General features: G+C 37.7%; 7 protein-coding genes and 1 long non-coding RNA gene across 12 annotated transcripts in view; 4 read left to right on the forward strand and 4 right to left on the reverse strand.

The window, feature by feature from the left end:
* Positions 1 to 2,617, forward strand: part of LOC131323052 (proteasome subunit beta type-1-like) — a 5,285-nt gene extending 2,668 nt beyond the window's left edge. The window contains exons 3-7 of the mRNA XM_058354675.1: positions 30 to 111; positions 373 to 502; positions 581 to 723; positions 810 to 896; positions 2,185 to 2,617. Of these exons, the coding sequence (XP_058210658.1) occupies positions 30 to 111; positions 373 to 502; positions 581 to 723; positions 810 to 896; positions 2,185 to 2,259 (517 nt within the window). The 3' untranslated portion in view covers positions 2,260 to 2,617. The remainder of the gene's footprint in view (positions 1 to 29; positions 112 to 372; positions 503 to 580; positions 724 to 809; positions 897 to 2,184) is intronic.
* Positions 2,618 to 2,648: 31 nt separating this feature from the next.
* On the reverse strand, positions 2,649 to 7,286 carry LOC131323046 (uncharacterized). The gene is made up of 7 exons (XM_058354667.1): positions 7,035 to 7,286; positions 6,698 to 6,754; positions 6,294 to 6,419; positions 3,652 to 3,721; positions 3,233 to 3,325; positions 3,025 to 3,138; positions 2,649 to 2,907 (listed from the first exon to the last, which is right to left on the reverse strand). The coding sequence occupies exons 1-7, from the start codon at positions 7,208 to 7,210 to the stop codon at positions 2,854 to 2,856; spliced, it is 690 nt and encodes a 229-aa protein (XP_058210650.1). The 5' UTR covers positions 7,211 to 7,286; the 3' UTR covers positions 2,649 to 2,853.
* Positions 7,287 to 11,031: 3,745 nt separating this feature from the next.
* Positions 11,032 to 19,343, forward strand: LOC131330328 (protein cornichon homolog 4-like). 3 transcript variants are annotated; one of them, XM_058363882.1, is made up of 5 exons: positions 11,034 to 11,270; positions 14,106 to 14,287; positions 16,354 to 16,476; positions 16,562 to 16,627; positions 19,133 to 19,343. In XM_058363882.1, exons 1-4 carry the CDS (start codon positions 11,199 to 11,201, stop codon positions 16,584 to 16,586), a joined length of 402 nt encoding a protein of 133 aa, XP_058219865.1. In that variant the 5' UTR covers positions 11,034 to 11,198; the 3' UTR covers positions 16,587 to 16,627; positions 19,133 to 19,343. The 3 variants fall into 3 exon arrangements, with proteins under 3 accessions (XP_058219861.1, XP_058219865.1, XP_058219872.1); XM_058363878.1 differs by lacking the exon at positions 19,133 to 19,343 and having other exon boundaries at positions 11,032 to 11,270; positions 16,562 to 16,810; XM_058363889.1 differs by lacking the exons at positions 16,354 to 16,476; positions 16,562 to 16,627; positions 19,133 to 19,343 and adding an exon at positions 15,834 to 16,308 and having other exon boundaries at positions 11,083 to 11,270.
* Positions 19,344 to 19,704: 361 nt separating this feature from the next.
* LOC131330322 (65-kDa microtubule-associated protein 3-like) lies at positions 19,705 to 24,855 on the reverse strand. Its single transcript, XM_058363868.1, has 12 exons — positions 24,718 to 24,855; positions 24,387 to 24,593; positions 24,057 to 24,299; positions 23,426 to 23,635; positions 23,184 to 23,339; positions 22,947 to 23,106; positions 22,449 to 22,600; positions 22,266 to 22,353; positions 21,751 to 21,824; positions 21,495 to 21,569; positions 21,113 to 21,386; positions 19,705 to 20,438 (listed from the first exon to the last, which is right to left on the reverse strand). Exons 1-12 carry the CDS (start codon positions 24,754 to 24,756, stop codon positions 19,984 to 19,986), a joined length of 2,133 nt encoding a protein of 710 aa, XP_058219851.1. The 5' UTR covers positions 24,757 to 24,855; the 3' UTR covers positions 19,705 to 19,983.
* Positions 24,856 to 31,604: 6,749 nt separating this feature from the next.
* Positions 31,605 to 41,919, forward strand: LOC131322556 (uncharacterized). Of its 3 annotated transcripts, none has more exons than XM_058353918.1 (12): positions 31,605 to 31,872; positions 32,149 to 32,259; positions 35,006 to 35,077; positions 35,638 to 35,691; positions 35,880 to 36,025; positions 36,122 to 36,272; positions 36,360 to 36,497; positions 37,040 to 37,111; positions 37,194 to 37,267; positions 37,379 to 37,520; positions 38,901 to 38,979; positions 41,633 to 41,919. In XM_058353918.1, the coding sequence occupies exons 1-12, from the start codon at positions 31,723 to 31,725 to the stop codon at positions 41,728 to 41,730; spliced, it is 1,287 nt and encodes a 428-aa protein (XP_058209901.1). In that variant the 5' UTR covers positions 31,605 to 31,722; the 3' UTR covers positions 41,731 to 41,919. The 3 variants fall into 3 exon arrangements, with proteins under 3 accessions (XP_058209901.1, XP_058209913.1, XP_058209907.1); XM_058353930.1 differs by having other exon boundaries at positions 31,626 to 31,872; positions 41,618 to 41,919; XM_058353924.1 differs by lacking the exon at positions 41,633 to 41,919 and adding an exon at positions 39,653 to 41,364 and having other exon boundaries at positions 31,626 to 31,872.
* Positions 41,920 to 44,213: 2,294 nt separating this feature from the next.
* On the reverse strand, positions 44,214 to 48,886 carry LOC131336612 (LOB domain-containing protein 19-like). The gene is made up of 2 exons (XM_058372522.1): positions 48,549 to 48,886; positions 44,214 to 44,763 (listed from the first exon to the last, which is right to left on the reverse strand). The coding sequence occupies exons 1-2, from the start codon at positions 48,855 to 48,857 to the stop codon at positions 44,470 to 44,472; spliced, it is 603 nt and encodes a 200-aa protein (XP_058228505.1). The 5' UTR covers positions 48,858 to 48,886; the 3' UTR covers positions 44,214 to 44,469.
* A 138-nt stretch (positions 48,887 to 49,024) lies between these two features.
* LOC131329595 (uncharacterized mitochondrial protein AtMg00310-like) lies at positions 49,025 to 51,386 on the forward strand. Its single transcript, XM_058362815.1, has 2 exons — positions 49,025 to 49,081; positions 50,859 to 51,386. Exons 1-2 carry the CDS (start codon positions 49,025 to 49,027, stop codon positions 51,384 to 51,386), a joined length of 585 nt encoding a protein of 194 aa, XP_058218798.1.
* Positions 51,387 to 58,486: 7,100 nt separating this feature from the next.
* On the reverse strand, positions 58,487 to 59,677 carry LOC131336621 (uncharacterized). The gene is made up of 2 exons (XR_009202890.1): positions 59,188 to 59,677; positions 58,487 to 58,795 (listed from the first exon to the last, which is right to left on the reverse strand). It is a non-coding gene; the product is annotated as an uncharacterized LOC131336621 (long non-coding RNA).
* Positions 59,678 to 61,255: the final 1,578 nt, after the last annotated feature.

The raw sequence follows: 61,255 nt of genomic DNA on the forward strand, positions 1-61,255 counted from the left end.
TTTCAATTGCATTTACATTGACCTTGCAGAGCAGACAAGTCTGTGATGGCTTCTTCAGGATTTCAGGCCGATGTGAGAGCTTTGCAAAAGGTTTTGGCTGCTAGGCACTCGGTGAGGATTTGAATTTTTCACTATAACCTAATTGTAGTTTCACTTTTCTTCGTAAAGGTGCTAATGAATCAAGCATATAAGTCCACCAGTAGAGGATGGCATATGTCGCCAATTTTTGTTAGACCTCATTTGTGGGTATATCATTAAATATGGAGATTGAACTCATAATTTCTGGTTCTGAATGTGTCTTTTGCTGCCTGAGAGTTGAAAAAAAAGGTCTGCTGGGATTGATATAGTGTTCCTTATTTTCTTGTGACATAGATATATCAGCATCAGCACAACAAGCAGATGAGCTGCCCTGCCATGGCTCAACTGCTCTCAAACACTCTCTACTACAAACGCTTCTTCCCTTATTATGCATTCAATGTTTTAGGTGGCCTTGATAATGAAGGTAAAGTTAACCATCTTTTGGTGCAGTTTTTATCCTCTATTTCATATTAACGTCATCTATATCTCTCCAATATTTCAGGAAAGGGTTGCGTCTTCACATATGATGCTGTTGGTTCCTACGAGAGGGTTGGATACAGTGCTCAAGGTTCTGGTTCTACTCTCATCATGCCCTTTTTGGACAACCAACTGAAGTCTCCAAGCCCTCTCTTATTTCCTGCCAAGGTCTGGTTTTGGCTTTCCATATTTATTCTCAAATCTTCTTCCATGGTTTTATTATACATGCCAGTTTGAACCAAATGATTTTACAGGATGCTGTTACGCCGCTGTCAGAACCAGAAGCAATTGATTTGGTAAAGACTTGTTTTGCGTCTGCAACAGAGAGGGATATATACACTGTAAGCTTCTGCGCCAGTTTACTTCATTAGTTTGTTTATATGAATCTAGGATTTGATGGTAATGCCATCAAGTCTGCAATTTGTCTCTTCCATTAATTTATTTGAAAAATGTACTGAAGAACTTACAGCGAAGGGATAGATTATGTTTCCCTTTTGGTATGTCCTCAGGCAGTTCTTCAAGGAGCAAATAGAAAAATTAGGCTGAAATAAAACAAAAATAGCAAAATTAATTATTGCTTGTCCATTTTAGCTTTGATTCTTTCTTGTGGCTGCTGCTATTGAAGTAATTTTTACTTTCTTAGATCCTATTTTTGGTTTTTGCTCCTACCTGTTTTCTATTATTATTCTAGCTTGCTTTAAGACTCTTTAGGGACATGGTAGTCTCTGCCATTTTCAATAATTGCATAAGCCATATCTCAACATTTTCTGCCATTTTCAATAATTGCATAAGCCATATCTCAACATTTTTTTGTTGTGGCACCACGGTGCCCCTGTTTGGGTGTTGCTTCTAGCTCAAGATATCATCATGTGACAGGATTTTTTCCTCATGATATTCATGGGTTTGGTCCTCCTTTTTGGACATCGCCTATGCTCACTAATTTGTTGACAATTACCGCAGCCATTAGGGTGCTGTAGTAGGAAAGCAGCTATATTTAGCTATGTCTTCTCTCTCACTTGCACCCATCTAGGAAGAAAAAGGGCAAGAATTGCCACTTTGGCAAGGCTGGCTCTTTTTGTTGGACCAAGTCGGCTCCATGGGTTCTCTAAAATTTTGGACAGTTGCACCCTATACTGCTTAATTCACCTTTTCCACTCTTTTTGATCTTAAGATGGGCCATGAAATTGCAATAGATTGGCCCAAGGCAGATGGGTCACACGAAAAGGCACAAAAATAGATTACACGCTTTCAGTTCAGGTTCTATTTCTTAGCAACACTTTTCTGTACTTTTCGGCTGGCTAAAATGAAAGAAACCAAAGGGAAAATGTTGTTTTTCCCATTTTTCTTCAAACAATGTGTGAAAATCTCCAATTGGACACAGATATTGTAGAACACTACCCTAAAATATATTAAGTTTTTTTTTTTTTAATTTCAGCCTTTATTTCTTTTTAATCAGGAAACCAAACTGAATTTCTCTTTCCATCCTTGTCTCATCCTTGACGGATAATATGAGGCCTATGTGGGTACTGGTTATTTGGTTTGGCAGTGATCTTTCGAAACATGACCTTGAGTTTATCTGAATGTCCTTTTTATTTGATTTTCCCTAAGCATGTTCCTAATGTTTTGCAGGGTGACAAGCTGGAAATTATGGTCTTAAATGTTGATGGTATTCATTGCGAGTACATGGAACTCAGGAAAGATTGATCCGTCTCATTCCTGTTGTCATTGCTGCCTTGTTGCAGGATTATTACAGAATGCTTGCTTGAGATGCACATCGATGTAGTTGTAGAGATTATTCTGTGTCCTCACTGCTCATCAATCGCTATCTTTCAGTTTTCATTGAATCAAGTTTGCTCCTCTTTTTCCTGCGCAGTCAACAATGAGTTCTCTACTGGACATGTATTTTCTGTGTTATCAGGTCTTCAGATGTATGTCATTGCCTGGAAGTTATTTCATTGAAAGTATGTTAAAGCCGTGTTGGGTACTAAAGAAACAGATTTGGGAAATGTTTGTGTGAAACTCCGGCTACTTTCCTTATAAAGAACATTTTTCATTCCTTGCACCTTACCCATTTACTGGCAGCAAAGTAAGCATTGATAAGTGAATGTTTTTTCATTAATCCTTGTAAGCTTTGTATGTTGTCAATACAAAGGAAATCAAAATGGTGAACCTCTTGAAAAAAAAAAGAGGGAAAAAGTGCAAAGAGTGAATACCCTCATTGTAATTAACAACAATCTTCTTCCCCGATTATTGATACACCCTAAATGATAGGAAACATTCAGCAATGTGAGCCTTGTGTCAAAAGCTATTTTCTGAAGCCCAGCCCTTCTTCTCCAACTCTAGCCGCAACGCCTGTTACACGACATGAGTCACAACTCAATTACATTGGAGACACGGTTATATCATAATACTCCTATCAAAATGAAAAACGTAACTAGACTAGTGCTGCGGCAGGGATTTGAATTTCACCTTGATCCTCTTTCTATTTGCATCAAAATCAAAGTTTCCTAACCGAGAAGCAGATCGATACTCAACGATCGGTTTCTTGCCAGGAGGGAACCAAAACTCAACATCATCGACAAGCTGATGGAATATGGATAAAATACGGCATCAAAATTGCGCTTGAAACAATTTTATTGTTTACAAAGTTGGATGGGTTAGTATGTTGACAACCTACCCCCAGTATAGGGCTTTCATATTCCACATGCACGTAATCGTCTTTCTTCTCTACAATTCGTGGCTTGGACTTGTCTGCCTTTGTTGATTGTATCTGCAATTTCGGTAGGATGAAATACAAATTGCTCATTCGACTAACTGCAAATGTTTGAATCATTGGAAAGCAAAAGAAGAGAGAAAAACAGGAAAAACATCTGAGTGAAGGAAGCTAAACTACTTGTTTTGCATGGTTCGGTTAGGAAACTGAGAAAAAATATCCTAAGTCAATTTGAAAAACGTTCATTTTGTGGATGGTAAGCATAAAACATGTCAAAAAACATGTATGAGAATTCTATCCCCCTCTCATTTTCCTACATCCACCTCCATCCAAGCGTACATATACAAACAAACATGTCAAGTAGGTACGCATAAACTTCTTACCACTTGAAGAAGCTCCTCCATTGCATCTTCTCTGCTTTTATTTCCTCGTTTCCCCTCGGGATTGTAGTTCCTGTAAATGAGTGCACGCACCAATGCCATATTTTCAACTGCTTGAGTGTCCATTTGTGTTAGACGACAACTCCAGAACATCCCGACAACAAAATGTGCAAACAACGTAACTACCATATGACATATGGGCTAACAAAAAATGCTTTCCCCATGTTTGAAGTGTTCTAGAACCACACTGAAGTAGATTCCACTACCAGCACTTGATTCCACTACCAGCACTTGTCGTTCCCAATCGTATATACGAGACCAGTCAACAGACCGAATTAGGAAGAATCCAATCCGATTCTGATTACCAATATCCAATCCATTGAATCCAAATCCAAAATCCGAAAAACTAGCGGACCGAATTCCGGTATATCCGATCTGACCTGTTTCCGAATAAGATTTGATAATTTTACTTTTGGTTTTTTAGAGTCATATAACATTCCAAGTTTGATGGATTTTTGGGCTTGTATACTTAATTTTAGAATTGGATAAATGAAAGGGATAGGATTATCAGATTGGATATGCAATTTCCCAGATTCGCATCCGAATTGACTTAAATGGACTTGCGAAACGAATTCGGATTTTTTGGTAATCGGATCAGATTCAGACTAAATCCACTCCATTGACCAGCCTAGTATATACTAGTTGAATATACACAATATCAAATTATCCGAACCAAACCTTGCATCTCATTGGGCTATCTACGGTGACCCCTTTAACCGAGCTATCTACAGTGAAACCTTTAACCGTGCACATAATGGAAAAACTAGTACTCCCTCTGCCCTAATTTGTTAGTCCTTTTGTGGAGTTTGTGTCAGTTTTCAGTCACTTATATCTTTTTATAATATTTTATGTAATTTTGAAAGCTTAGTTAAATAGAACTAATATCGATCAAACAAAATCTATATCACATACAAAAACTATTATCAACTGCAGAATATAAACAAGTTTCTATCTGGTGGGAATAGGACAAGAGTCAAACAAATTGGGACAGAGGGAGTAGTACACTTTGAGCAAGTGAATTGCATCATTCAAACAACGTTCTGGTACATTTGAATTTTATCATTCCAGATTTTCTCAAAGCGATACAACTCTTCACCATTAATTTCGATTTTCGTTTTTATGGATCTTATTCCGCTTTCAAAAGCAAAAGCAATGAGAAGACAAAAACACAATCCTTCTCTGTTTGTGTTCATATTGGTAGGAAATAAGTTTTAGATAACTTGTGAAACAATTTTAAGTAATGTCTCCAAATAGAGTATTTTCCAAGGTAAAAAACCCCCTTCAATACCAGTTTGTCAAACTTCTTGTACATACGACTTGTCGTCTTTCCTATTTCCACGTTAAAGAGAGTATCGAAAAGTGGCACCAGACTCTCATTATAAAATCTTCCGACTTCTATCATGGAGTTGTGTTTGAATTTTTTTTGTCCCCTTCCCTTTGATCAAGTTAAGAGAGCAAGGAGAAACGAAATAAGCATGTCTCACAAAATCCTTTTTTATCAGGTACGCAAGAAAACAGATGGGCACAAGTAATTGCACTCGCTTCTTACTTTTCCCTTCCCTAAAAACCAAAAAGCTTATGACAAGTACTGAGCAGTTGGGCTTAAAGCCTACAGCTACGAGTGAATATCGACAATATTTACAACTCTCTTACACAAACCCGAGAACCTGTAATGCTCCTTTATGTATGAATACACATGTAATCGGGGAACATTTACAATAATAGTAGATGGGATGGACCTATCAGCAGAGCCACAAAATGAAAACTTTTATCAGAAGCTAAACAAAGTTCACAAAATTGAAAAATAAGCCAGTTTGAAACTCAATTAAGCAACCCTTGAAGTAACTCGATTTCATATACTTAATCATACTAGCATTCCAACACATATACGTATGATTTAACATCCACGTTCTCGCACCGCTCCAAATCTATAAATTTGGAGAATATGGCACACTTCGAACTTCTGATAGGTTGGGGGAGCCTGTGAGGCTAACTGCACCGTTTAGCTCACTTGCTGCATCCAAAACATTTTCCCCCTTTGGGGACCAATTCTTGCCTTGAGGCATTAAAATGCCTTGCCCTACTGAGACACATCATATGCCCACCAATCCATCAATGCAGTAAGACTTCAATGGCCAATGTCTAAAAGCATGAGCATTCAAAAACCATACTAAATAAACTAAAACTTGTATTAGAGAGATCATGTAGGCGATTGAATAATCAATAATATTTTCAAGCTTCTCACACAAACCCTACAGCCTCTAAATGTCCCTTTATATACGGACACCCAATGTGAATGATACCAACATAAAAATTTAGTCCAAACTCAGCCATGCAACCAATGAAGTAACTTGTTTTCAAAGTATTGAATGATATCAACATCAAAAGACATAATATGCACGTGCCACTCTCAAATCTATGAAGTTGGAGAATAGGGAACACTCGGTAACTTGGCTCATAACATCAAACGTAGCTTAAATTTAGTTGTTTCCACTTACTGGACTTCCCAAACTGATTTGTACAACAACTTTCAATCAAAAAACAAATCAGATAATCACAAGATAAAAGGAGATAGGAGGTCTTACCAAGGTGGGGCATAATGGGTGATATCACTCGTGTTCTCAGACGTTGATATACAGTTCTTAGTAGCTGGGCACAACGCCAGGCTTGGATTGTTCTTCTGTACCCCTAGGTAGTCGGGTTTTGTTCCGCTACATCACATTTCCACCACAAAACCAAAACCCCTTAAAATTTTCAATACCATAATACAAAGAGGTGAATGGGTTGGCCAGGGTTGCTAGTTTTCAACTACCAATGAGTCAATGCCACATAAGAATGTTGTGCCCTGTTATTGTGTGCCTAGACTATTTCTAATACAAATGAACGGTTGTCAAGGATAAAGATAAGCTCATTTCAACCATAGGATAGGATATCTAATTACAGCAAGCTAGGTTGAACCCAGAACTTTGAGATGAGAATAAAAAGATACCTGAAGTTGAAAATGGCCCCAATCAGCGCAACTTCGCTGCTCCTCAGTATTATTTCCCTGTGGAATCGTCGTAATATATAGTTTCAGAGAAATTTACACAGATCCAAATATGACCTACTTTTTTTCTTTTTTTTTGGCAAAATCTCTCAATTATATAAATCCCATCATCAGCTGATGCTTCCAAAAACAGAAAACACCAAAGTTATACTTCCAAAATGGAAAACAAGGCAAACCAAGGTTTGAACCCCCAACAAGACTGACACTCTCAATCTAACATTTGTCTTATCAAAACCACACGAAATGGAAAGAGAGAGAGAAAGAGAGAGCGGAGAAGAACCTGCGTCCCATTTGGTCGTTAGGTTCGTTGTTGTTGTTGTTGTTGTTTTGGCGGTGAGAGAAAATGATTAGGGGAAGAGAAGAGCCAATTGAGCGCTTGTTGTGAATAATTCTGTTACACAAGTAAGATCTACTTGACGGCAAGTACGAGCTCCTTGGCGATGCCATTGAAGCCATTGGTTCAAACTCGCTCCCCTCTCCCTCTCCCTCTCTCTCTCTCTCTCAGGAATAAAGTAAGCTTACCCAAGAAACAGAAATGGTGAGTAGTATTTACTCGAGGTGGCAACTATTCGCAGCTCCGTCTTTTCCCTCTTAGCCTACTACGTTTTGTTTCCGTAAATAATTGTTAAAAATTATACATAATATTTCGATAAATAGCTGTTGAAAACAAGATTATATTTCGGTAATTACATGTCGAAAATATGTTCAACCTCGGTAAACAACTGCCGAACATACATTTTTGATAAATAGCTGTTGAAAAAAATATTATATTTCGGTAATTGTATGCTAAAAATGTATCTCAATTTCGGTAACTAACTATCGAGTATAATTGAAAATTTTTAACGAGCTAATGGAGGAAATACGAGGCTGTGAATAGTCGCTCCTTACTTAAGGCTATTTTATTTTCTTAAGCTTTTCAAGGAAATAAGTAAAGATTTACCTCAAATATGTACTTTGGCTATTCATGTCACAAGTTTGAAGACTTATGCACCCCAAGCAACTCTTCAAATTTTTAACTTTTTTTTAATATATTTTTTCCGCCCTAAAAGACTTGCTTTGTCAAATAAATCAACAATTCACCGATAATATGATTAAATAAAATGAGATGGCAATTTGAAGAATGCTTTCTCTCCCTTTAAAGAGAGAGAGCTACACTAAACGATCCTAAGTCCCGAGTTTCCACCTGATGAACGAGCCTATGACTGTCCTGTTCCTCACTAAAGTCATCTCTGCAGTGGAAGAATTGGCAAAGCCTGTCCAAACTGGTGCGCTCGACAGCCCTTGATCGATTCGTGCAGGTGCAATGTGAATTAACAAAGACTTTCTTTGCATATGAGGGACGACTGACCTCTTTAATGTAGCAAGTTTGCTATCTCTGTTGGAAAATATTTAGCTTAATTTTGGTTTTGCTACTTTCGTTAGAGATGCTCTTAAGATAGCAAAACTTATTTTCTATTCTAATCCATGTCAAGGTTCTCAACCAATCACAACGAGCATAAAAATTCCCTAGATTTAAATTCAGAATCTCGCAACACTTAATACTGCTACACAATTACTAGGTCAAATGTCCATTTACATCGATAATTATTACAGTAGGTTATTTTGTAAGTTTATGTGTCCCAGGACTCATAAAAAAACAACTAGTTTAGTTAGATTGCAAATGCTAACCAATGCCAATGGGGCACAACTTAATAAAATAAGGACCTTCCTTGCCTGATAGAATTTCGATGATCCAAGCCGCTCAATGTGTTCAAAACGTGATTTTTAAGGGTACTCGCCAGAAATCAACAAAAAAAAGACCGAAAAGGCTTCATCCGAACAGTTTTTATTTGTTTTTTATCGAACGGTTCAAATAAAAACTGCTCGGATGAAGCCATTCCCGGTCATTTTATTTTTGCTAATTCCTCACTGGTGCTCTTAAAATCACGTTCTGAACACATTAAGTGGCTCGGATCATCGAAATTCAAACGAGAAATGGTAGAAATGGGGAGGTCCTTATTTTAACTAAAATAAAGACCTCCTCATTTGAAAATGATTGTATATATATATATATATATATATATATATATATATATATATATATATAGAGAGAGAGAGAGAGAGAGAGAGAGAGAGAGAGAGAGAGAGAGAATATTCTTAAGTTAAGGTATAACAAATATGGAAAGTGAAATAAATATGGAATATGCAAAAATATCAAAAGGAAACATTTATTTCATGTAATTGATTTGTATTTTTTATTCTCACATGTCCATATTTGTATATTCCGTATATTTGCATGAATGTTATTAATATATAATCATTATGAGTTAAATGGTTAGGATCCTCCTCCCTCTCTCTTTTTTTGAAATTTTCCTCTCATGTTCAATAGAAAGAAGATTTAGAAAGTCCCGTCATTGAAGTAATGATTTACAAAAATAAAAAATAAAAAATTTCCATCATTTTGGATAATGTATAAATCAAATTCCATTAAACAAGCCCTCTGTCTACGTAAATGGCCCATTGCATATAATGACTAAAGCCAAACTTTTAGCTTTAATGGAGGGGTTGGTTTAGGGATTTTCCTAGTTAATTTCTAGACAAAGTATTTAGATTGGACTAATATGGATATTTGACAATAAAATATACAAATCAATTACATGAAAATACTCATTCATTAATGTTTCTTTGTGACATTTGTGCACATTTCATATTTATTGTACTTTAAGTCGTGAATATTCTACATATATCGCATCTTAACTTGTACCCCAGGGCACTTGTTAGCAGAACCGTAATTAGATATTTAACAAGCAATGTATGGAAAATCCAAAATTTTGAACAAAAGACAAATATTATTTGATCAACTTGATATGGGATTGAGTTTATTATGTGTAGTAATTATAAGAGAAATAACAACAAAAAATAACGAGAATAATTTTGTTCATCCTCTTTAAAAGATGGTGATTGTTATCCTCCCTGTGATTGATGGAAAATAGGGTTGCTAAACGAACCAAACACCTCGAGCCAACTTGATTTTTGGCTATTCAAACTCATTTAAATAAAATATAAGTTAAGCTCAATCATGTTTTTTTGTTTGTTTATGAATTCAAGCCATGCTTGAGCATACGAGTGTTTGGGTTGATAGGCTCATGAACAAATAGGTCATTTTATAAATATTACAAGCATGGAGTAGATTTAATAAATGTTCCAAAATATGATATCTGCATCGGCTTTCCATATGAATATTTTCACCAGTTTTACAGTGCAATTGCACCCAAATAAGAAATATCCTACATGAGATATGAAAATTTAAGAGTTTGAAAGGGTTTTTTTAAATTTAATGAAGGTAGCTAGTAACTGAATTTTATATTTATGAGTTTTTTAGGCCTAGATAAATGATGCTAATTTTTCTTTATGGACTTTAAAGTAGCCCATTTCATTTGGGAACTTAACGAGTCTAGCTTGAAAGCTCGAAACTTTATGCGTTTAAACTCATGCTTGAAAGCTCGAGATTGGCTTGCATATTCCAGAAGCCAAGTGAAGCTTATCACGAATACAAAATTTCAAACTCAAATCAATCTTGAACACACGTAATAAGGAGTCAAGCCAAGCTTGAGCAATATTGTGCTTGGCTTGTTTGGCTCGATTAGCACCCCTAGTGGAAATTGTGTGGGTCTCACCACAAACTAACTTATTGATCCCAAGGTTTTGAATACTGTACTGGTTAGACCGTTAGAGTATCAGCTTCCCTACTGGTACAATAAGTACTGGTACTAGTGAGATACTAGATACCATTTCAGATTTTATTGCTATAAGTGTTATTTTCCTACATAAAAGAATTTACTAGTATAATATACACATATATTAAAAATTAAAATAAAAAGTAGTCTGGTATTCGTCTGGTATCATCAAGTATTTACCAGTACCGACAGGTATTCCGGTAATGAAAGCGTAAAATAAATTTAAAAGAAAGTAGTCTAGTACTCACCGGTACAGACCGATATTTGAGGCGGTACAATATTAGAGGTGTATGGTACTGAATTTGGACACGTTCCGGGCCGGTACGGTATGAGATTCATATCCTTGATTTGAATTGGCAAACGATGCGTCATTGGTACGTGTGTCATATAATAATCTAGTAGCATGAGGGGGAGTCTTGATATTGTTAGAAAAAGAAAGGGAAATTACTGGGATTTCAGAAACCGTAGGGGAAATCTTTGCATTTGTCAGATATCTCAGGGGAGGTGGTTAGTGAAATTTCACCGAGATAAAAGAAAAAGAAAGAGAAGCAAAAATGCCTGTTTAGAGACCAAACATAGACCTGAACCAGCACGACCGTGCTTACATCGAGTTTGGTCTCTTTGACACTCAGAGTGAGTAGTTGAAATCCCCAGTTCAGATATAAAGCCTATCAACGAACTCGGGAGAGAGAAGTCAGAAGAAGAAGAAGGGGATTAGATTTAGGGCCATGGCTGATCTATTCGCATGGCTCCTGTCCTTCTTCCTTCTTGTCGCTACTCTGGCTATTGTTCTTTACCAGGTAATAAAGTCAGTCAGTCCTCCTTTTAACCATATCCATATGGAGTATCACTTATACACTCACATACTTGCATACTACTCTCTCTACTTGCTGTTTTAGTAGTATTACACTACTGATATCGGAACTTGCTTATATTATATTATATGTGCTTTGTGTGTACTGCAATTGGTAGTTTGCAATTTCCGTGTTATTGCAGTTTTTGTGTGTGTCTTGTTTTTGGGCTAATTCTTTCCCTGACAATTGGGTTTCTCACACTGGGTTTACACATGCGAGGGAACTTGAAACGTTTCAGTCCCCTTAACATACACTTTCGAGTATACCCCACCCCATAAAGATCCTTAAAGAATTAGGCTTTTAGGAAATTGGTTGTGTTTATTTATCTACTACTGAGTGACTGGAGTTTATCTTAACCTGCGGCAGTTTTACGTGTTATATTGGTGAGGACTGCCTTCCTCCTATTGTGTTCCATGTACAATTTGGTGCTCTATATGTTGAGTTCAGAAATTTGCACAATTCTAAAACATGATCTAGGAAACAAGAAAACTGAAAAGAATGAATTGGCCTTATCATTACATTAAAGTAGGCCCCATTTCAAGTTTCGAAGTGTTATTATACACAGGAGTAGAGCTAGCATGTGGGGGGAGGTGGCACGTGCCACCCCCCATACCAAAAATACCCACAAAAAAAAAAAAAAATTACTGAGAAAGGGTTAAATATTAAAGCACATAGAATGTACTCAATGTTTCACTTTGGCATAGTGGTTCAGTCATATGCCTTTGGGTGTTGTTGCACTTGGGTTCGAAACTCGGTGTCCCCATTTAAACTCTTTTTCCTCTTTTCAACCCTCTCAGTTCTCTCTCTCTCTCTCTCTCTCTCTCTCTCTCTCTCTCTCTCTCTCTCTCTCTCATATTTGTAGTTTTTACATAAATCCCCTCATAGTTTTATAATTTCTCTCTCTCATATTTGAAGTTTTTACATAAATTCCCTCATAGTTTTGTAATTTTCCCCCCACTAATTGAAGAGGGAATTTAACACATTTGGACATCAAATTTCCCCTCCACAAGTTTAGTATATTTAGTGCATGTTTCTCTTTGCATAAATTCCCACATAGTTTGTCTTTTTTTCACTAATTGGAGAGGAACGTAACACGTTTGGACATTAATTCTTTTCCCACAAGTTTGTTTTTTTATTGCATATTTCTTTACAAATTATAGGGAGTGTGTATTGACATAAAAATTGAACTAACAAGCATGCGATTTACATACTTGTATGAATATTACGGTGCCACCCCCGCATTTGAATCCTGGCTGCCCCTGATTATACATGACACCTGAGTGAGTAAAAAAGTATTGGTCACTTGTTAGTTTGTATAGCATCATATAACCAAATCCATACTCGCACCAGACCACATAATTTATGTAGTTCACCATTAAGCTACAGTCATAGTCGTTGCTTTTGTTTCTCTATCACAGAGGAGAATCACAAAATACACCGGAGTTGCCCATATGACTACAATACGTAGCTCGGGTTTGACACATACAAATGTAATTAGCTTCAAGACTCATGGTGTGGTTGACAGCATTATCAGACTCTATAGCAGACTCAACAAGGGCTGGTCGCTCTCAGAGCCGGCCCATGCACAAGGCCCACAAGGCCTGGGCCTTGGGCATCCCCAAGATGCCCAATTTTTGGGGCACCCCAATTTTTTTTAGTATTTGGGTTGGGTAGGACTCTTTTTAGGAAAGGCCCAATCCAAGTTTCAGAAGCAAGGCCTAGTCCAAGTTTCACAAGCAAGGCCCAATCTCCTGAGCATTAGTATTGAGGCAGTAGGACTTTCTACTTATAAAAGATTTTTTGCCTTCATTGTTTCCTTCAACTAGCGATGTGGAACTATAGGTGGGAGGCTTTGTTTTGCAACTTGTTTGTCCCACATCGACAGAGCAAAGGCTCAATTGGCAAAGTGCTCACCTATAAAGCTGTTTACTCCACTTGTTCCACTTGCTTGCAGAGTGGTTGCACGTGAAAACAACACGTGGGCAACAAGTATCGGAATTAAAATTAAAATTGTTTTGAAGAGAAATTTCAAAATTTGAAATATATATATGTGTGTGTGCGCGCGCGCGCGCGTGTGTGTTAGTCTAGGGGATTTTATACTATAGTTTTAGCTTTCTCTGACTGTTTATTTTTTTTTTCAAAAAAATTGCCAAGCGTTTAGAGCATCATTCTTAGAACAGACCTTGGGCACCCAAATACCTTGGGCCAGCCCTGGTCGCTCTTAGGCTGTTGACTCTTTTCTTTATCTAAAACGAACAAGCTCTTCTGGGAAATGGAAGTTATCCTCAGGTACCTATTTGAAAAAGTGCATTTTTGATGGATTATGGAACCCATAGCGTAGGAGGAATTTTTAGATTGGTTAGGGTAATTTACTAAAAGATCCATTCTGTCTAGATGAGCTATGTGGACTTCCCTATTGAAGCATGTCCGTTCGGCTTCTTAATCGGAATATGCCTGGTTCTTAGAGTAGAACATAAAAGGTGGTGCTGGAGGAAGTCTGAGCCAAGTGTGTTCTCTCTTTTCTTTTATTTTCCATGATCGCGTGTCATTTAAAGTTAAAATATTTAACTCAAGTAAGTTTGTAGTTACTTGAATATTTGACAGTATTGAATTCTTTTGGTTATCTAAAGGATGGGTAACCTGAATGACGTGGAGATAGATAATTTAGGAAACTATGTCAATTTTAACAAGGTTTTAGTTTACAAGCTCATACGGCGTACTAAGTTCTTTCTTTCACTTTTCCACTTTCTTTCCGCAATAGAATTGAATTTCTTGTTGCAGGTCATGTGCTTATCTGACCTTGAGTTAGATTATATCAACCCATATGATTCAGCATCTCAGATAAACAAGGCTGTCTTTCCAGAGTTTGTTACTCAAGGATCCCTGTGCTTGTTACATCTTTTAACAGGGCATTGGTTAATGTTTTTGATCTGTCTCCCACACTCATACTACAACTTTCGATTGTAAGTTTTTTTTTCTCACCTCTTTTTTGAAAACTGAGCTTCTTTCTCACATTTTTTGACTCTACAAATATTTGTTCATGAACATACCTTAAACTGGGATATTTCAGTTAATACTAAAGAATTAAAACTGAGGTTGAAAGATTAAGTTATTTCTTCACTTTTCCTTGCTTTCTCTTTCTTTACAGTTATTATTATGTATTTATTGCGTTTGTGCCAGAACTTTTAGTAATTCGCATTCCTAAAGACGAAGCTGTGCCTATTAAAGTCAGGGTTCCTGCATCTCCTTTGGCATGACCTGGCTACTGCCAACAGGGACTTGATAATCTTGAATTGAATAGTCCCTTTCTTTTGGGAATCCGTAGGAGTGTTGCTATTCCATCACATGATTAAGGTTGGAAATAATTTTTTTGTCCCTCCCTCCTTCATATGTAGTTGATTGATGGAATACATATGGTGAACTCAAACCTTGATATATTGGCTCAATGACATGGATAGGGGATTACTCGTGAATTTTTTTTGGTGTCACTTTTAATATCTGGTATCACTGAAGAGAAAAGCCAAACGATTTAGAGTTTTCATTCTTGAGAAGCATGTTAGGCGCCTTGAGTTTAAGGAAATAAAGATTATATTAGATGTGGTTAAAATACACTAGCTGCCAAGAGGTCTTTGACCCAACGGCATGAGGAGTGCAATTAGGTGTTAGCAGAAAGGAGGCCCGGAGTTCAACTCCGCCTCCAAAGTGCTAATCTAACTATTATAACAATATTGACTTTCGTCGATAAAAATGGTTATATTACACTTATTGCTCATATGGTTTGAAACTGGCAAAAACTTGTTGCACTTTTCAGAAATTACAGTGATCTCTCTTGTCAGACTTATAATGTCTGCTACCAAACACACCCAGAAAAAGAGAGAGAAAGAAAGAGAGTTTCTTTTTACCCTTTTAAAGTCACACAACAAAACAAGATTTCAACATATCAATCTATGTAGCACCTGACATGTAAATTATAAAAAAAAATTTGAGGACACGACACCATGGGGGATACATTTAAAAAAATATGTTTTTATGCCATTATATGAATTTAAAAAGTACAAATATAAAGCTATTATTGTGAATATGTAACACCATGTATACCTTAAAACCATATTTATCATTAAATCATCTAAAAAGTATTTAAACAAAAAAAAATGTCATCACTTAGGTGTCTTTGTAATCAATAGACACAAAAAGTAAGACTTTCCTTAGTTTTAATTAGAGTACTATTTCATTTAGCACCACTGACTTGTTTTGCGAGCGTTCCGTGAGTATCTGGAGCATTTTTTAGAGTGTCTCCGGAGTGTCCGAACGGGAAACGTTGAGAAAAAATGTCACTTCGGATTTAAGAGCGGGACATGTGCCCGGAGAATGTCGGTGTCCGATACCTGTATGTCACTTTTGAAGCTACATAGATTACAATTCAAATCGAGTTCATTGTTTTGCCACATACTTCTTAGTTCCATACCGAGTTAACTACCAAACTCATTATCCACTTTTCTTCTTTTTCAGCTCCAATCCATTACTAGTGCACCATCCCACCATATTTTCAGGCCCAAAATCATCATCTGTGAACCCACTTTTAGTCCAATAAAACATTTACCATCATGTTTTCTCCGTGACTCCACCGATGTTCCAACGTGCATGCTTTGGTGGCTTACAAGCGGCGACACCAGCCTTTCTATATCTGTACATGTACAAGAATATGCAGACACCAGTCGAACTGGTTCGTTTTGGTACCTCTAGGTTTACGAGTCTATTTCATTATCATATGCCGTAGAATAAATCATGTGCTAAACAGCTGATGAAACTAAAACTTTATGGTATGTGCATTGTTCATTAGTTTGGCATTTTAAAGGGTGGTACAGTGATGTCCTTTTGTTTATGTTGCTCTACCATATTTAAATCTACCCATCTAAAATGTACATCTGAGGGCCCCTCATGCTAACCCCAGATATCTAATACGGCTCTGTATTCTTGAATTTGCACTCTGTAAATTTGAGCAGGTCAGTCATGCTAATTCCTTTATCAGGTACACTAGGAAACAACATCTAGTAGATGTAACTGAGATCTTCAACCAACTGCCTTGGGAGAAGCAACTCCGAATTTATAAGCTTGTATATCTTGCTTTCCTCCTTTTCCTGTCCATTTTCTGGTATGTAACTGAGACATATGCTTCTATTTGTCTTATGAATCTCTATTTTGGCGAAATTAACGTACTACTTTGTGTTTTCATTTAGGATGATTTGGAGTATCGTGGAGTAGCACGATTATAAGGGGTCAGTGCTCTTTTACACTGTTTTGCTGTGAGTGTTAGATACTTAGATTTTTTTGTCTATTTTTTTTTGTTAGTGTTGAATTACAAATTTCCGATCTCATATTACGGTCACTACGATGAAAACCGAACAATGGTTTTCCACGTAATGGTTGTGCTGCCACGGCCGCAAATGTTGGTGGAATAATGTAAATGGGATACTATTTAAATTCTACTTGTTGGGTTAGATGGCTATGAAACAAGGTAATTGATAGTGGATCAACCCCTGTACCTCTCCTGGTTTGACCAGGATTGGACCTTCGTACAAGGACAAACAATTTTCCCGTGTAATGTCTGCAAACTAAGGGAGAAGCTTTTAGTATGGGCGTTCTCAGTGCACGAAGCTCCCGTGCGGCAAGCTCTTAGCAAACTGGTCAAATTAAATTATCAATTAGTAGGAACTGCAAGTTTTCTGGTTTTATTGTTTCAGTACGGTGAGGGGAAACATAGAAAGAACTTGTGTTCTAGTGTTTGAAAATCTGAGATGGGTTCTTGTCCATGAATTGCTTTGTATGGGGCTCATTGAATGTTTCTTCAGGAGCAATGATACCATTTTCTTTTCATCAGTGAACAGTGATTTAAAAAGTGCGCTTAGGCGTGTGCTTAAGCGTGCTTCGAAGCGAGGAGCGGGTGGCATAGTGCGAGTGAGGCACAAAAAGCACGCCCCTTGGGATAAGCCCAAGGCGCATGAAGCGCGCGCTTAACCATCAACTCTAAGAAATCTTTGTATTTAATCACAGCCACCCATTTTTTGAAGTCAATCTAACGCTGAATATCTGACGCACCAAATTAGAGCTTTTAATAAGATCAAAGCACCAGATCACAGATCTTATAAAATGCCCTAAATCCTAATACGTTTTTCATCGTCACTGCTTCTACAGACTAAGACTATCCATATTAGACCGCAAATAGCCTACTGTTACTCCATCACGTTTCTAATTTCTAAAGCTAAACATTCAAAGGTTAGTTTTTGATATTTATAGTATGTTCTTTTGTTACCATTTCATAGATGGTCATTTGAATGGCATCTATTCTACTCTCTCTCTCTCTTCTTTTTTTTAATCAATGTGTGCTTCACTTCATTGAGGTGTGCGCTTTGCTTCGCATTTCGTCGCTTAGGCTCCAAGGGCCCTTGGCACTTCGATGCGCCTCGGGCTTTTTAAAACAGTGTTTGTGCAGAAGATAAAATAGCATTTGGTCTATTACTAGAGTGTTTGAGATGGTTTGGGATTTTATGGTCAACATTCACACATAGCAAGGCCAGTTAAAATAGCATGCCATTTTCCGGTCTTCTTTTGAGCATTACTCACAGGACGTGAAAGCACTGGCAATTAAAGGCAAACGGCCAAGGAAATCTAGTTTTTGCTCCATAGAGTAGAGTCGTGTCATGCCCTGCCTTGCCCGCTAACAAGCAATCTGCTTGCCATGCCTTGGCATAGACCGGGACCACTGGTTGAGTGGTCAAAACTCAGCCTACTAACCTCTAGCTTGTGGGTTCGAATTTTAGCACTTGCTACTTTGAGCGTTTATTGTCAAAGGTTAGTTTGTCTTGAATTTGTCTCTCCTGGTAGGGACCCATGGATGGGTACTTACCGGTCTTACTCATCTTATCCATAAAAAGGTAATATAGCGGATGAATAGTGGAGTATTTTTGTGTGTGTTTACTGTTGAAGTATTTTTAAGTAATCCTTTTGGTGGGATCCTCGGAGTCGTGAGTTTGAAACATGTGAGGTAGGTTAGGTAAGCTAATCATTCACCTTGGTGTAGTCGATCAGCCAATCTTTGTCTAGCAAATCAATTGATTACCAACTCTCCTTGTTTAGAATCTCGAGATTAGTTGGTGTAGCTAGCTAATAAGATACAGATACTAGCAGACAGCCATCTCTCTTTCTTATAGTAGGAGAGTAGCGATGAGGGCAATTTCTATGGGATGGTAGAAATTAGTTTCTATAGCTTACCATTTTTCTGTTCATCAAAACAAAGTGGAATAGTGTCCCCTAGATTAAGGAATGGGTTAAAAGTCTTTGTCGCCATAAAAGAAACAATGGTATTTCCAATTTGAGTCCCTTTGAAACAAATGGATGCATTTTGATTAGGGACTTAGGGTCGTAGTCCTCCCCCTCCATGCCCTGTGGTCATGATCCCTCTAGCATTACGATCTTTACCACAACGATGCTGTCCATAAATTGTTTCTTAGATCTAATTTGTTCAATTTGATGGCTACATTCTGCCATAAGGGTTGGGGTTAATCTAGTTTTGGTCATTCTACGACGCCAAACAGCTATGGTTTTATTGAATGGTAGACTATGATAGCAACAATCTTGTCGTCTCACTTGCTAGCATCTAATTTTTAAGTCCAGCACAGGAACGAAATGACAGGAAAGATGGTTTTAGCGTTTGTACATTGCTCCCACTTTTGTTCTCTGGTATATTGAGGAAAACTAGTAGTATCACCTTCTAAAGTTGACAAGCCTGATTAGTGTTGTGCTTTTACCAGGTATTTCTTGGCTTCCAACTCCCGGAGATTGGAGTTGGGCTTTTTGTTGGATAGAACCAGTACGTGATATGTTACTGACGGGTCCTGAATTGTTGTACTAATTTTTAGGGGGGTTTTCGATCTTATACTGAATATAGGGAATTGGAAGCTTATTAGTCCAGAAGAATATCGGGTATTTATGATCATCAACTTAATTTATCGTGACATAAAATAGATCTGTATTCAAATGGTAGATAAAAAAAAAGAAAAAGAAGAAGGTGGGAAATAAACACTACTAATTTGGTTCAGTTTATTCCTTATTACATCTAATAAATTTAAATCTTCTGGGGGGAATGGGGTGGGAAAGGTTCAAAACCGCCTAATGTCTGGATAGTTGAATTAAGTTCAAACCCAAAATTTGATTGGACCTATCTAAAAACTGCTTGTTGGGTAAATTTCTTGAGGACTACTTATGTTTCTGAATATAAAAAAGACTAAAATGATTAAAAGAAAAAAGGAAACCATAAACGGAAAAAAAAAAACAATATGAAATCAAAGCACCACAATCCAATCTGAAGTATACTGCTCTCCCATTTCCTCAAACTCACAAAAGTCAGCTGAAAGTGAATACCTTCTACTGCGCCATACCACACACACACACACACACACACACACACACAGATTCCAAGGTCCCTTAATGGATTTGACTCGTGAATTTCTCGGCATGTTTGTTTGGCCCAAACTTTGCACATAAAAGTCATAATATCCCAAGGTCCCATTCATGTTCAGAATGGATCCAAAGTTCGAACACTAAACCACTACACATTATTAGAATCAGAACAAGAAATTTGTTCTGAAAGAGCTAGTTGTTCTTATGCTTCTGAGTGAAATTGCAAAAATGACCTCAAATACGATTTGGGAAGTATGAAGCCGGCCCGTCTCTCCTCAAAAGAGTACTCAACTTCTTCACCATAGCACGGAACAAAAGGTGTGGCCGGAGTGGTGACTGTATGCATGGCAACTGACACTGTTGTTGGAGGAGTCGTGGGTGGTGGGATCGGCATTGTCCTTGGGGTCTTGACCTCGTCTTCCTCAATGGAAGCAATAACCTTGGCGGGACTTGCCACCGGTGTTTTGTAGGTGGGGAGTGTTTTCTGGGATGCTTCATTTTGTGGTGTGTTTGGATCTTGAATGTTTGAAGCGTTAGATTTAGAAATAAATGAGGAGTTCACCGGTGAGAGAGGCTTCCGGACTGTATCGTGCGCCTTTGATGCGTTGTAAGTACGTTTCTTGGATTGAATACCACAAATCTCTTGGGTTTTCTTACCTGCGACAAGGATTTGAACCAGAAAGTTAGAACGAAAATAGGCATCATTCAACCATGAATAAAGCATGTATACTGTTTATTTCTGACCATATAAGCATCATATATGCGTAGATACAGTTAACTGTAAGTAAGTACAGTGTTTATTAATGGATCATCGGTGGTCTTTGCCCATACTTCGTTCGGATTGGGTGATTCTGAGGAAGAAAAGAAAAGGGGCTCTCTCCTCTGGAATCACCTGTTTGGATATCTTAATAAGAGTGAAAATGAGAAAAAAAGAGTTCTCCAAAAAATCACTTTTTGTTTCTCTTAAAAAATCAGAGAGATTTGGGGATGCAGGAGATTAGAGGGAGTAGTTACAAGCTTAGTCCTTACTGCAAATCTTGGTTTTCTTCTTTCGCCCTTCCCAACTGACACTATAAACCTTCATCTTTCTACTAATCTCTTGTTCTTTCCAACCAAGGAGAGATGATACTTCACTATTTTCCCTTCATTTGTTTTTTTTGCATAAACTATTCAAACGTGAATGAGAGATATCATTATCCTTTCTTTTCCTCTCTCCTAGTTTTCCATATAGGAAGCAATCATTAGCTAAAACAACCACCAATTTTTTTCGAAAGTACAGTAACCGATACTAATACTTTGGTTTTGCACTATAAGAATTTCAGAACAATTACCAGAAGACGGGTCTGCAGAGCTACCACTTTTTTGGTGGTTTTGGGTGGAATGATGCTTCACAGAGTCACTCTTCTTGAGCATACTAGGAGCAGGAGGAGCAGTTTTCTCAGCAATTGAGGTTTGAAGCATTACCCCTCCGAGCGACAGTCTTCTGCTGCTTGTGTTTCCAGTTGAGATTCTAGAAACCTTCTTTCCACTCTTTGTTGGACTTGGTTTTGACCCAAAAAGGACTTCCTGTTCTGCAAGCAACTGCCCCTGGAGCCTCTTCTGGTCCTAAAATAGGAATAGTTCCTACTAAGGTCATAAATCATTGGAAATTGCACAACAGGAATTTATACGTACCAACTAACTGATTAAAACAACAGGGTCCATAGTCCATACTCTTTGCCTTTGACGTTCAAGCTCCTTCTCTTGTTTTAAGATTGTGTACTTCTCAAGCATAGAAAGAAGACTAACCTGGAAGAGCAAAGATCATAGATAAATCACAACAACTTGAGCGGATAGTAAGGGGGGAAACATTAGATAACATAAAAACAACTTAAGACAAACCAAGAGGACTTAAAAAGTTTGTTCGAAACAAATTGTGGACTTGAACCAACTTATCTACTCCATGAGATGAAAAACTTGAAGTTCTTACACCATCGTATGAGAATTCTACTCCTTGTTCTTTTTCCCATTCTGTTGCTTTTGAAGTCATCGCTTCCACCATAGCTGCTCCAAAACCAGTCAAAACATGAAATCATGAAAATGGTCATTGAGAAAAGTCAAAACAAAGCCTTAACTTAAAGTAGCGTTTTCGTAACCAAGACCGTCGTACAATTTTTTAAATCCTAAATGCATATGATTTGATATGGATTATTATAAGAGTAACGAGCTGATGCGGCCACAGTAATCTGGTTGATTTTGGCATTACTCGAGAGAAAATCAATAGAAGGATCCCATCACAAGTTTCCATGAGTCCAGAATATAGGAATTGCAGTTTGAACCTTTTTTCTCATGCGTGGAAACCCACAACATGAGGTTTAAAGCAGGGAGTTCAAAGTTTGGATTGAGATAAAATTAAACTGAAAGTGGTTATGAAAGAAAAGGTCCCTCATAGGTTCTTTAGCAATATATGGACACTCGAAGTGCTAACAAAGGACGGACGTGTACCAGAAATTTTGTTAACCACAGCACGAGCTTTCTCAGCACGCTTCAAAACAATGTGAGTACCTCTTCCAGCATTATAACGGTTATCATCCTATGAAAGGATAACATATTTTAGAATAATGTAGGGAACGGGAAAATTTTGAAATGGAAGCAGGTTTGCGGATGCGAAAAAAGATCATATCAAACCCTGTTGTACTCCTCTAGCCAGCACTCTTCTTCACATGCAGCCAACCACATCTCAACCTTGTCAAGTATGTCTTTCCTACCAAAGGCTTCCTCTTTAACGTTTGCAATCTGCAGCTCAATATGCTCCAGCACATACAAGGGGTCCACAATTCCTACAAGAAGTCAAAATTTCTATACTAACAGGACAGTAATGAGATAACCTCTTGTTGTTGGGAAAAAAACCCCGATGAAGTATGATTTCATATTTTTTAATGGCCAGAGGTAAAGTCAAAAGGGATCCTAAAATTTTGTACATAATATGTCTAACAAGAGCTGTTTTCTGCTACATAGAAACAGATTTGAGGTTACACTGTTCTCTCATCACTAGCATATGCCTGATATTGGTCTCATGGAAATTTACAAAGCGACTCTCAGTAGGTGAAACAATCCCCTCAAGAAATCAATACAAATTTGGTTAGCACTAGTCTTCTAGGTGAATAACAGGGGTTAGACAGTTACCAGATTCTATAGCTTCAGCTGAATAATCCACTGCACCTTGAGCTTCCGCAACCATGTGTGCCTTCCGGCACAACTCCTCTAGATCCAACATCTTTCTCAAAATAACCTCCTTTATTTTGCTTGATTTCAATTGTTGCAGCCTTGAGACTTCTGACTCAGCCTGTCGAGAAACATTATCTAAATATGCAACACCCACTATAGATAATTTGTAACCAAAGTGTCAAAATGAAGACATACATAGTTGATGAAATCCAAAGTGAGAGCGTTGGGTTCTGTGATTTCATCTGCTGGAACAGCTATGTTCTTTGTAACATTCTGAAACACAAGTTGCTCCTCAACTGGGGTATCCATTAGGCTCCAAAGCTCCACCATAGTAGTTGCAAGATCTTGAAGCTGAAGCAGCTCCAAGGGTGAGTAAAACGGGCAGAAAATTGAGTCAGCATAATTGAATGAGGCACAAACTTTCAACCAGCACCAACCTCTCGCAATCTCTGTATCTTGACCTCTCGCAACCTTTGAATTCCAGTGGAAAATTTTTCCATTGTTTTCATACTTAAATTTTTTGTGCCTTTGGAGTCATCCAGAGAGGGATGAATCTCTTTAATTGTTTCTTCAAAATCCATACCAAGCACCACGCATAGTGAATTCAAACTATTCAGATGATCCAGCACCTGCTTCAGACGGTCACTCTGCAGGTGAAATCAACAATACCCAGTCAAAGATGATCTTACTCTAGCTCACCTAGCGAAGTCTACAAATGGAAACTGCAGCCGGTCTGACATAACTGTAAATTTCTTCCTTCTTGTTGTGAGACAATACCCAGTCAAAGAAGATCTTACTGTAATTTAACCAGTGAAGTCTACAAATGGAAACTGCAGACAGTTGCCAAGTAATTGTAGAATTTCTTGTCTTTGCATATTGCATAGGAACTTAAACCTCATTTCCATTCATGGTCATGGACATCTTCGTACTTCTAACAACCACTAGATGTGTTACTTCCTCAAGCCTACCACTACCACTTGATTATCAGATGTTCTCATTTCAGGTATTAAATTTGTACCTCAACAAGATCAACCACATAAATGCATAAGTATAAATTGCATATAGGACCTTTTCCTTTTGGAGAGCAAGCAAATGAGTGTGTAATTCCTCTAGTCTTTTCAAAGACAGATCACTCTCATTAAGAACCACCATGCACAAACTATCTTCCATGGACACACAAATCTCCTTTGAGATGTTCTTTATTTGATCTGTAACTTCAACAAACTGATTCCTCCTCTCAACTTTTCTCTTCCGCATGTCCTCTAGTAGGGGCACGATGGCTTCAAGCTCTTCTTTCAAGCTTCCAGCATTCTGTTCAAAACATAAAACAAATTTAGAAAAGTGTTCAAAAGTTAAATAAAGAAATTCAAAAAAATGAGTAATCTTGTCCATCCTAACCTGCCTCATATGTAACGGTCGCTCACCCATTGCAGAACAGATGTATGCAACTTCTGCTTCAGAATCAGCAACAACCTTTTGCAGCCGTGCTCTACACTCGTTTGCCTGATCCACTTTTCTTCTATATGCCTCCAAACACTCTCGTTCAAGTTCAAGAAGCATTTTGTCCTTCTCACACTCTGGCTCTCCAACTTCATCCCATATTTTCTAGTTACAATCAAATTGGAGAGAAGGTTTTAAAAGGACAAAAAGTCTCCCAAACAAAAGAAAAATTAGTAGAAGAGGTATTTGATTATAGAAAAACAATTAATCATTCAGAAATTGAAAACACCTGTAGCTCAGATAGAAGAGATCCACATGTTTTTTCCATTTGCAAAAGCTGATTTTTGTGGTAGGTATACAAGTATCGATTCGATGTTCTCACTGGAAAAAAAAAAGGAGAGAAATAAGTTAACGGAAATTATATCTCACAATCAACCAACTCATGATGTAAATCACCAAAGAGCCCTTACATTGGCGGATGGAAAACAACTATGTCACATTCTCACAATAAGAAACAAAAACAAAAAATGCAACTATTAATCAAAACATTTCAGCTGCCTCATCAACAATGATATGCTTACAATTATCACTTTTGTTGACATTGTGGGCCACATCGAATGGGTTCCGACATTCCACCAATGACACTCTATGTCGATTAGAGACTCATCTTTTTTAACATTGAGGGGTCAAAATATTTACAATCATTACCAACGATCCTATTAGTCCATTTAACTCCTCTCAAAGCCTTTACATCACTCCAACCTGGTCTCCGCGTCCGTTTGGCTTCTTCATATCTCTAATCAGTCTTTACGGGTAAAAAAAGCTTCCTCATTGATTTATGATGTCCGATGACTCTTCGTGTGTGGACAAATCACAGCAGTTGGCATTCTTCGAGTTTATTTTCTGAAAGACCACTCCGTGAATCTTCTTTTCTAGGACTTATTTATAAATCTGTCCACCTCCCATCTTAGCTCTGAACATGTCCTTTGCTGATATTCGGACGACCTGCTCTACCTATAAGTCTGTATGGTGAGTGCCCAAAATCATTGCCTGTCCGTTTTAGTGCAGCCTGTATTAGACAGCCTACTCAGGGTGTTTTTACATTCATCTATGAAGCCAAAGTCACTCCAACCATATCAGCTCTTACCGCTTAGTTTATCTTCCCTACTTTGCTTAGCACCTTGAGCAAACAAAGTAATTAATCTAGCCCATTGTAGTAGAATAGGAAAACAAATTATGAAGGATGTTCTCCCCTGATGAGTTCAGAATAGTGTGGGCCCAAATTTGGACATCTTTTAGAGGTCTCGATAGATAATTTGCCAATGAACAAAAATTTTTAGCCAACCACCCCATTCCCCATCGAAACCTCACGAGTCTAATAAAAACGCATGGCCAAGAAACCTGACCCTGCTTGACCATCGCGGAAAGTGTTTGGAGGAGCATTAATAGGGTAGGGTTGGTTATGTCTGTGTGCATATGGGAAAACTGAGTGTGTACACCCTAATACTAGGCGATTGTGCAATCCCATGACCAGCTAATCACAATGTGCATGTGTAAATGGAACGTGTTGACGACATCTCAGGTATACTTGTATTACAATGCAGGAGGTAAACTAAGTAAAATTCACATCCTTGTGTTCCTTGTATTCATGGTATTTCTGATTAACAAAAAAAAAAAAAAAAAACATAACCAGCAAATCGACGAACGCCGTAACCGGAAACGGAAACAAAACAAGTCAAGAAGTAAGCTAATAGGGCACAGTAGTACATAACCTTTTGATGACATTGTCTCACATTATTATCATACACACACACACACACACACACCATGACATTGTTCACTTCCTCATCTAATCATCAGCATAAACCTAGGTCCTACGGAAAGCAACTCTAATTTGCCATGAAACATCAAATTTCAGCATATTCATATCGATTGCCACGATATGAAATAGTAGTGAACGTAACAGGAAGAAAACAAACTCGATTCAGTTTATAGAGATTAGTGGAGTGATCACCAGAAAAATGACGTTGTTGTGCCGAGCAGACGGTGGAATCTGTTCTGTGATTGTTGGGAGAATTCAATTATGAATGACGTGAGTGATCATCAAAGCCCTAAAAGGGTGTAACGGTTTGCTTTTGAAGTGGTTTTAGAGAGGGAAATGAACAGTAGTAGTGGATCATGGGTATGGAAAGGCACGGGGGACGTTAATTTCGTAAGCGTTATATATATATATATACTACTCACAGGAGTAGAATGGAAGGCTGATTCGCTGGGACAGTACGATTTTGCTTTTTGAATTTCAAAATTCTATTTTCGCGTGGATTTTTGTTGAAAAATGATTTTTACACCCCTTATTATTCATTTGTACTTTTTTTTTTTTTGTCTTTTACTTCACTATTTATGTAAAATTATTAAATTACCTTTAGTTATTGAGTCACTTTTTTTCATATGAAGGGCAATTTTGATACTTTCCCGTGAATAAAGGCAAGAAAAAAAATGCTAATGTATAAAAGGGGATTGTTAAAATCGTTATCTTTCCTAGTTCCTTATTTCTAGTTAATTTTTTTTTGGACATTGATTTTTACACTCTTTTTTTTTTATAAATGTACTTTATTTTTTTGTCCTTAGTTAAACTTTATGTGTAATTGTTCTACTAAAAGACAAGAAGTGAAATGTACTAATCAAAAAAATAGAGAGTGAAAATCATTTTCCATCTATGTGATATACAATATTACGAAGAAAATCTGAGAGAGAAAAAAATTGATCAACAAAGAAAGATTTTATAAATCTTTGAAAGAGATTATAGAGATTCAACGGACCACGGGCACACCGACATTACTACATCAGTTGAGGACCAAACTCAGAGAAAGGCAAGAAGCCTACCAAAACACCACAGACAAAAAAACCTTACACAAACAACCTACACCCAAAAAAACCTAAATCCGAAAAAAATAAGCCGAACCTCAAGAGAAACAAACGGATAACCAAGAGATTCGAACTAAAGATGCCAAGCCTTGAATTTAAAAATTCATAGAAATAGAAACACCTTCCTCAAAATGATCATCTTCTTCCGAGTCAACATCTTCCTCTAATTCATCAAGAGCATTTATCTTTTTTTGCTAAATCAGCCTCCTACATTTCAAAAATATTCTTTAATATAATGTCCCCACCTCTCCCCTAAATTGATCGCCAACCTGACACCAATATCCATCGCTTTACGAGCTTCCTTGAAAAGAGAGGAATTCCTGTTCTGAATATCATCGAAAGATAAAGAAGAAGCAGGGACTTTTTATTTCTAAGATTCAAATTGTTAGTCTTAACCCTAAGCTCTGCAAAAAGTTTCTTCTTTTTAATCTTCCTCTTGAACCTTCTCAATCTCCTTTCCAATTTGTAAATAGCATCAAGGGATGATCTATCTCTAGGAATGCTACTCCCAAGGTCGACACAATTGTCAAGAGAAGAACCATCAAGACGAGAACCATCAAAATACTCAATGTTAGTTAGACAAAAAACTCTAATGAAAGGTGGAAGAGAAGGATGAAAACAAAACAAAGACTTGTACATTGTGCAAGCGTGTTGGGCACAATTATACCATATGTTCGAACAAGGAAAACATCATTACCGGTTCACAAAAGAAGAAGAAAATCATTTCGAGCGAAATAGGATTGTGTCATATATTTAATGTGAAGTATTAGAAATTTTTGGACAATTTTGACTTTTGCTATCTCACCCGAGTGTTGTGATTTGTTAGTAATCTTTTTTTTCTCTTTTAGACATTGAAAATTGAGAATCATGGGTTTTATTTAATTGTTTGAGGTCTGTGACATCCCACTTTTTCATAATAAAAAATATATATTTTTGACCCAAATTATTAAATCTTTCATTTTTCTTTTTCAAACTTCGTCCTAATAAAAAAAATTTGTTGGTTGTCATTTACTACACTTATTTTGAAAATTCATCTAAACTCGAGTAACTTATATTTTATTTTTATATGTAATATTGGGCGGATTTGGATGTGTATAATATATCATTGGGCTGCTTAATTTTATTTGGGTCGGACTTAGCTTTTAGTACTTGAGTCGGGCCGGTTAGTAGAGTATTTAATTAGCTGGAGAGAGAGCGCCTTTTATTACAAAACTAGGGTTCTTTATTCTCAGCACTGAGATAACGAGAGAGCGCTGCGGCAGTCAGAGACAATCACGGTGGTTTTACAACTCTTCTAGTATTCCTGGAGTGGTATTTTACTATTTCATTAATCCCCTTTTTCCGTTTGTCTTTATAGCATCTGGGAACCATTTTGGTTGGGTTTTTGTTTGGTACTTCAGAGAGAGGATGTGTGTGGTGCGTGTTGGCTGTTGGTGTGCGTGGGTGATGGTGGGTAGAGTTATGAATATATAATTGTTGTTGCCATTGTAATTTAATAGTATAGTAGCACGTTGGCGGTCATTAATGTAAATACTTATAGTTATTCATTTACTTCCATTGCGATTCAGATTAGGAGGTCTTATCATCCGTTGCATTTGGCGATCGTATTTCAACTTAAGGTGAGTGGTTAAGAATGTGATCCCTTCCTTTAGAATCCTCTTGAGTCTATCTATTCTTGACAATTCGGTATTTGTTGTAATCCGATAAATATTAATCTTGTTCTTTGCTCTCATAATTATTGACAATTGACGTACACTTTGGCATACAAGGTTAATTGATAATATTTGTGATTGACTGATTGCCCTTACTTTTATTGTTGCCAATTCGTTGACTTCTTCATATTATTGTGACTCTGCAATGGCACGGGGAATAATCCTGGTGCAGGTGCCTCCGGCTCGCCGTTGTTGTATTTGTGTTTGGGACCATAGACTGTGTTGATATTTATTAAAGTCCACGGAAAAGACCCGTGAGATATCGTGGTGACTTTGGCCGCTAGAGAAAAGACTTGTGAAATACCCTGTGACTCTAGTGCTCAACGGATAGGGAAAAGACTTGTGAAATACCTTGTGACCCTATTCCGGATCGGCTTAGGGAAAAGGTCCCAGGCGCCATCCTGTGGTGACTCTAAGTACGGTGTTGGATCCAACGGGCGAAGCCCTGAGAAAATATTTGGTATTTGGTAATTGATACTTGGCAATTGGTGATTATGGTTCCCATTTTGATTTGGATTTCCATATTATTGTTGTTGGTCATTCTGAATATCATTTGGCAAACTGTTTGATGTAAATGCCCATTAGTGCGATTCGATTATTGATCCTGGTATTAGTTAATCAATTGTTGAGGCCATTGGTACTACTTGTTGGCCGTTCACCTTGTCCTTTCTTATTTAGTTAGTTATTGATATTCGTTGACCCATCGATCTTCACTATTGAGAACCATTTCTTGGACCTTTCGGTTATCATTTGTCTATACGTATGCCACGTTGTACTCTTTACCTTTAGCATGCTTAACTACTCACTGAGCCGCCCGTCAGCTGACGGATTTATTCCTCATTTTTTTTCAAGTTAGTTCATGGAGCGTTATAGTGGACTCTGTGGCATTGTCGGGACCTTTCATTTGGACCTCTAGGATGTCTGCATTTTTATTTCTTTTCTATTGTCAAAAAGGCTTCCGCACTTTTATTTATTAGCTTCCGCACTTTTATTTATTGGTAGTTCATTGTGGAATTTGGAGATTGAAAAATATGAGAGGTTGTGTCGTTTGTTTAAGAAAAATATTGGTTTTGTGTCGCACATTTTTTTTTTGTAATAAAATATCCAGTTTCTCTTTATTTGCTTAAAGTTGCTAAAAATATTTTTAATTAGGCTTCGTGTCCCATGATTGCTTCATGGTACACGGCCGGTCATGCTCTCGGATTTGGAGCGTGACAAGGTCCTTTTTGTTAGTTTGTGTTTGGTACGGTTTTTCAGTTTCTTAGTTTTCCATTTTTGAAAAGAAATTTTCACGTGAAACTTCAAGAAAAACATCATTACAGGTTTATAAAAGAAGAAGAAAACCATTTTGAATGAAATAGGATTGTGTCCTGTATTTAGTGTGAAGTATTAAAAACTTGAGTTTTGGACAATTTTGACTTTTGACAATTTTGAATGAAATAGGATTGTGTCCTAGACGTTGAAAATTGAGACTCATGGATTTTTATTTAATTGTTTGAGATCCTTTTTGTTTGTTTTGTGATTGGTGCGGTTGTTCAATTTCTTAGTTTTCCATTTGAACAACAATTTTCACATTGGAAAATTGGGGTGAAAAACTTGTAAAGAACCGGAAATCTACACTTGTAGATATTGAGGGTAAAAAAAAACTTTCACTTACCCAAATTTTAAAAGGGAAATGAGGGTATATTGTCATTAGAACAAAAGTACTATGAACGTTGTACAAAGAATAGTTGCAAATAGCAGTGAAAAGTGGTGTTTTGTGAGTTTTCATAAACACAACTTATATAATTAGGTATATTTATTGCCCCTAAACTATTACTCATGGGGCACCTATTAGCAGAACCATAAAAGCAGAAAAAAATTTGAAAATTTTCACTGAATTCCTACGGAATTGCCTCATCCAAAGAGTGGATTAGATGATCCAACCTTAAGATGATGAACCTGAAGCTGGTGTAAAAGAAAAGCAAGGTAAAGAAATCTTTTAAATTCAAGAAGAATCACTTGAAATTTCATTAATACCCATAAACTACGATATATCAGCCCCATTGTGATTTTTTGATCTGGCATCGGCCGCCTTATGGACAACAGGGGCTCAATTGATAACATTTCAAAAAGTATCGGTATTTTCGAATTTGTTTTAAACTAGGTGCCTACGTTGCATCAGGCCTATAGTTCAGGGAATAATTCCAAATTTTCCTCTCATATATATTTTTTTTGGGCGCTGCTATTCGCAGCTCTCTATTTACTTCCATAGCCCGTTAAAAATTTTCAATTATACTCGACAGTTAGTTACCGAAATTGAGATATATTTTCAGCATCCAATTACCGAAATATAATATTTTTTTCAACAGATGTTTACCGAAAATGCATGTTCGGCAGTTGTTTACCGAAAGTTGAACATATTTTCGACATGTAGTTACCGAAATATAATTTTGTTTTCAACAGCAATTTACTAAAATGTTGTTTATGATTTTCAACAACCATTTATCGAAATGTAATAAGTTACAGGAGAAAATAAAGGGCTGCGAATAGTGGCGCCTTTTTTGGGATCCGACCCTCTCATAGTTCAGTAATGAAAATCATCTCTTTCTCTCTCTCCCTCCTTCATAGTTAGGGCTTCCAATTGCCAACCAACATAGCAGTCACACAGAACTACAATGGTCAGCGAACAACAATCGGAGTCACTGATGTCGCTTCTTAACGCCGGCGAACATCGCCCGTTGGATGAAATCGTTTCCGATTTCAACTCCAAGTTTCCTGGCCTCCTCCGTTTCGTTCTCTGCTCTTCCCTCTCCCTTCTCTTGGAGGTAACTCCCTCCCTCCCCCCTCTCTCTCTCTCTCTCTCTCTCTCTCTCTCTCATATAAGTAGTATGCCTGTGCGTGTGTGTTCTTGTAAATTTCTATATTTTTGTGAGAATTTCTTTCGGAATAGAGAATTCGTAATTTCGATTACTCACTCCGTTGCGGATATAGTCGTAAAAATGATCACCTAGTTGTCTCTTATTCTTTGCGTTTTCCATTTTTTGTTCTTGTTGGAACTCTATTTTGCTTTGCGATTGTTTACGAGGTTTACTTTGTTGCAGAACAAAAAGATGCTTAGACCGACGCAGCGTTTGGTTGCACTTGCGATTCTTCACCAGAATTATTCCTCTCAGAAGCCTTCTTCGAATCCATTCATTTCTTTACTTGTAAATGTAAGTATACTAGCTATGCAGGATGTGCTGACACTCAGTTGCAACTCGTGCAAAAAAAACTGCTTGTTTTGTTTTTGTGTTTCTATTGTTTCATATCTTGGATAACTCCATAATAGGGTACGTAATTTCTTTCATATAAATTATGTATTTGTCTATCAGTGCTTAATTGTGTAGCTAATTTGAATGCTGTAATTATGAAAGCTATTACTTGAAATTCAGCTTCTGTGTTTGGAACTTTGGATGAGAATTGTATCTGAATGCAGCTGTTAGTTAAGCAAGCGCACTTTCAGGTGGTGACTTTTTTTGTATCGATTGTGGGAAGCAGTACATTAGAACTACTAAAAAAAAAGCCAGTCTTTTTGGGTCTTTTTCTTATATGATTTTTTGTCAACTTTGGTATGTGTTTTATACTTTTCTGATTCCTTTGATTGACACAAAAAATATGATGCACAAGTTTGACCCGAATCTCGTAAAAATTAATAGAAAACAACCAAAAAGACCGTGCCAAAAAGCCACTATAAAGTTAGCCCAAACTCACCCTAAGTTTCTAGCTTTAGTTTTATTAATCCCAGAATAACTGTGTCTCATTCCTCACTCCTGTTGCCCATCAATAGTTTGGTGTAACCTCTTTCCATCTCTTGAACTTTAATATCTCTAATACTTTTTCTTTTCAATACTTATTTCCTTTCTTTCCAAACCTTAACTGAAAATCAAAGTCTTTTCAGATCAATTTTCATCATCAACAACAACAATACCAACAGAACCCACGTAGTCCCAAATCATTGGGGGTATGGGTGGGGGAGGATTGGAGACAGACCTAGGCAATATGCACAAAGTGGATTGGAGACAGATCTATCAATTTTCATCATCCGAATGCTAAAAATTAAGATACAGTCCTAGAGTTCTTACTCATCTTTAATTGTTTCATTTCCTTGCAAAAAATTTAAAGTTGGCACATCCACCAAATGGGCAATATTGACATTCAAAACTATCAAAAATCCAAAACCTAGAAATTGGAGTGGTTTTGTCCAACCCCCCTAATTTGTCATTTCCGATACTAAGTAATTACATAACTTTGCTCAAGAAATAAGACTAACTTTGACGACTTTAGCCAAAGAAAGGCCTTATCCCGTGTGTACTTAATCTTTTAGGCATCCATAATTACAAATTATCCTAGCTAAATGACGTTTGGCGCACTCATCACGAACGTCCTACACCTAGAACCTTGGGGAAAATTTTCATTATTCAATGTTACAGTGTGCCAATTGGAAATTCTAATAAGATTGGTACTACTGTAGTAGCTTAATTGTCGCATTTGATTTGGACTTCCCCTTGAAAAAATTGTGGTGGTGAAATCCACCTTATAGGTTAACTAGGTTTTGTGCCATGCCCCCGTCCTTTTATCCTCTCTCCACAACTACCTAATATTTTTTTCGCTTTTATTTAATTGTGAAACATCTCACTTGATGTTGCTTATATACATGTAAATGTATGTGTATTTTCTTTCAAAGTGTTCTTTTTCGCACTATTAGATGATCAAGTTACAATTCAGTTTAGTTAGCCAATGTACTCTTGTATTGTATTTTTTTCCCCTTTATCTCTCTTATGGTGCAAAATGGGTCTTTTGCATGGAGTCATAATTTGGAAGAGGGTATCTGATGATAACCCATTTGCACCTGCCTAGCATGAGGAGGTGGCATTGATCCATAGATCAACCTAGTCAAGGCGTATAGATGCGTACAGTCTTGATTTGTATTTATTTGTTGATGCATGTGTTATCTTCTGCTGACAGTCATTGTTCACTCTATCTTGTTCCAATCTCAAGGAACCCCACAGATTGATTTTCATTTTGCATCATCTTTCACCCATTTGATATGGTGAATTTGGTCCCAAAATGGCCCCAGTTGCAGCTTTTTACTGCTTTGGAAAAATTTACGTTCCCAATTTGTCCAGAACTATAGTACTTTGGACCAAATCAACCCTGTATTTGAAATTACAGTTTTAAATTCATCATTTTTAATAGGTCTCACTTGAAAAATACAACAAATTTACAAATCTCAAGCTCATATAATCTGTACTTGTCAAATTTGAATTGTATTCATTTGCAAATACATGCTCGTGAAGGCAGGTATTGAATTAGACATCCAAGGTAAGGCCAGACCATTTGGAAGGTTAAATAAGAATTGAAATCTTCTGGGAACAAATTAGAAATGGTGTCAAATGGAGTCAAACTGTGTGGAAATCATTTGAGATGGTATGGTCATATGCATCAACCAACATACATGCTTGTAACAAGGAGTGATATGGTGATGTGGAGGATGGCAAAAGAAACAGAGGAAGGTAAAGGAAACTTGGGTTAAGCTGTTAAGGTGCCGCAAAAAGAACACAAGGGTGGTCAAGGATTGACTTCAAATAAAATTAATTGGAGGAGGTGGATCCTTTTGAGCCTTTTTAAGCTTAGTTGAGTTTTGTAGAACATAATATTAGACAGTTCTCTGATTCACTGAATCGTTTATTCTTGTTGTTTCATTTGATAGTGTTAAAAGATAAGAGACACTTCTCTTATTGACAGTTTTGCACAACTTGATTATATAATTGCTACTTCTCTCTGGATGTGAATGTACCTTCTTTTCTTCTTTTTTTAATCTTTATGTCCAAAATTTGACTAATCTGATATAATGACATTCTCTTTTCTTGTCTTTTGTTGTTTTGGGTGTTCTTTTTGCCTCAAACTTCTGTTTTTCAGGCTGCTTGTGATGAGGAAGCTGAAATTTGTGAAAGGGCATTTATTATTCAACTTTTGGGCTCCAACAATTCTGTCAGTATCAGAGATCTCCTCTCTTTTTCTTTTTTTGTCCATGGGTGTTATTGTGGCTGATTTTTCTTATTGTTTTGTGGACTTCACTAGTTCCTATGCTCTGTGCAGTCAGCAACTACTGACCATGTTTTCCCATTTGGAATCAACTGCAGTTTTCTTTAAGTAGATCGAACTTATTACAATTGCATGAATTTTGTCTAACTAATACGTTTCTGGGTTTAATTTTGACACTTATTGTGTGATAGGGGATGTTAAAAGAGTTTGGGTGCATCTCATATGGCACAAATACTCCACTTATCTGTGGATACATCTGTTACAAGAGTCAAGAGTTAGATTAAGATTGTTTTATATCGTATATTGATCTGTTCGAGAATCCCTCTTCCTCAATTGTTTGTAAAGCAGATGCTTATTCTGGTTCAATTCAAATCAAGCACTGAAACCCTTTCTAGTTTGGATTAGTTTGATTTGTGTTTTTTTTTTTTCTCTAAATTTTGCCATCTCTTCTTTCCCATGAATTTACTGAAGCTTTTCTATTTGGTTATTTATGTTTTTTTCTGTAGGTTCTCAAACTGTCTGCTGCAGATTTCATCAAAAGTTTTGATCCATCATCACTCGTGAGTTTTGTATCAATTAGTATCCCCATCAGCATGCAAGAACTATACTTCTGCTTTACAAATCAGCATCGTGCTTATGTTAATAATTGGCCAGCTTACTAATAAACTTAGGATTTACATCAGTTCCTCACGTGCCTTCTGTATGTGCCCTCTGATTGATATTTGATACTTTTTGGTTTCATTTTCAGGCTCTCCCACAGCGTGAGCAGTTGCAGAAGCAGTATTGTAATATAGCTCATCCAGAATCATTTAATTGCTTATTCAAGAATGCTTGCGTGAAAAATGTTGTACCAGACCCTGATCTTCCCCCCGGTTGTGACCAAAATTCACAAGAGTATGACTCTTGGCCATGAAGTACAAATTGAGGCATTTTTTTTTATTTGGTATCTTCCCTGTTGTTTAATGATGCTGAATTTGGGACAATTTTCAGATTTGAACTGCAGCCTGGAGTTAAACCTAAAATTGGGTCTGGAGACAGAGATCAAATGATCACAGGATTATTGCAGAATTTGTCTCTGGAAGGTCTAGGTCCTCGGTGGATCAGGCCTCTTCCCCCAAGGCTCCCAATACAGGAGGGAGAGGTAAGAAGTGTTTAAAGGGATACTTGTTCACTTAATCTTTGCAATTTATTCATTTGAGAAGACTCAATCATGTCAAGTTACTTGCAGCTTGTGTGGCTTAACCCCGCCAATAAGCATGAGCTTTTATGGGACTACGGAATGTGTGCCGATACCAGCAGAGGGGCTGCAGTTAGAGATCTAATTACAAAAGCTTTGAAGGGGCCACTTGGCCCTGCTCAACAAGAGGTTCTCTCTCTCTCTCTCTCTCTGAATTTGCATGAATTATGTGATAAATCAGTTCTAGTATTTGACTACATAGAGTATGCCCCAAATAATTAATTATCTTATTGATTTTGAGTGTAAGTATAGACTTCAATTCTATTGTGAGAACCGACTTCCTTATTTTGCCCATAGTATTCAGGTTCAGGTTTAGTTCATGGACCTTCAGCAGATCTTGGATCTCCTTAGCTGGTTTAGGAAATTCCAGTGGTCCCCGTCCCCAACGAGCACAAAATTAGTCATTAGAGCTTGAAAGAAACCAAATAAGGATGTAAAGTTATCAAATGCTGCAAAGATATATGACCATAGTTTACAGTATGTGGCCATTCTTGGGAAACGAACAATGAGTTTATTAGTTTCAGTACTTCTTAGTTGGTCTGTTGGATTGCATTATTTTTGGTTGTAGACCAATCCAAAAACAGGCAGACTGAATCATTCATCGCTTTTTATATTTTGATGTACCAACCCTTTAGTTACTGAAGTGTGCAAACTTGTCTCTTATTCCCCAGCAAGTCCTGGTTGAGTTGACAAATGACCCCAAGCTTGTTTATCATTGTGGATTGACACCAAGAAAGCTTCCGGTAGGTTATTCTATAGAATTGTGGTTGTTTTATCATGCATTGGTTTTGCTTGACCGCCAAAGGCCTTCAATATTTCTATCAGGAACTTGTGGAGAACAATCCCCTTATTGCAGTTGAGGTGCTCATTAAGTTGATGAATTCACCTGAAATTTCAGAGTATGTTCTTGATGATTTCATTATATTTTGCCTTGTTCCGACTAGAAGGGATTTCAAATCTTGACATTGAATTTTCCTGTTTTTCACCTTTTAAATTCCTTTGTTTGGCAGATACTTCACTGTTCTTGTGAATATGGATATGAGTCTACATTCAATGGAAGTTGTGAATAGGCTTACCACAGCTGTTGAGCTTCCTACAGAGTTTGTGCACTTGTACATAACAAATTGCATATCATCCTGCGAGAACATCAAGGTCCGTCCTTTAACATCGTGGTCATAGTTTATTCTCTCTTATTGTATCTGTTCCACGGTTATATGAATTGTTTGGTTGATTCGATTGGGATACTGGGTTTGGGATGCAGGTCTTTACTAATAGGTCTCCCCAGTTATGTTTGGTTGTTTTTGCCTAACAATTTTGTTGTCCATTTTTTTTTATTAACATAAGTAGTGCAGGCTCGTAAACGATATAGTAGTTGTTTAAGGTGGAAATAGTGAGCTGGAACATGTGAAAAGTGTGAGAAATGCGGGAAATGGTTATTGAAAGTTCTCAACATTTCAGCATTATTTTCTACTCCAGAACCGCCCAATGTGTGGTTGCTAGCATGATTGTTCTTATCATCCTAATGAATTGTGGAAAGGTAGGTTGACCTTTTCTACTGTCTGGTAGGGTTGGGGCTTGGTCGGATGAAAACCGTATTCAACTATTATTATTCAGTTTCGACCTTTTCTATCAATATTTGCCAGTTCCAATGTTTACTTTCATGATAATTATTGTCAAGCATTTGCTCAAATTACACTTTTGGAATAAGTTACTAGCCTGATTATCTATCTGTAATTCTAGCACTTGCTGAACCTGTGTTTTCCTTATTCTCTCCACCTAAAAGCTGATGAAAAAAAGTGCATGCGATGATCAGGATTTTGTTGGTAGTTCTTTTTGGCCTGACTAGAAGGCAAATTTCTTTCACATCGCTAATGGGACAGTGTGGGCCATAAAGCATATGTAAGGAACAGAATTATCCGGCATGACTTTATTCATGTCTCAAACTCATATCCTTTCCAAAGAAAATCTATTTCATCCGTCTGCTGGTCAAGATATGTACTTACCTATCTAGTTTTGTCCCTAAAGTGCATTAATTAATTATTATCTTTGCACACGGTTATGTGAATTTGTATTTCGACTATTAATGCTTCTAAGTAAATAGTACATATCTTGGTCATTGTCAGCAGTTAAAAGCCTCTAGGTTTTAGCAATTGCAAATTTTCTTCACTAACAATCGATGTTAGATGTGCCTAACAATGTTAGATGTTACAGTGAGCATGTAACAAACAATGTTACATGTTCACTGTACTGAAACATACTTGAATAGTTGTATCCATGTTATCAATAGTTTTTTGACTGCAACTTCAAAGGGTCAGGAAAGGTAATAGTCAGTCATTTTAACCCATTTTAGCACGAGGTAAAAAGGTTTGCTTTCCCTAGCATGTGAAATAAGGAAATCTATATTATTACGTGAATGATCTCTCGTTAGTTGAACTTTTTTGAATCAACTGTGGGAGTTGTAAAGTTTGTTCACGTTAGCAAACTCTGTGAGGTTTGCAAATGATTATGTGGATCCCTTTTCCCTAATTGCAGGATAAATATATGCAGAACAGACTTGTGAGGCTTGTCTGTGTTTTCTTACAGAGCCTAATCAGAAACAATATTATCAATGGTACGCTTTCTCAATGCAGTTAACTTTTGTTTTCGAAGCCATTAAAGCTCTGTATTAAGTAAAAAATGGACAAAAAAATGTTCTTATTAGGTGCCTACTGACTAATGACTATGTCCTTCAAATAAAGGGCACAGATGTATAGGCATTCCATTCTGAACTGCAGTATCTTACATATTTTATCTATGATTCAGCTTCACATTGGAAATCTTGGAAAACTTAATGGAAGGTGGTTCAGTTCTATTCTATTTAAAACACAGAATAAAAGGAAAACCATCAGCTCAAAAGAAAATAGAATAAAAAAAACTTTGTACTTTTGTGTAAGTGTCAAATAAGATATTGAGGGTATAGAACAATTGCATATGGTGAGCATGTTTTCCACACGGATTTTCATTGTTTATAATTGAACTTCTCTAGAAAAGGACAGAACCAAAGACCTATGATTATGCTGAAAGTACTTTAGGAAATGGGTTTGTCAACTATCTCAGAAGTCAGAAGGTTCTTAACTAGTAGAGAAGGTTTTTGTACACGTATCTATTTTTGTGAACATGGAAATGCAAGGTAATGAGCACAGATTTGAATTGGGTCTCTTGGACTGCCCCTTTATGCCTTTCGGCTTTGATTGGGGGGCATGGTTCCATTCCATAACGTCCCTTTAGTTCTTCGGTTTTTGAAGGTATAAGGGGCTGCTGTTTCAGCGGTAAAACTTTTTTAGAGCAGCTACTTTGTGCATATATTGCCAAAGGTTAGGTTTGTCTCCAGTCCTACCCCGCCATACCTCCATTGATTGGACTGTTATTGTTGTATTTTTCGTATGGTCGTGCAACATTCTTTTGACAATTTCTGGAAGCACAATCCGCAGCCATTTTATTTTACAGATTGGTTGCTCATGCTACTTTTCCTTGTACAATTCCAGCTTTTTATTGTTATCATTTCCTTGCTGAAGCTACTATGATTCTGTTACGCATTTGTAATTTTTAATCATTGAGTTGGATGCTTATACTCTACAAACTTTTTGTTGAAGATTGAAAGTACGATTATTTGCTTGGGGTTTTGTTAATTTCCCTTCTCTGAGTCTGGGCTGGATAGTAGGAAGAAATGGGTATGTGCGCGCGCGCGCACACACACACAGAGATGGAGTTCTCTGTTGTACACTGACCAGGGATGGAGCGCGTTGATTGTACAGGGGTCAACTGACTCCACTCGCATTGAAATGTTGCCGGAGTTAATATTTTTTTTCGAACCTCCTTGTACTATTTTGACCCCAGTATCCAAAATATCTGGCCCTGTCACCAGGGGAAAGGAAAGCCTGCCATAGAGCAATCAACTAGAAGTAGAAGATTGATGGCTTGAGGGAACCTGGCCTCTCGGGAAACATCACCCGATGCCTTGCTACAGAGAGAGCATATCACCAAGGGGCAAGGGGACATCCTAGCCTGGTAAACTTGACATTCGTATTTAGACCTGCTCACTCCAATTCTTTTATGAGCAATGACACGAAATTCCTGCGACTACTCCTACAATTGGGGTATGACAAGCAGGCGCAGCGTGCCCCAGGGGTTGAGAAAATCGTCCATGATCTTTGACTATCTGCTATTGAGCATTGCGGGCTTAGAACTGGCTCCTCGAATATATACTTGCCTTAGTAGAGAAAATATATATACCTTACAAGATCTTATAATAGCAAGACAAACGTAGGAGCTTGTGGAGAGCCTTAATTTTGTCAGTGAGCTCCGTGCTGATGGCAACAGTTGGAATGAGAACCTGCTTTTAGAATGCTTCCTGGTTTTTTTAGTTCATAATTGCATTATCCATGGCCCAATTTCCCATCCTTCTATGGGTGACCATTTGGTGTGAATGAGAATTCCTTCTGGTCGTGTATCTACCACAACCTGCATATGAGGTGGCAAGTGAAGGTATGGGTGGATATTATAATGAAGAAGGGACCACCCTTTGTGCTTGAACCCGCCGTGCCCTTTGGTTGGATATGTTTAAAGCTTTGTTCCTGACCTCCTCCTCCAGCTTACATTCAAGACTCCTATAATTATTATTGTTTATGTAACAGAGATATGATAAATATCTCTCTATCTTATACTTAGGAGACGAACAAGGAAGCTATAAGTCTTGTACATAGAAAATGAGACTCAATCTTTTTACTGCGAATTTATAAGTTGTTTCTTTCACTCGGCCCAACTCCTGCGCAATAATACTTCCAGACGAGTTAAAGTCTACGGATCTTATTCAATTTATACAGATGATGTTCAGGTTCGATGAACTTCTTGATTTAAAAAAAAAAGAAAACATATGCTTGCATATTCGTCCATACTTTCAATATCTCCTTTTGATTCATTTTTATCATTTTTGGCATAAATGCCTCCCCCGGGGCCCGGGCTATATCTCACAGGAATCCCAATATTTCCTTTTGATTCATATGGTTATTTTGGAGAGACGCGAAAGCGAAAGCCTATGGGGTCGCTTCTGTAACTGGATAATTAGCACTGAAAACTGTCATGGTGGAAGAATATGGGATACTTGATCCAAAATAACTATTGATTCCTTTGATAGTTTGTCTTGAGCTCATATTTACATGATTTTTGATGCAAAGTTTGGAAGGAATTTGTGGTATAGCTGATTTTTTAAGAAATCTGATGTGCAGTTAAAGATCTGTTCATTGAAGTCCAGGCCTTCTGCATTGAGTTCTCGCGGATTAGAGAAGCAGCTGGACTGTTTCGTCTTCTTAAAACCCTGGAGTGATTGATCTTATCATTTCTGTTAATCTAACCAATTGCCCTTTTCTTTGTTCCCCCCCTTGTATTGTAGATTAGCGGGTACGTAAAAAGGAGTTTGTACTTCCATTTTTCGGCAATTCTGTCCCCCTTTGGACCGTGTAAAAACTATACAAGAACTTCTGCGCAAATGTATCATTGAAACATCTGCCAGCCACGAATTTCTACTTCCCAGATTTTGTCATTGCCTTTGTTGTGTGTTTCGGCATATATTTGTAGCTCATATTCTCTCTTTCTGAGGTGTACATGCAACCGCGGTCGGTGAAATTGCGACATCTGTTTATTTCAATGTGTTCTCAGAAATGTATTCGGAGTTGAATGAAAATTATGCTTTGTGTGCCATAATTTTAGTTTGAGTGGTGAGAGAACCTTAGATAGAGAAGCAAACCTGGATTTTGGCTAAAATGGCTACCCAAACACCAAAAAAGCATGGTCCAGCTGAATCACCTCAAACTCGCCAATTTGGCGGGTAGCTACGGTCTAGCGAGTTACTGTGGCACTTGGTAGAAGGTGATAACACGGTTTCTTCTTCCGTGTGTGTGTGAGATCGAATTGGAAAATGGGCAATGCTATATTGATAATGCCTAGGCTATTCGGAAGTTCATAAATTTGGTGGCTAGCTAAAGTAGATATTGGCATATATTCTTGGTATTTTGGTTACGAACGGCCAGAGATGCTCTTATATAGTTATATGTATCTATTGTGAAAGGAAAGCAAGGTGAAAGTGTAGGAGGATGGGAGTTGTGACAAATTCTCTTTTTTTTTGACAAAGGAGAAAAAAATTTAATCTGAAGGGCGAAAATGCCTATGCACCAGAGAGCACAGAGCTCCATGTGAAGTTGTATGAATAGCTTTATCTAAAGTTCTATGCAAAATTGCGCTTGTCACGTTTATATTTAGCTCTACAAGCAGTTTTTTAAGGGAACTGATAATGCCACGACTGATTTTGACTTTGCCACGACAATTCACTTTCTTTGACAATTTTGCCATTCTAGTGTAAGTCATTGTTCCTCACATTTTCTCTTTTCTAGTTTTTTGCTTCTCATTTACAGAGCAAAATATCCCCTACCAATCTCTTTCACAAATCCCACGATCCATTTGTTCCTGATCAGAAAACCACTCCCTGCGTTCCCTCCCTCCTCCTCTTTTCCTTGGTGCATGCAATCACAAATCTGATCCACCACTATCCCGTTCGTCAATCTTGAAAACTTGCCCGAATTCTCTAGGTATATACCTCGCGGAAATTAAATCGCCAAAATCCACTTCCTCTTGTAAAACTACCGGTTGCTTTGATGTTGGATCAACCTTATTTGATACTCATATCCTTTGATACTAACATTTCGAAATGACCCGATAATCCAAATTTTGTGGGGAAAAAATCGTACCCATTGGTGGAAGTCACCGATTTGATTTTGATTTCGAAACTCGGAATGATGACCTTGTTCGTGATTCAATTGTGGGGAAAAAAATCAGTGGAACAAAACTCACTGTTCAATTTTATTTTTTGTTTCAAGGCTTCAAGCAATATGGACTGTAAATTGAAATGGAGGCAGGGCTGAGGAGAGGTGGATTTGTGGTGGTCGGCTGGAGGAAGGATGACCAGGGTTCGAATTGGTGAAACTCCAAAAATATGCATGCTAACTGTGATCTGGGTGAACTGCCATGCTAGTTTAAGTGGACTTGAGACCTTACAAAATTAATAGGTGGACTTGTGGGCTTATGAAGTTCATATAATAGACCTAAGACTAATTTTTTTATTTCAACCGGTAGATGTTGAATTTTTTTATTATATATTTTCCAAAAAAAGGAATTGATGCGACTCTATGGGACAAAAAGTTGTGGAGTCCATTGGGCGCACATACACTACGTGGCCTTATCCTATCCTATTAGTTAAAGAGATCAGTTAGTTATCTTTTTATCATTTTGAAGCTACCATGCATATACCATGTGGAACCATGCAATTAATCAACTAAGGGGGTGGGACCTATTTTATTTTCTAAGTTGGACCATTTCAAAACACTGCATATGTTTGATGTAGTGACCGAATATAGCACACTATGAAGTTGCACATTCCAATATCAAAGCACTAAATTACCAAAGTCTTGATACATATTTTTAGCACACACATTTTAGGAAAGCCATTGCAGATGATCTTAACACCTCTGTGATACGCCACAACTAACCGTAAATTTGGAGTACGGCAATTTCATACACAATTCTAAGGAATTTAGCAGTAAGTTAGTAGGAGTAATATTTTCCCGTTGGGATGTGAATCATTTATACTCCTATATATCTACTTCTTCCAGTTGTGTATGACTGCATATATATGATTCAAAAGTAGCAGCTTTTGAAAGAAATTAGCAAATTCTGTGGGGGATGGGCCGACCGGATGCTTACTGGTGGGCTCACCAGCCCAAAAAACTGCAGAGACTACATAAGCTTGGGCTCGGTGGATTTTCCATAGCCTGTGACAGGCCCATTATATCTAGAATACTGGACATCATGTTTATTAGAATGGAAAAGTGGATGAAATCAGGGTACGCATCAAGCAAAAATACAATTAAAAAATGTTGGAGGCAGCAAAATGTACGCAAGAGCCGAAGTGCGTTTGATTCAAAATTTCATGTCAATACCAGATGAAAGTAATGGTGCCCACAAAATGGCACGAGCCAAGCGCGAGTCTAGTTTTGCAAGAACCTCACATATCTCATTGAAATTTTACACCTGGCAAGTACTTAGACACAAATTCACGAGCTAGTGCTTGAACATTGCCATCCTCGATGATTTCCTGATTCAGAGCATCGCACAAACTTACCAGCTCCACTGGCGTTGATGAATCAAATTGCATTGATGTGTTAGAATTCAATGCCATGAGATGCGACGATTGAAGATTCGCCGTTGAAGGAGTTTGTGCAGGTTGATCAGGAGGTGGTAGAGGGAGACACTGCAAAGAAGAGAGTCTAGCTTGAATGTATGCTAACTCTGCTTGCAAATTTACTACCTGCACGAACAAATTAAAACACTTTTCAATTGGTATAGTCTCCAAATGTTAAGCTATGAATGAGGGGAAAAAAAAGAAGAGATTTAAAGAGGACTTGCAAGTGATATATATATATATATATATATATATATATATATATATATATATATATATATATATATATCAATTGAGAAGTGTTTTAATTTGTTCAATTTAGAAAGTTTGTGTTATGGCCTCGTATATCTATAATCTATATGCACGTATTATTATGTCTATCTTAATCACACAATGCTGAAAGTGTGTATTAATCTCACTTTGTATTAATCAATCAATCTAGCTAAGATTCAAAGTTTATCTTGTCCAAGTCCAGTCAACCTTTTGCTCATCTTTTTCTTGGTACATTAGATAGGGTTATATGAATATATACATTGATTAAGATTTACCCAAGTATTAAGCAGGTAATGGTACGTATCTAACCTATTTTTATGTATGACAGAGAGCCGTTTGGGTGTTCATACGAGATCATGTACTTCCGCTTCTCTTTGTTTTTTTTTTTGTCAATCGATAGGAAAGATCATTACATTATGTATGTATATGAATTACAAAGTACGTACAAATCATAAGACACTACATCAATTGTGTGAGAGAGTCCACGAGATAACGAAACCCAACAATTAAACCACTATAAACAGAGGCGGCTCCAGGATTTCGGTTCAATGGTGACAAAATCGTGCTCAAATTTTTTGCAATGCAAAATTCAATCTTAAATGCAGATTTTTATTTGATTAAAAATAAATTGAGCTTGATTAATTTTGTTTCGTTGTCATATGCTATCTATTTACTCACAAGTTTAAGTAGATTTTCTCTTATATTGGCTATGCGCCAATAACCCCACTACAACAATAACAAACAAAAGTGATCAAAATATATTTAAAAATAAAAAAATCTTAGTGTGTGTGTGTGTGTGTGTTTTTTTTTTTATTATCCCAATTGGTTCACTAGAACTCCGGCCCGCAAATACTAGTAAAGCCTCATGCTTACGTTAGATGATTGGAGCGCAGATTTAGATGTATTCATCATAAAAATAAGAAGTAAAAAGATACATATTTATTACTCACGTGAAAAAAGAATACTACTCAACCTGTTACTTTTGTTGTTTTTTTTCTACATCGCTGTAAGTTTTAGATTATTAAACAATCAAACTTATTTAGGCTAGGCAATAATATTTTGTGTTCGAATTTAGTTGGACTTTCATATTTTAACCTTGCATGAGTAACTTAATACTGACAATACTAAGGACAAATTAATTTATATACAAAAAAATAAAAAATTTCAGTGCATTTTTTGAACTCGGAGGGTTTGCTTAAACCCTCTAGGCCCTTACTAGAGCCGCCCGGACTATAAACCCAACCCAACTAGCCCAACCACCCCTTCTATTTCTCTTTCAATAATTAATGCTTGGGAAAATGACAACCTAGGACGTGTTTTGATAATTAATACCGGCCAAGGACAAGCTAAGAACATTTGCTAATACTGAAAATATCCTTGACGGCCAATATTAATTATCAAAACACGTTATTGACCGTCATTTTCCCATAATGCTTTTGGTGATCATGTGTATATTTTCTATCGGGAAAATTCATTAATATTAGAATAGTTAGATTAGCATCTTATACATGTATTGATGTACACTATTGTTATAAACACCTCCCTATGTTTACGGTCACAAAGTTGCCCTGCCTATATTACCGAACAGCCCACGGAGAACTCTTGCAACATGCTCCCTCCATCTCCAATTATTGGTCCTTTTTTTTTTTTTAACATTGTAAAGAATATACAACAACCCGCACTTGTAAAATTATATTTTTTATCTTAGTACAATTATAACTATCCAAAAAGATCAATAACTGGGAATAGAGGAAGTAGTAACTAAGCAACTGCCTATATATATATATTCATTCATAATTTAAGTAATGTATATATAGTAATATACAGCAAGTGGAGTTAGCTAGAGACACCATGTACTCTCCATATTTCAATATCACTAGCTTAATTAAGGTATATATTAATGGTACTTTCATAAAACATTTCCGTTGTATATATAAATATATACATGCGCTAACTAGTTGAAGACGAGATGAGTAATTAATTAAGGTAATTAAGTGAAGCCATAAAGTCAAAACCAAACACACACACACCCCCCACCCCCCGGCCCGTTTAATATTATTCTCGAGCTTCTAAGTTTAATTAATTACTTGGTATTCCCGTCAAGCAACAAATACCCCTTAAAGTCCATGCATGCCGGCCCCGTCAAGCAACAACATGGCGGCTCTCTCTCTCTCTCTCTCTCTCTCTCTCTCTCTCTCTCTCCAGAGTGCGCATGTTAGCAGGATTTTTAGATAAAGTATTTGTTTGAAATCAAGACAAAAAAAAAGGGGCTAATGTCCAAGCGTTTTGAAGAAAATTATAATGAAAGGAAAATTTGACCATACCTGATTTCCCTAAGACCTGGATAAGTTGGCCACACACACTTCCCAGTAACACTTTTCTAACTTTACAAATTTGACTTAGGATTTAGACCTAGAAATTAAGATGAATCCAAATAGCTAGCAGGAGAAACCAGGATTCTTTTTCTTTTTTTTTTTTTGGTTATTGGGATCAAAATTTTAGTTAGAGTAACGTGGATTACATATATTATCAATGAACTAATTGAGAAATATAATTCATTCATGGCATAATTAATGAGAATCTTATACGTTTATTATATATTCTAACATCTGAATTCATGTTTTGCAAAAGACCTTAATGAATTTTGTACATATAAAAGCAATTCATGGTATATATTCTCATTTGAGATGCTAGCTACTAGGATAATTTCTCAATAAAAAAGAAGAAGCAATATTAATTCATTTACCGATTCTCCATTTGGTGGAGAGAGATAACTAATGTCGTTGAGACACATGCATCAAAGTTTATATCCATTTTTACATCTCTAGGAAACAAGTGATGGTAGGATCCACAATAATATTTAAAGGGTCCCACAATCACTTGTGAAAGAAGATATACCACTTGGATGTGTTCCTAGCTAGCATTTTTTTGTTCCTAAAATTTGAAGAGATGGTTGGGAAAATTTTACACCGAATCCGGCAATTAATGTGATGAGTATATTTAATGGGGTCAAATTTTCAAACTTAGTTTCACGTACAATTATATAAAATGGTTGACTTAACCTAAAATTCATAAGAATAGATCGCGATGGCTCTTAAGCGCTAGCTCGCGTACCACGAATGAGTACTCTAGTCCAACTGATTGTAGACAGAAACTTGTGAACTGTTTGCAAACAGCTAGAACGGCTCATTTAGTAAACAAATCGAGCTAGCTCGAACATAATTTTTACTTAGTTTAGTAAACCAGACAAACTTGGCTCATGTGTGTAGACTCAGCTTGTTTATGGAGATTTGTTTAGTACTTGAGCCAAACTCAGAGCTCTCAAATATACTAATGGAGCTTGGATATTTGGGCTTAATCTACGTCGTCTTGATCGGCTAGAGGTTACCGAATTTCAAACGAGCCGAGGTCGAACACTCTTAAGGCCAAAACCTTGACTTGGGTGGGCTTGTCTTGTTTGCACAGGCCAACTTTAGCGGCCAGGTGTGGGAGAGGTGGTCTATCTGAGTAATAGAGTTTGCATGAATTTAATTACTTCTAGTAATTACCAGCAGTAATAGTCAGTGAGTGGAGTATATAAGTAGTGGAGGAGGAGTACGTAGCTAGCTAGGATGGATAATTATTAATTTTTTAATTACCTGTTGTTGGAGAGTGAAGATGTGAGCGACACAGCCATAAACGGGGTCTCTAACCCTAGCCAGAGCCTCGTAACTGATGGAGACGACGGAGTCGAGACGCTTGTGTGCCGGAATTCTCATAAGCATCTTGGAAGCATTGCTAGCCCCAAACACCTTGTGAACGGCTGCGAAGTGAGCGGTGCCCTGCTCCGAGTCAAAATAGGGTGCAAATATACAGTCTTCCATACACCTCCGCCTCAAGAACTTGCAAGCTCCACAAGGCCCACCATGACCACCTCCATTAGTATTATTGGCTTTGCTACTACTCATCTCTCTCTTTCTCACTCTAAAAGGTTATGTTTTAACGGAGAGAGAGAGAGAGAGAGAGAGAGAGAGAGAGAGAGAGAGAGAGAGAGAGAGAGTATTTAGAGCTAGGGAGAAAGGGGAGGTGGTAATGTTGTTGCTTATTATACGGTTTAGCTAGTGATGAAGATATAATGTGGAAGCTTTTGGGTGGTGGGTCACATGACTTGGCGAAGAAAGAAAGTGTTTCGGTGTCTACCCTTACGGTGTCTCCATTATGCCTCTTGTGGTTTTCGGTTATGTCTTTTTCATGTGGTTTTCGACTATGTCATGTGTAGTTCAATATTATGCCATGTGTGGATCTGTGTGTTGTATAATATGAAACCACAAAGAGCATAATCGAAAACCACAAGAGGTATAACCGAAAATTACAAGAGGCATAACGGAAACACTGTAAGGATAAACACTATAACATTATCCTTTTGTTTAATGTTTTGACGCCACCGAGTGTGTTAACATAGGGAATTACTTCGGTGTCTCCTCTAAAAAAAGAGACATCGTAACTTTTGACATAAAAAAATCATTTTGTTTAATATTTTGATGCCATCGAGTATGTTAACATAGGGAATTACTTCGGTGTCTTCCCTAAAAAAGGAGACATCGTAACTTTTGGCATAACAAAACTGTTGGGAGTTCATCTGATGCATCGATCCGCCACTGTGTGCTCAAGGCTCAAATTTGTGTGGGAGTAACGGCAAATAGTCCACCACATCACTTGAGCTCAATATACACTGAATGACCCATATCCACTTAAAAGGCTAAGCCTTATAAGTGGTAAGTTATCCACTTGTATATTAAGGTCCAACTATTTTTTGGTTCATTCGATGTGGGACTCAACGTTTACACATGTTCTAACAAAAACCATTATGAGTATAATTAAAACCCATTACAAGCATAACAGAACCATAACTTGTTTGGTTATGTCTTGGTTGATTTTTGGGATATTACTTGGTTATACCTTGTTACGGTTATGTTATGCTTGTAATGTGTTTTACCATTTTAGTTATGCTCATAATGATTTTGTTATGTCAAAAGTTACGGTGTCTTTTTTTTTAGGGGAGACACCGAAGTGCTTCCCGTTAACATAACATAACATAACATGGTGTCATGTCATCGATCAATTTATGCTCGCTTGTTTGTGCCCTTGAGCAAGATCACCCAATGTTGTTAGCTGCTTGCTGCAAAGACATCATCTCGACACGTACGTGGCTCGATCGGTGACACCCCGTCACCACGGACCTACCTGACTACTGGCATGGGTGTGAAATGATTTGGGTATGGTGCCTGTAATTACAGAAGAACGTAACATTATATTATTACAGAAAGAAAGTCTATCCATACAAATTTTGTACAGAGATCACGGTGTGGGAATCGACTCCGGATTCCACGCAAACGATTTGAGCTGTTCATTAAATATAAAACATTTTTTTGAAGGCTCTCGCAAAAAATTGATCAACTCAATTTGATACCTTCAATCCAATAATTTAACTTTTCAGGATCTTGTAATCTAAATAAAAAATTAGATGATTGGATTAAGCACTTATTGATATTGGATTGAGTTGATGTTTCGTGGAAGCCCTTAAAAAAATGTTTTAAATTTAATGAACGACTCATATTGCTTGTTTGGGGCCCGAAATGGATCTGTGCACAATTGTTGTGCACAAAATTTGTGTTGGTAGCATCTCTGATAGTATTATACTATTATTTACTAGCAACATTTTAATATATACAATGAATTCACTAGGAAAATATGTCAACGTTACTTTTTCAAATGATAAATTTACTGTTTTGCAATGGATAAGAAATATAGGATATTATTGTTTTTTCATATTTCTCGAACTAGGATGATGTTGTAGTGGCATGCTCAATTTAAATACGTTTTCGATAAGGTTTTTTTTTTCCTTTCTAAAGGAACATGCCCAAAATTGTCCCCTATAATTCTGGTATATTCGGGTTGTTTTGAAGCAGGAGCTGAGTGCGTTGGTGCCTATTCCGATTCGTGCAGATTTGGGGAAGTACTTGGGGTTGCCGGCTGAGGTGGGGAAGTCTAAGACAGCCCTTTTTAGTTATATTAAGGATAGGGTTCTTCAGAAATTAGCCAGGTGGAAAAAGAAAATTCTTAACCAGGTTGGGAAAGAAGTGTTGCTTAAGTCTGTAGCTTTGGCCCTTATGGTATATGCTATGTCCTGTTTCAAGTTACCGGTAGGTTTGTGTCACCAAATTGAAGCGGCTATGGCTATATTTTGGTGGGGTCAGAAAAGTGATGAACGAAAGATCCACTGGATGAGGTGGAGTCGGCTGTGCAATCCTAAATTCAAGGGAGGGTTGGGGTTCCAAGATCTTACGTCTTATAATTTGGCTCTTTTAGCTAAGCAAGGATGGAGGATTATGATGTCACTAGAATGTTTATTGGCCCAGGTTCTGAAGAGCAGATATTTCAAAGACAAATCGTTTATGGAAGCAGAGCTGGGTTCTAATCCATCTTGGGTATGGTGAAGCATTTGGGAAAGCATGAAGGTTATAACCATTGGAATTCGGTGGTCAATTGAGAATGACGAACATGTGCACATTGATGAGGATCCTTGGGTGCCAATAGATGGGGCATTCAAACCGCAAAGGCTGATGGACGATGGGGAGTTTGTGTTAGTCAAGTAACTTATTAATCCTTCTTCGACTACGTGGAGGGAGGATATTGTTTCATAGCTCTTTTTTTCGAATCACGCTCGGTGCATTCTCAACATTCCTTTGTTGTGGACGAATAGGGTTGATAAGTTGGTATGGCATCAGTCACATGCGGGTATTTATAATATAAGCTCAGGCTACTTGTCAGCTTTGAACTTGAATAATCAAAGGATTATGGGAAATGGAGAGGAAGGGGGGACCAGATTGATGGCTGGGAATGAGGCACAATGGAACGTAATTTTAATGATCCAAGTCGTTTAATGTGATCAGAACGTAATTTTAAGGGTAACTATGAAAAATCAGCAAAAAAAAAATTACCGGAAAGGGCTTGATCTGAACAGTTTTTATTTGAATCTGAGTAGTTTTTATTTGAATGGTTCAATTAAAAATTGCTCAAAACAAGCACTTCCCGGTCATATTTTTTGCTAATTTCTCGTGGACACCCTTAAAATCACATTCTGCACACATTGAACGGTTCGGATCATAAAAATTTGATTAGGAACTATGAGATTGAGATTTAGAGTGTTTTTTTAGATGTTTTTATAGGTGTCTCTAGAACCGCTCCGTACTAATATAGTAATGAACTACAAAAGCTACAAGTTGAGTACATTTCTAAAAGAAATTACTTTTCTTAAGTCGGCACTTAATTAAATATGTAGTGTGTTGGTCGCCTGGTAAATATGAGTATGTTTGTGTAAGTATTGGTGTAAATGTTTGTAGTTGTAGAAGAATTGGATAGTGATTTGTTTTGGGCATTGATTTCTACACTTCATTTTTTGATATTTACTTTTCTTTTTTATCTTTTAGCAAAAAAAATACATACACTTTCAACACTAAAATTAAAAAAAAAAGAGTGGTTATAAAAAAATGAGATGGTGTAGAAATCGATTCTTTTTTTTTTAGCAAACTTCAAAGCCACGCCGGCGCCAAAGGAGGCGGAGACCTGTAGGGGGAGTAGTTTGCGTAAAGCAAACAAACATGCGGTGACAACCTCTTCCAACCGCCGCAGTGCTCCTTGTTCTTCTTGTACCCACGTGTGAATACCACGTGAGACAAACATCCCATCTTTTCATTTCACCCTCCCTCCCTCTCTCTCTCTCTCGTCATTTCCGTCTCAGCTAGCTCCATCATTCTTTTCTTTCTGGAGAAGACCATCGATCACTCAGCTACATCATTCACTCACAGGTTTTTGAGGAAAAAATAGCGGGGACGGAATTGTTAGAGCCGATGTTTCTTTTCGAAGAGCAGAATCGAAGTATAGAGTCGAACAAGTAGGTGTAACTCTTGAGTTCTATGGCGGTACTCCACCCAGATCCCCACTTTTACAACCAAATTTTAGATTCGATTTGCAAGATTTATGTAACAGCTTTCACTTTGGGTTATCCCTTACGACGCGCTGCCCCGACTTTAATTTGTCCTCCTCTAATGAACAGTGAAATTGGTTCCTTAGGATTAGTCAGTGTGCATTCTAACAATCTTTTCAAGGTACAAAGCCAAACAAGTATAGATATAGATTAAGCCCTTACTTTTTTTTTAATTTACCCTAAAATGTTATCACTATCCAAATGAGTTGGCAGAGAAAAGTCCCATTTTTTCCCACCATTTTTTACCATCTCTTGAAACTAATTGGTGTTAGTGAGTGTTTCAATATAGATTTTTTGGGCTTTATCTTGGATATGTCAGAAAATATTTGGGTAAAAGTTATATTTTTTTACTTTTTCGATTCATTTTGACGAGACGAATCAATAATACATAAAAGTTATGCGCAAAACTAACAAACACAAACAAAATTTGAACTATAAAGAACAAAATAAGAAAAAGCTCAAAAATCTCAAAAAAAATCTTAGCGGAACTTAACCTAAGTCTTTTGGGATTCAACATTGCACTCGTAATTATGTTTTTAGAGCGATGCATGAAGTGGCATTGTGTAACCAAATTCATGGGAGAACTCCGGGCCCAACATTCCTCCCTCGTGATGACGCTCTCGCGACTCGAATCCATGACTACTTTGATACCACTTGTTAGATCGCTTTTCACCATCTCTCCTAAAATCAATTTGTGTTAGCGAGAGTTTCAACCAAGTCTTTTATAATATTCGACATTGCACTCGCAAGTCTGTTTTTAGACCGATCATAGAATCTCAACCGGTGTCTCCTCGTAAGACAAATCCTCAGAAAGTTCCAACGGTTTCGATTCCAGAATAAGTGACGGATCTCCCATGAACTTCCGAAGCATAGAGACATGAAACACGTCGTGTAACCGAGCCAACTCCACCGGTAATGCCAAACGATAAGCCGTAACCCCTACTCTTTTCACAATCTCGTAAGGACCTATGTATCTCGGTGCCAATTTTCCTTTCTTTTGGAAGCGAATAACCCCTTTCCAAGGTGAAGCACGAATAAACACAAAGTCGCCCAGTGCAAACTCTAACTCACGTCTCCGTTTATCCGTATAACTCGTTTGACGGCTCTGTGCAATTTTCAAACGTTCTCTAATCAATCTAACACCATCTGCCATTTGTTGTATTAACTCCAGACCCAATGGTTGCTCCTCAGTGGCTTGTTGCTCTAACTCTCGTTCCAACATACTCCTTTCACCCACATCCTCCCAACAAATCGGAGTCCTGCATCGTCTACCATACAAGGCCTCATATGTTGGCATGCCAATACTGCTTTGGTGACTGTTATTATAAGCGAATTCCGCCAACGATAAGTTCTCTTCCCAACCGCCACCAAAATCCAGAATACTCGCTCTCAGCATATCCTCTAGAATCTGTATAGTTCGTTCCGATTGACCATCAGTTTGTGGATGAAATGCAGTACTAAATTTCAAAGAAGTCCCCATAGCACGCTGCAAACTAAACCAAAATCTAGAAGTAAATTTAGGATCCCTGTCACTAACAATAGACATAGGTGCCCCATGCAATCTGACAATCTCGTCAACATATAATTTAGCATACTTATCGTGGTATAAGTAGTCTTTACCGGCAAAAAGTGAGCTGACTTTGTTAATCGAACAACGATAACCCAAATGGAATCGTACCCCCCTTTGGAACGCGGCAAATCTGTCACAAAATCCATCGTCACATGATCCCATTTCCACTTCGGTATGGGAAGATTTTGCAACAAACCTGCCGGTCTCTGATGTTCTGCCTTCACTCGCTGACAAGTTTCACAGCCAGCCACATACTCCGCAATTTCCCTTTTCATACCACTCCACCAGAAATATTCTCTCAAATCACGATACAACTTAGTGCTTCTTGGATGCATAACATATGCAGAACAATGAGCTTCATCTAAAATTTCCTTCTTTAAAACCATATCATTTGGCAAACACATTCTCTTTCCAAACAAAATCATACCATCATCCTGAACACTGAACTCAGGCATTTTCCCCTTCTACACGCTGCTTGAACTCTTGCAAATCAGGATCCTACCACTGCCCATCTCTGATCCGATCTATAAACAAAGGTCGAACACTGAAACGAGCTAACAAAGGTCCACCACTTTTCAGTGAAAACTCCACCCCCATGTGTTTCAACTCAGTAAAAACTGAAACTCTCGAACATCGTACACATGCCAATCTTCCTGTTGTCTTTCAACTCAAAGCATCAGCGACCACATTTGTCTTACCTGGATGATAATGTATAGAACAATCGTAGTCCTTTATCGACTCCATCCACCGTCGTTGCCTCAAATTTAACTCCTTCTGCGTGAACAAGTATTTTAAACTCTGATGATCACTGTAAATCTCACACAATACTCCATACAAATAATGCCTCCATATTTTGAGAGTGAAAACCACGGCCGCTAACTCCAAATCATGTGTTGGATAATTCTGTTCATGAACTTTCAACTGTCTCAACGCATAAGCTATAACCTTACCCCGCTGCATCAAAACACAACCCAATCCTTGCAATGAAGCGTCAGTGTAGACCACCAAATCCTCTATAACAATCGGAATTGTCAAAACTGGTGCTGATACTAATCGTTTCTTCAACTCAAGAAAACTGTTCTCACACTCATCAAACCATAAAAATTTCACATCTTTCCTAGTCAACTTTGTCATTGGCAAAGCAATAGCAGAAAAGCCATGAATAAACTTCTGATAATAACCCGCCAAGCCAAGAAAACTTCGAATCTTTGAAAATTTTTGGGACTCTCCCAATTAACCACCGCTTCTATCTTCTTATGGTCCACACAAACTCCATCAGAAGAAATCACGTGCCCTAAGAATTCCACACTATCCAACCAGAACGTACATTTGCTAAGCTTCCCGAATAAATGATTGTCACGTATGACCTGTAACACGATACGTAAATGATCCTCATGTTCCTCCTTGGTGCGAGAATATATCAGTATATCATCGATAAACACGATAACGAAAGTATCCAAGAATGGCTGAAATACCCAATTCATCAAATCCATGAAAACCGCTAGAGCATTGGTCAAACCGAACGACATAACCAAAAACTCATAATGACCATACCTGGAACGAAAAGCTGTCTTTGATACATCACTGTCCCTTACCTTAATCTGATGATAGCCCGATCTCAAATCAATTTTGGAGAATACCGTAGCCCCGTGCAATTGATCAAACAAATCATCTATCCTCGGCAATGGATATTGGTTTCGAACTGTCACCATGTTCAACTATCGATAATCGATACACATACGCATGGAACCATCCTTCTTCTTGACAAATAAGACCAGTGCACCCCACGGCGATATGCTAGGCTGAATGAAACCCCGATCTAGTAATTCCTTCAACTGCACTTTCAATTCAAGCAACTCTGCCGGCACCATACGATACGGAGTAATAGATATCGGATTAGTACCCGGCAATAGTTCAATAGTGAACTCAACCTCACGGTCTGGCACGATACCCGGCAACTCATCCGGAAATACATCCGCAAACTCATTAACAATTGGTATCTCCTCTAGTGCAGGTGCTTTCTTTTCAGTGTCAATCATATAAGCAATATACCCCTTACAACCCTTACTCAACAAGGATTTGGCCTTAAGTGCCGAAATAATACAAGTAGAACTCACTACTGAATCACCACAGAATTTCACCTTATCACTATTTGGCAACTGAAATATAATTTCCTTACCTTACTAAAACAATCCATGACGGCATGATACCCCGACAAAAAATCCATACCCAAGATCACTTCAAAGTCAGTCATATCTAATGGCAACAAATCTACCAATAACCTCTTTCCCCAAACCACCAATCCACAACTCGCGTAACACACATTAACAACTACTACCTCACCCACCGGTGTAGAAATAGCTAAAGCAATATTTAAAAGTTTAGCAGGCTTGTCTAAATGTTTAATGAAAGCATTAGATACAAAAGAATGCGTAGACCCAGGGTCTAGCAACACACGTGCATAAGTGCTAGGAACAACCAAAGTACCTGTCACTACCCCTTGCGAAGCCTGTGCCCCTTGAAGTGTGATTGCAAACACTCTACCTGTTGCTATAGAATTACCGGCTCCTCCACCTCTACCACCTTGCACACTACCCACAGAAGATGCTGCCGGCATTGGTGCCCGAGGACATTGCATCGACATGTGCCCAAACTCACCACAAGTATAGCACTTGACGCTCTTAAGCGCACTTGGACAATCCCTCTTCAAATGATCCGTAGACCCGCAACCGAAACATTGATGAGACATTGTCGTAGCACCACTCACTGTCTGTCGGTTAGTCTCTTGTCCTGACTTCCCTTTGCACCACCCCGTGGAACCCCATTGTGATTTCCCGAAATCTTGAGTTCTGGTAACCTGAGATTTTTGACCCCCACCTTTGCTAGTACCTCCTCCAGACTTACCAAATGCTGCTCTTTCTGTCTTACTTTTCTTGTATGACTCCCGGTTATCATTATAGTCCTGAATATCCTTCCCTACCCTCCTAGCCATTTCCACCAACCGAGCATATTCCTCTTGTTCATAGGTAGTCAACCTTGTAGCTACCTTCGATGAAAGCCCTTTTCGGAATTGCTGACATCTTTTCTCTTCTGTATTCACCAAGTCTGGAGCATATTTCGACAATTTTGCAAACCTAGCTTCATACTCTGGAACAGTCATACTGTTCTGCCTCAATTCAATAAATGTCGCTGCCTGGTCCAACTTCCAACTCTTCGAAAAATAGTGATCATTGAACCCTTTAATAAAGCGCTCCCACGTCACCACTCGCGGTACCGCAGGTATAACTCCTGGCAGAGGGGCAGTCCACTGCCTCTCAAACGACTCCCACCAATCCCGAGCACTACCTTTCAAGCTAAAACTTGCTAATGTCACCTTTTGTGCGTCGGTCACTTCCATAGCCTTCAACACCCGCTCCATAGATTTAAGCCATTCTTCAGCATCACTGGGGTCAATTGCCCCCTCAAACTCCACAGTGAATAGCTTTTTGAACCTTTCAAGTAAACCAGTGCCCATTCCACGAGTCATTGCCTCTCTGTAGTTTGCCATTGCATAAGAGCTGTTTGTTGTTCTGCAAGCAAGGCTACAGTCGCAAGAAGTTTATCAGCATCCCCCACAACCGGCTGCTGTAAAGGAACTTCAGATTGCTCAACCTCATCATCACTAGACGCAGCGTCCTCAGCATGAACTGTATGCTCCGAAGCCATTTCTCAAATATCTGTTCCAATAACTTTAACAATCAATAGCAAACGCAATTTTAGAGATATAACTCACCCGTTAGTCAATCCTACCTCTACACAAGAAACACAAAACCCCTATGGTCCACTACTGAACTCCCAACCGACCCTCAACTCAGAGTCTAGAAAGTACTAGCTCTAATACCAAGTTGTCACGCCCCGTCCCGGAACAACACCCGAAGTGGGCCACATGGCATTCCACACACCAAAGAACAAAATCTAAACGATAAACCATACACATAACAGAGTAAAACCCCAGCGGAAGACTTAACTTTAATATAAACAAGGTGTCAACAATTTTACGAACTTACATAGTACATAAGTTGCTGCCTCTTATCCCAACATAAGTAATTAAACATTAACAGAGTTCCCCACATAATTAAAAACTTGAAATCATAAAGTACTTGACAACCTTAGTCACAAAATGAGTTTAACAAAAATTATAGTTTGACCCATTACAACCAACTCGACCCAAAAACACCAACACTCGATACTAATCCAAGTGTCCCCAAAATGCCGACCGGTAGTGGACCAACTCTACGACCACCTGTGACCTGGCAATCCAAAAAGGAAACCCAGAGTGTGTGAGATATAGAATACATTTAATAAAATACTACAATACCCGAAGGAATATCTCACTTGAACGTAGTTCACACAATTTCAGCTTATGTACTCAAAAAGACAACACACATATAATCACAACATATGCGGTGGCACGTCTACCATAATCCCATATACCCCAGGAATGGTGTCCCACACGCCATGCTCCCAACTACCGTTAATTAGGCGGCATGGCTTATGACATGATGTGCCTCACACACAAACCTTCAACGGTATAATCAACATACAACAAACATGCATAACATTAGCTAAATCCCAAATAGCATGATACACAACCACCACCATGTAATACCTTATTGAATATAACCATATCAAACACACTCACCTTTGTGTCGACCGAGGTATGCCAAACTAAGGTTTCGGCACCTCTCGAATGACCGGCTCTTTACCTAGCCACAAGTTAACTCATATTAGTTACTAATTCAATGAATACTTGGCACAAGGTTATAAAGCTAATAAGAAGCTAAACAATGTCTAACGGATACAAATATGTCCAAATCAATACCTAAAAGTGTCCCACGATAAGTGTGAAACTCAAACACTACCCAATTCTCCAAAAAGACAACATTCCACGACCAATCTGTCTTAGAATGATCATAACATTTAATAGGTTTAGAACTAGTTCATGAGACCACCACCGTTAGAAATTACACTTCCGGTACATGAATTTTGATATAAAGTTTTCCCAACATAGAGTCCGGACGACAAAGTTATGCTCGTCCGAAATTACTCACTCAACTGTCCAAAATTACAGATTTTGCACGTCCACCAACTTCAAACCAAAAACTGATTTAACCTATAACAAAACAAGCCACAAACCCTATATATTCTGAAAGGCATACAAGTCTAGTTTCTAAATCAAAAATCAGTGTGCAAACTCAATACCCGAGCTAAAAGATATGACTGTTTTTCCCAAGATGTGTCGGTGCCACAAACACAAAATCGAGCAGGATCACACCAACTTGAAAACTCCGCCAAACCTAGAATATACATCTAATAAACCCCAAATTTGGTACACACCATTATCACTCATCAAAGTTCATCCCTCATTTTTCCCTGATTTTTCACAACAAAGGAACCTAGTCAAAATCACCCCCGAACTCAGAAATTCTGAGCAGAGCAACACAATTTCCACCAGAACAGTTTGTGTTCGAAAATTCATAAAAACTCGAATACTTAATACTTTTTAGTAATTCCAATGCCAAAACATCACTAATTTATCAATGTTTCAAACCCAAAAGGACCCATAACCAGGAGGATCGTTTAACCATAAAAAAATTGATGAAAGACGCAGCTCTGTAAGCCGTCTGCTCAAAAACAGGAATCCCGCCACAGCTTGGTTTATGATTTTTATCTTTTTCCATATTTCTCAAAAAATTCTGAAAATTTACCACAATACAATAGACACACTATTGAACCCTTAGTAAAAATACCAGAAATTAAAAAGTTTTCTAGATACCTTGAATAATTTCGTGAAGAACAAACTAGGGTTTTTTCTCCTCTTTCTCTTCTCCTCTTCCCAACCGTCTCTCTCTCTCTCTCTCTCTCTCTCTCTCTATATATATATATATATATATATATACATACACACACGTACGAGAGAAGAATGGGGAGAAATATCTCCCCAGGATATTTGTAAACCTATATAAAGATTATTGTGTGCAAGCGAGACCTATTATTAACTTATGTTCTAATCGCAAATCACCTATAAGACCCTCGCAAGTTCAATTGTTTACGGTTTTTAACCCCAAAACATATAGTTCAATTAAAAGTAAATAAAATACCGAAATATCCGGGGCGGGTATTACATTGAGACATTTCAACCCCAAGAAAATATTTCAATTGACCAAGGTCCTTCATTTCAAACTCACTGGACAAATAACTCTGAAGAGCTGCCTTCTCTTCAGGATCATTTCTTATAACCACCATGTCATCAACATATACAACAAGGGCAATAATCTTACCATCCTATTTCTTCAAGAAAAAAGTGTGACTGAATTACTTTGATGGTATCTAAAGGCTCTCATGGATTTTGTGAACCTACCGAACCAAGCCCTCGGAGACTGCTTCAACCCATACAAAGATTTCTTTAATTTGCACACCTTTTGATAGTGTACTTCTGGTATTATGCAACCCGGTGGTAGATCCATGTATACTTCTTCAGACAACTCGCCATGTAGGAAGGCATTTTTCACATCAAATTGTTGTAATGGCCAATCCAAGTTTGCAGCTAGGGACAACAAGACTCTTTCCGTGTTGATCTTAGCTACTAGTGCAAATATATCTGTATAATCTATCCTATAGGTTTGGGAGTACCCTTTTGCCATCAGCCTTGCTTTAAAGCGTTCAATTGTGCCAACTGCTTTGTGCTTCACAGTATAAACCCATCGACA

Source organism: Rhododendron vialii, chromosome 1a (assembly GCF_030253575.1).
Source record: "Rhododendron vialii isolate Sample 1 chromosome 1a, ASM3025357v1".
Classification (NCBI taxonomy): Eukaryota; Viridiplantae; Streptophyta; class Magnoliopsida; order Ericales; family Ericaceae; genus Rhododendron; species Rhododendron vialii.

Coding starts and splice junctions, on each gene's coding strand:
- LOC131330328 (XM_058363878.1), top strand. CDS start 11,199: ATGGCTGATCTATTCGCATGGCTCCTGTCCTTCTTCCTTCTTGTCGCT. Junction 14,288..16,353: donor TCATACTACAACTTTCGATT/GTAAGTTTTTTT, acceptor TTCCTTTATCAG/GTACACTAGGAAACAACATC. Junction 16,477..16,561: donor CTTTTCCTGTCCATTTTCTG/GTATGTAACTGA, acceptor GTTTTCATTTAG/GATGATTTGGAGTATCGTGG.
- LOC131330322 (XM_058363868.1), bottom strand. CDS start 24,756: ATGGAAAAAACATGTGGATCTCTTCTATCTGAGCTACAG. Junction 24,594..24,717: donor CTCTTCTATCTGAGCTACAG/GTGTTTTCAATT, acceptor GATTGTAACTAG/AAAATATGGGATGAAGTTGG. Junction 23,340..23,425: donor AGATACAGAGATTGCGAGAG/GTTGGTGCTGGT, acceptor GAGCTGCTTCAG/CTTCAAGATCTTGCAACTAC.
- LOC131329595 (XM_058362815.1), top strand. CDS start 49,025: ATGTGGAAGCTTTTGGGTGGTGGGTCACATGACTTGGCGAAGAAAGAA. Junction 49,082..50,858: donor CGAAGAAAGAAAGTGTTTCG/GTGTCTACCCTT, acceptor GTTTTGAAGCAG/GAGCTGAGTGCGTTGGTGCC.
- LOC131336612 (XM_058372522.1), bottom strand. CDS start 48,857: ATGAGTAGTAGCAAAGCCAATAATACTAATGGAGGTGGTCATGGTGGG. Junction 44,764..48,548: donor TCTTCACTCTCCAACAACAG/GTAATTAAAAAA, acceptor TTGTTCGTGCAG/GTAGTAAATTTGCAAGCAGA.
- LOC131323046 (XM_058354667.1), bottom strand. CDS start 7,210: ATGGCTTCAATGGCATCGCCAAGGAGCTCGTACTTGCCGTCAAGTAGA. Junction 6,755..7,034: donor AACGACCAAATGGGACGCAG/GTTCTTCTCCGC, acceptor ACGATTCCACAG/GGAAATAATACTGAGGAGCA. Junction 2,908..3,024: donor CAAATAGAAAGAGGATCAAG/GTGAAATTCAAA, acceptor GTCGTGTAACAG/GCGTTGCGGCTAGAGTTGGA.
- LOC131322556 (XM_058353918.1), top strand. CDS start 31,723: ATGGTCAGCGAACAACAATCGGAGTCACTGATGTCGCTTCTTAACGCC. Junction 35,692..35,879: donor GTTTTGATCCATCATCACTC/GTGAGTTTTGTA, acceptor TTTCATTTTCAG/GCTCTCCCACAGCGTGAGCA. Junction 37,112..37,193: donor TGACACCAAGAAAGCTTCCG/GTAGGTTATTCT, acceptor TATTTCTATCAG/GAACTTGTGGAGAACAATCC.